Consider the following 72,089-nt stretch of genomic DNA (forward strand, 5'->3'; position numbering starts at 1 on the left):
ATGCTTTTATCGGGAGTCAATCTTGTAAGAGGTGAAGACTGTTGCTCTAGCATTGCCAAGGGTGGAGGCAATGCTGAGTCGTGCGTTGTCTGCTATGAAACTGCTGTTTCACTGATTGCGATTACTTTAAATATTGATTATATATTTATGTATATAGGAGTGAGGTGTAAGGGATTAGGGGAGGGATTGTACCTCTGGTGGCAGACAGGACATGCTCCTTCTAGGGTGGTTTGCCCACCTTTGGTCCCCACCCTGCACTCAGCTCTCATCTGCAGCTCCCAGAAGCTGTCAGCATGAGACAGCAGGCACACCCTGAGAATGGCTTTGACTGGTCGGCTAAACCAGGTGAGGGTAGCCGATGGGTCTCGAGTCCTCTTTGAGTTAGGGACTTCCCCTGCATGCAAAGACAGGCTCTGACAGATTGAGAAGATGAGACCAACAGTTGGTCCAACAGTTAAGAAAACAGTTGTAGAGGGAAGTGAGGGGCAGACAGGGCTCGTCAACCTGGTAAGGTAGCCCATCTTGGAGAAGGAAAACTCTGATCCTAAACCTCGGCAGTCTTGTGGGACATCTTTGCGAGAAGAGAAGGCTTAAGAGTAAACCCTACACAAATCCAAAGTGGAGTCCCTAAGATGGTGGGATGGCGCCTTGCATGCCTCCTTCTGTCGACTCTTGCAGCCAAGCTGGTGCCAAATGTATTGCTGTGATTTCCTTTGGACCACATCATTGAAGCTGAGAGGGTGTCTTGTTGTCTTGGCATCCCAGGACCACCATACACACTGCCCAGGCTTGCGTCCCAATCCTAAGGATATTACCAGGATTTCAAAGGTGGAATTGACATCTGGCGACCTGGATCTTAGGCAAGTCAATCAATAAATCGCCTTTTTTGGCATTTTTGTAAAAGAAGCTCAACAATATCGGGGTCTTTCTAAAATCAGCTCAACAACTTTGAGGGTGTCCTTTTTGAAATATGGCAACCCTACAATCCTGATAGTTTCCCCCTACCCCTGAGCACAGAACTTACTCTTTAAGACGATTATACAACTGCAGGAAGGATAAGGCTAGCAGCGGCTAGCAGCCTCAATGGTTATGTTCTCCCTCTTCTACTACAGGAGGCAATATTTTTTTTTCTGAATAACAGGGGAATCACAAATAGGGAAAGCACTGCTACTGCCCTTGGCTCCTGCTTGCAAGCTTCCCACAGCCATCTGGTCTGTCACTGTGAGAACTAGCAGTGCTGGAGCACAAGCTAGGGAGGTTACAGTTTGAGCATCATATTATGATAGAATTGCAGATTTGGAAGGGACCACGAGGATCATCTAGTCCAATCCCCTGCAATGCCTTTTGCCCAATGTGAGGCTCACACCCACAACCCTGATATTAAGAGTCTCAGGCTCTACCGACTGAGCTGTCAGGAGGGGCCACAATGCACAAAAAGCAAAACTAATTCTCACATTATACAGCAAATATATTAAAAAATACAGAAATACAGGCATCATTGCTCTCTGATACAGCAAAAATATTCTTAAGGGCTACTCCATTATTCTTGGCCCCATTTCTAAATCTGTGCAGAAACAGCTATATTTATTATTATTATTATTATTATTAGGGTGTAGCCAAGGGGGTAGGGACAGCTGCCCCCCAATCAATAAAGATCAATACAAATCTGAAGTTCTGCCCCAACAAAAGCCTGCCCCCTTTAACAAAAATCCTGGCTACGCCCATGCATTTACGCCCCCCGCCCATCCAGCAATCCAAATTCCCTTAGGCCAGGTGTCCAGCAGCACCTGAGCCAGGTGAGCTCCCGCCTGGCCTCTCCAATTGGACACCCTCGTGTAATCCTGGACCCTGATCTAGCAGGGCCCTTCCCCGCATCCTCCCAGATGGCGCGATCCGCGTCTCCCGGACGCGTGTGGGCGCCTGTGTGCGCGCGCCGGAGCGGCCACGTGTTCCGTTCGAGGCGTCCCATAGGAGGCGCCCGCCCGCCCACGCCGCGAACGTGTGAAGGGGGCCTTCCTTCGCTCGTTCGCGCGTCCTCCCACCCACCCCGGGCGACCTACATTCCCGCGCAGCTGCCTTCAACCCCGACGCCACCCCACTCTGCCGTCGCCGAGGAGGAGGAGGATGATGATGATGCGTCGGGGCTCGGCGGAGAAGAGGTTAAGGCGGCCGCCTCCCTGTGCCCGCGCCCCTCCCTCCTCTTCCCTCTCCACCACCATGTAGGCAAGCGGGCCCCCTTCCCCTTTTCGCATGGAGCAGCTTCCTTGACGTCAGACCTATGAATATTGCACGAAGAAGCCGGCTGGCGAGAGCGACGGCTGGCGGCAGCGCTCGATGTAGGCAAGGCGGGCCCTTCGCCGGAGGGGAGTGCGCCGGGCACGAGGAGGCGCTGATCGCCGCCGCCGCTTTGGAGAAGGAGGCCGCCCGGCGCCTGCTGGCCGACAGGGGCGCCGCGGGAGCCGGAGGACTAGCGGCAGTCCGGCCGGCCAGCGCCGGTGGCGGTGGCGGCGACGGCCAAGCGGGCTTCTTGCTGCTGCTGCCGCCCCGAGAGGAGGAGGTTGTGGGCTGCGCGCTGCTCCCGCACCGGGAGGTGGCCCCGGGGGGATGTGACATCAGCGCCGCCGCCAGGCAGTGGGGCAGGAGAGGGGGACGGCTGCCCGGCAGCGCCGCCGCGGTCGCGCACTCGCTGCCGCCCGCTCCGGCTGCGCGTCTCCTGCCCGCGCCGTCCAGCATGTCTGCGAAAGAGAGGCAGAAAAGCAAAGTGGTCAAGGAGAGCGTCACGCTGTTGCCTTGTTTTTATTTCGTCGAGGTGAGTGGGGCAGACGATGGGGGGGTCCCACCCTCTCTTTTTTGGGTGGGGGTGATGATGGTGGGGAGAGATGATGTAAGGGGGCAGATCTGTCGCCTGCCCCACCTGGCACGCGCAGCTTCCCAAAAGCAAAGAGCAGTTGTGCATTAGTGGTGTGTGTGTGTGTCATGTGTAAGTAAGGTTGAGGTGGGTTGTCTTGTCAACATTTAGCACGTATGCTTTACATGGGAGGGTGGGGAGAGCCTGCCTGGCATTCCTGCCCAGAAACTGGGTCTCCTCCTGATCTCATCTTTAATCAAGGGGTGGTGGGAGGGGAAAGAGGCGATGTATTTCCCTTCCCTTTGGATCACACCTTAAAGAACTGTTTCCTGAAAAGCAAAAGAAGAAAAAAAGATCAGGATGATGCATCAGGAAGCATCGGTCTGGCTTGAAATTGGGGGGGGGGGGGGTGAAACACATAGCCTACAAACAGAGACTTCTTCCACTGTTTGGGGGAAATCGTTAAAGATTGAAGGAGGGTTGCAAATGAAGGGGAGATCAAATCACGTGCACAGGATCATTCCAATAGGAGAGCAAGGTTGGGGGAACATGTTCTATGCGTACATGTAGTGGGCATGCATTATTTGAGAAAATTAAAATGAGGGCACATTAAGGCTGGGAACAAACGTTTTTAGATTGCTAAACAATTGGTGTTGCATTATTGTTGGCATGCACTTACATGGCGAATGTTCAGGTACATGGGTGGTGCTTGGACGATTCCTGTTTCCATACGTGGTCCGAGGTGTGCTGTGTGTGTTCATAGAAGCAAAGCGGTTGTGTGAATGCATTTGCCTGCCCTCTTTCCCCCACTGATGGCTTCAGAACTGTTATGGCTGTTCTGTGTTGTACCTTGTTAGTGTTCCACAAGCACACATTTTGGTTCTTTTCTGACAGCGTGATGTGCAGGCACTTGTGAACTGTTTCTTTTACAACTGGGGCGCAAAAGGGGGTTTCGTATTTGTACATTCCGTTGACAGCTCAGGAAGTGAGCAAGCATATGCTTGGAAGACCTGAGGATACGCTGAGGAAAGAAGTGTTGGACTGAGTCAGTCTGTGTTTGCTTTAGAGATGATTGACAAGACAACTCAGAAAAAGTTGTAGAAGTCGGCCACCTCCCACCATCACCTGGAGAAAAGAAGCTCATCCCATCCCATCTAGACTCCCAGTGATGGGCTCTGTGTTGACATAATAGGAAGACTTTGGTCCAGGGTAACCAATAGCCACTTTACAAAGCCTAGCTGTTGTGTCTCATTTGCAATAATCAGATGGCATATAGCAAGGATAGGAAACCTGAGGGCTCGCCAAATATCTTGTTGGACTCCAAATCCCATCGGCCCCAGCCAATATGGCCAATGGTCAGGAATGATGGGACTTGTAGTCTAACAAATCTGGAGGTCCACAGATTTTCCACCTTTGTCATATAGAGCAGTTAAGTTTTAGGTATCTGGAATACAAGGACTGTAGAAATGATTACATTAAAGGTCTAAGGATGCAGAGACACTGAAAACTGATGCAGGTAAACGAGTGTTTTTAAAATGTTCCTTGGGTGCATTGTTTTATTGATCACTCAGAAAAGCATTTATTATTTAGTTACGGAAAATGCCCTATATACTGAAGCGTAAGTATATTCAGGGAAGAGTCTTCAAAGATTCCTCAAGTTCTGAAGGGGGAAGGAGGGAATGTGTGAGTTACCCATGTAAGAAAAGTTTTAAGTCTTTCCCTAAATGTCCTCATCCTCCTTATTCTCCATAAACAAGAAATAAAAATGGAGTCATTAGCATCTGTGCCACAGTAATCAGATGATAGTAAATGAAGAAAGCAGAAGCTTGGGGTCCTTACTCCCTCCTGGGTACATAGCAGAGTGGGAGGAGATAGGATAATGGATGGAATGTTCTTCATAGGCCCTTTCTGACTCTTGCAAAGTTTGGCCTATATTGGGAGAGAGCAGCTATGACATCACGGTCACCATACTTTGAAGAGTATGGTCCTCCTGACACCATAGGGTAGAGTAAGGGCCGAAGCTCAGTGGTAAAGCATCTGCTTTGCATGCAAAAGTTCCCAGGTTCAATTCCCAGCATCTTCAGATAGGGCATGTCCCCAATCTGAAACCCTCTACTAGTCAGTGTTGACAATGCTGAGCTAGATGGACCAATCTAGATGGACCAATAGTCCGACTTGGTATGAGTCTGCTTCCTATATTTCTTTGAAAATGCTCCATCATTGATAGGCACTCAAAGGATGAGATGCTTAATTTTTGAATTACTAGATCACTGCTTCCAGTTGGGCCTTCTTTCACTCAGCCACCTAAGCACCATCCATGGTCTTGGTTCAATCCAAAATGACAAAGTCAAGGGAGTCGAAGACTGGTTGGCTGCTTTGCCAAAGGAAAGCACTCAGAGGTTTCATATTAGTTTTGCTTAGATAAGCGTAGCTGTTTGCTGATTTCAGAACACAACACCCTCCAAAACAGGCTGCAGAGAGCTGAGCAACATTGATTAGAAGACTCTAATGAACGTGTGGGGAATGGAACATTATTTATTTCATTGGAGCCACTTTGAGCCTGGCCTTTTTAAAATCAATCCCAAAGCAGGTTACAAGAGGGAAAATTCATATTACATGCTCAACAATTTAAAAAAAAAATCTTAAAACACATCGAAAGCCATTACAGCAAATCAGAATCAACTCTACTGACCAATTTACCCAAATGCTTGTGTGAATAAATGTCTCTTTAAAGTAAATGTTGTAGACCTTTGACCCTCCAGGTGTTGCTTGAACTAAAACTTCCATCATCATTGGCCATTGGTCCTGCTTGTTGCGGGCTGATGGGAGTTGTTGTTCAACAACATCTGGAAGGTCAAATGTCCCCCACCGCTGCTTTCGAAGGTGCCCACCGGCTGTCAGCATTGGTGCCAACTGAGTCTGTGAATGGAGGGCATTCCATAATCAAGGTGGCGCGATTGAGAGCATCCCCTCACAGGTTTCTACATACCATTCATTGGCACATGTCACATTGTTAAGGGGGTGTCTCCGCAATGTCTTAAAGTCTGGGCTGGTGTATAGGGGTGTAACCGATCCAACGAGTATGTGGGCCCTAAGCCATGGAGGGCTTTAAATGTGAACTCAAGCACCTTTGAACTTGGCTCAGCAGCCGACTGGTAGCAAATGATGTCATTGCACTTAAAGCCCACACACATGGCAGCAGGGGAATGGGAAGCACGATGATGTCACGTTAATGCATTTTGTTTCTCTGTACAGGGGAGGGAGGAGGATATGTGGGCTGGCTTCTCTTCCTCTTAAATCAGAGAGTACGTGGAGGCCACCATCGCTCCAGAAGAACCCACACAGAATCAATCTAAAAATGGCTTTTGAAAGTCATCACTTCATTTGTCGCCCAGGGAATAGCTCTCAGAATTGTATACAGGGAAACCAACCATTAAGATTTCACTGCACTGAACAATGAAAGAAATAAAACACACTGCTGGCTGTTATTTCTCCAAAGCTAGCAGGAGAAGGCAAGGCAGCCAGAGGGCGTGGAGAGTGGGGGGCAAAGAAGAAAATGTAAACTTGCGTGGTTTTAGGTAGCCACAGAGCATGAAGGCAACAGTGAAGAGCATATAATAGAAATATACTTGCATGCAGAGGAGAGAACACTTTCTCAGGTGGGGCATTTGAGAAGGGGAATGTTATTTATTTTGGAATGTGCTGTGTTTAATGAGGATTCTCATGTTTGGATTTCCATGGTCTGGATGGCTCCAGATACATATCGCCCACAGAACTGTGCTGAGGTGATTATTAAAAACAGTTCAGGAAGTGTACAGTCTATCAGGGTTCTCACTCATGTGGACAATCTTTGAGCACATAGGGCTCTCTCACAATACAACCAAATGTGAGGTCAGCAGAGGGCATGGCCCAGAGTAACTGTATATCCTACTTTACAAAGGACAGCCCTCTGTTTGATATTGTCCTCTATTTGAGGGTCTTCCATTCCAGGGTTGCATTCACAGTATACATTTAAAGCACTATGATACCACTTTAAACAATCATGGCTTCCACCCAAAGAATTCTTGAGGCTCCATAAATATGGCCTAAGACGGGTTTTAAAATAACCATAGAAAGATAGAGCGAAAGCTTTGAAGATGCCCATCAACAAGTTTTCATCACTTGATCTGCAAACTAAGCAGGCAGACAAATCACCTCTGGTGTCTTCTCCACTACGGTTTAGATGTGTTGTATTTCTGTTTCAGTTATAGTAAATATTTCCGCATGAGAGTCTTATGAAAATTGGTGTCCTCTTTTTGGATGAGGCACACACTTGAGCCAAAGTCTGTTGCTACCACCCATCTGCATATTCTGTTTCTGAACATCCTGGTGGATGGGGTTTCCTGAGGAGCTGCAGACAGAAAGGATTTAGCAAGCCTGAGTTATATGTGGCGCCATTTTTTTAAAAGTCAACTTTCAAAACTCATACATGAATATTACATCAAACATAACACATTTAAACATCAGGCAAGGCTTTGTGGATTTGTCAGGGTAAACAAAGAACTGTTAGATGGAGGTAAGATTAATTTAGCAAAGCATAGCATCGTTTCAAGTGTGGGAAAAGGAGAGTGACATACATACATACATACATACATACGTACAAAGAAGGCATACATACAGTGATATGAGCCCCTGAAGCGGCTACCAGCTCGAGGAGAGCAAGGCTGAAGTTCTGTATGGTAAGCAGAGGAATTAGACTTCTTTTCTTAAAGGTCATTGATTATTCCTAGAAAGCAAAAGCAAGCCAATCATCCAGCCTGCAAGAGGTTGTTAACAGCCAGCGTCACAGCCAGGCAAGCATTAGAGGTGTTCACATGTGACATTCAACAATTGTATTATCTGTGACCCTGTGTACACCATACCTGAGCTGTTCAAAGCAACAGGTGTACACTCTTTCACGCAAACACAGTGTAGAACTGGTGCTGTTCCGGGTGCCAAATAATACCACGCGTTTGTAAGAAGTCCATCTTTTAGTGTGGCAGCACCTATACATTGGAACTTTCTTCCTGTTGACAACCTCAGTGTTTAAACCTTAAATGGAGTTAGGCTTGTGTCCCAAAATCAGATTCAGAGAATCCTTAACCTCCAACAGAAGAGCTGGGCCTTCTGGCCCCAGAGTCAGAAAATTAGGTGCTCTGGCAGAGATGTGAGTTGCTTGGTGAAAGATCCGAATAGGATCTGAACTTCTTTGGAGGTTCTTATTCAGAGTAGAGCTGGGGAAACCCAAAGATCTACCTGGACCGATACTTTGAGATACATATCCTCTGCTGATGTTATTTGTAGATCCTACAAGGTAAACACCACTTAAGTTGAATCCTGACTCCATTTAAGGCTTAAACACTGAGGTTGTCCTGGGAAAAGGGAAATAGAACGTTAGGAGACTTGCCAGTGTAATTATCCAGTGTCACCACCCACATGGTCTTGACAACAAGGCTCAGAGTAAATTCAAAGGGAAGGCAAAGATAAGGGGAGAGAACTGTTCGGTTTATAATCATGGACAAAGGATAGCATAAATTGTCTGGAAGACGCAACCCTTTGCCTCTGTGCGGCTCTTGCAGTTGAGATGGTTTCAGAATTAATACAAAGGCAGACATGTTCGTGACATGAATTTAACTATGGATGAATTCAGCCCACCAGCTTTCACTCACGTTATAATATTCTGAAGCTGCTCCATTTGGAAGCCTGTTGGGAGCTCACTTTTATAAGTCTGTCAAAAATGCAACCAACCCAAGGACTGCCTCATTTTATTTTATTTTAAAAACTAAGAACATGTGACTGGCTGAAAATGTGATGCTGGAATCAGTTTGCCAGTACTGGGGAAACTGGTGCCTAGATATACGAATATACCTTCTATTGCTTTAGTATACCCATGAGTCAGTGGCTTTTTTCATGGTATTCCCATGAACCTTGGGGGGGGGGGAAATATACACTCACACAACCACTTGCCAGGTTGCTTGGGAGAAATTCCTCTGGCTTTCTGCCGGCAGTTTCATAGCTCTAGTGTGTCCTTGTTCCCAGAGGCAGCTAGCATATTGGCAGCCACTAGAGACAGGGCCTCAAATATGTGGAACATAATACATTTGGCCCCAGCTCACTTTCAAACAAGATTTGAAAACCCATTTATTTCAAGCAGCCTTGAGCCGAAGTGTTGCACTGACCATTTCAAACCATTTACATTGTTGCTGGTTTTAAAGAAATGTTTTTTTCTTAATTGCTTATGTTGATTTTATATGAGTGTTGCCCTGGTGCATTGTGATGTCCACCACTGAGAAGAGATGATGGCCCATGTATCTGGGGATGGATGGATGGATGGCCCAGCATTCTGAAATGGGCTAGAAACAAAAGCAAGTTCAGGACCATGTACAAGGACTATAGCCTTGGTACAGGATCATAGCTGGAAGTCTAGCAGCTGAAGTAGATAGAGAAAATTTTTCTGGATCTACTCGCAGAGCTTGGTAATCTGGGCTAGGTGGTCAAGATCAAAGATATGAAATGCTGCATCTGGTCATTCAAAGGCTCAATGCAATTTTTGCAGCCATTGACTTCTAGGGAGCAGGATTTCAAGTTGCTAAGAGTTCTTTTCAGATCCCCCTGGTAGTCTGGGGGTGGATCTCTCTTCTCAGGGCAGTGTGAAGTATTCATTTGCAGATCCTTAATCCATAGCCCTGACAAGTATAAATGGCTCGTGTGAGACATAAGTTGCTGCTGGATTCTCTCTGACGTTAGTCATTTTATTATATTGATTTTTGTTCTATTTACAGTATATTGTTTGTGTTACGAGGTTTGTAATGATGTATTTTTATGAATTGCCATATACCAACCACCCCGGGAGGCTTCAGGTTTAAGAATGTGATATTAAGTAATAAATAAACAAGGGTTGCGCTTAGTATGAAATAAGAGCGTAAGAATAGCCTGCTGGATCAGACCACTGGCCTATCTAGTCCAGCATCCTGTTCTCACAGTATCCAGCCAGATGCTTGTGAGAAACTAGCAAGCAGAAGATGAGCACAAGGGCACTCTCCCCTCCCATGGTTTCTAGCAATAGGGATTAGGAAGCATTGCTGGCTCCAATTGTGAAAGCAGAACATCGCCATCATTGGTAGCAGCCATTGATGGCCCTCTCCTCCATGATTTGGTCTAATCCTTTTTTTAAAATGCTGCTGTTTTAATTGTTTAGTTTTACTGAAAAGAGATGCTTTAACTTTTATGTCTTGTTTGCGAAGTTGCCTTGGGAGGGCTTTGCCCTGCATACAAACATACTAGTGACCTATATTACAGAGAGCCGGCCTTTATTTGACATGTCCAAGTCTAATCTAAGGACAGATAACCCTAAAAAGGGCTAGCAGGGACCTTAAATTTGTCCGTCAGCCTTTAGCAACTGAGGTCACCTGGTCACAATCTTCCCCCCCCCCCCATTATGGTAGTTTATACTGTGTTTTGTTTTTCAAATTGTAGTAATTATTTCTAAATTTTGGGTTTATACTATCAAGCTCTCTCCCACTTGATCCATCCCTATGTTGAGATCATTTGCTCTTTCTGCCTCCGCAGCTGCACTTCTGCCTATAGTCTGCCTGAACCAGCGCTATAGTCCTTGTCCATGGTGCTGAACTTGCTTTTGATTGCAGCCTAGGCTTATCTAGATTTCTTCTTGTCCTGCCTCTTTCCACTGGGATAACCCAATATTTACAGCTGAATTGGAGCAAACATCTATCAGGTTTTTCTGTGGATTGATGTTTGGTCCAATTCAACACTAAAAAGTGGATTTTCCCAATGGAAAGCAATGGGGAAAGTGGAAAACCACTCAGACCCGTGCTTTCTACGCAAGGGACAAGAGGAAGCTGCCTCTTTCAGAGCACCGGGCTTGTTATAATTAGTCATTAAATTTGTATACCCAGAGGTTAACAGAAGTTAGGCTATTCCTTTTCCAAATTAGGGGCACAGCTGGGCCACCAGCCAAAACTGATGGAAGGCAACTCTGCGCCACCGAGGCCACCTGAGCCTCAAGCATCCACAAAGGATCCAGGAGTACCCCCAAGCTACATAACCACCACTTCAGAGGGAGGGTTACCACCTCAAAAGCAGGCAACCTCCCATCTATTGAGTCTAGGGAACTCCCCACTAACAGTGCCTCAATCTTATCTGGGTTGAGCTTCAGCTTATTGGCTCCCATCGAGTCTGTTACCGAGGCAAGACAATGGTCTAACACATCCACTGCCACACCCACAGATGTAAAGTGAACGGTGGGAGGGAACTGATTTTCTATATCCATTTCAATGGGGGTTTAGGCCCGGTTTTGGCACAGAAACTGCTTGAGTCACCCTATATAAGAGGGAGACATGGGAAACATAACCTTGTTAATTCTCCTCAACCTCTTAGTGGCTTTTGATGCCATTGACCATGGCATGGTATGGAGAGGCTGTCTGAGTTGGGGGTAGGTGGCACTGCTATGTGGTGGCTCCGGTCCTACTTGGATGGTCTCTCCCAGAGGGTGATGCTTGGGGAGTGCTTTTCAGCCCCATGGAGCCTTCAATGTGGAGTTCTTCAGAGTTCAGTTTTATCCCCTAGGCTATTTTTAACATCTATATGAAACCGCTCAGCAGCGTTCGAAACTCCCATTGTTCTAGGTGCATTTTGCAATGGGGAATTTAATTAATGCGAGCAGTTTCTGAGCTCTGGGTGCAGTACTGAGCCTAAGATTTCAGTTTAAAACTGCCACTGCTGGAAGAAAAGGAGGACCTTTTTCTGCCTCCTCACTTCCAGACACTCTCTGAAGACTGGAGAAGGGACCCTCAGAAGAATATTAGGGGGACAGGTAGGGGAAGTATGGCTTTGTTGTTTGCAGTCTTCAGATGAGGACTAAGCCATGTGAAAAATGAACATAAGATTTCAGCTGCAGTTCATTCATTTTCAGCTTTGTATTCTTGTTATAAAAAGCACACCTAAACACTCCATTGTGGCGCCCATAACCTCGGTTTAATGTGCCCATAACCTCGGCTTAATGTGCCACTCAGTTTCTAACACTGCCGCTGAGTTGGGGTCATCCGGAGTTTTGAGTACATTGTCAGCAGTATGCAGATGACACACAGTTCTGCTTCTCCTGCACACCAACGTGGACCAATGAAATGTGCTCTCCGAAGGACATGAAGTAACTTTGTTGTGTACATTTTGCAGAGGGAAGACGATAGCTTTGTGTGTTGTAGCAATGGATTACAGTGGGCCTGCCACTTAAATGTGGGTTCAGGTCCATGTATCCACATGCAAAGGCAAAATTGCATTAAGTCAGGAACCCCCACCACTGCACACCCCCTTCATAACCATCCTTACCTGTCTGGAGCTGGCCTTGCTCTCTGTGTTGGGAAGGAGGAATGATGTCACCGAGCAGAGTGGACATAATCAGGATCCATAGTGAGAAACAGTTGGGCTAGGTGGGTTTAAGGTGATCTCCCATGTTGTCATCATAAAGTGGAAAAACATGTCACTCGTCAAAGAACAAGCTAAGCCAAATTGTGGTTGTCAGTACAATAGTATTTAAAACAAACTGGCCTGTTTGTTTAAGAAGCTGCACTAGCACATTCGGCAATATATTCCTGGAGAATAAAAGCTGCATCGTCTGGAAAAAGTAGTAGCAGGATTTGGGAAACCCTCAACCTCATGAAAATAGATTAACGTCTCACTTCATGAATTCCAAGGCTGAGTCATAGCAGCGAAAATAAATGTGTCTGGACTTGTGCCCAACTCAGGCCATGCCCTGCCGCATCACTCTCTGTCTTGCAAATTGAACATCCAAGCCAGCTTCATTAAATTTACTGAGAAGCTTCCAATGAAATCAATGGGGAGTGAAGTACACCTAGCCTTGTGCAGGATTGTGGCCATTGATTTTATACCATTGGCCCGGAAACTCTCACTAGAGGGTCATGCATGCCTCTTGCCACTCTGATACAGTCTTAGGACACCCACACGCTATAGATCTATATTGGCCAGTTTAAAAGACATACCAAGAATGTTGGTGATCCTGGGTTACTCATGAGGCAAAGGATTCTGTACCAGACCTCCGGGACCTTTCATGGAACTATGGTTTGAAGGGTTCCTTGAGAAAAGGGAAATGCTATTCAACCATAAAGACATAAGAAGATGACTACTGGATCAGACCAAAGGTTAATCTAGCACAGGCATCGGCAAGGTTATCCGGCCATGGGCTGGATCAAGCCCACAGAGAGCGTCCGTGGGCTGGACATGCACAGCACGATGCCGGAAATCATGCCTGCACATGCCCAGACGCTGAAAATCGCCCCTGTGCAGACGCAATTTTCGGCTCCGCTCAGCAAGTCCCCATGCTGCAGCTGGCGGGCAGCTCATGGGCCGGTAAAACGGCCTTCGTGGGCAGCATCCGGCCCATGTGCTGGAGGTTGCCAACCTCTGATCTAGCACGACATCTTGATTCCCACAATGGGATGTCTCTTGGGAAGATCACAAGCAGGGCATGATGGCAACTGTCCTCTCCTGCTGTGGTTCCACGGGAATTGGGATTCAGAGTCATTCTATCCCTAATAGGATAGCTCAGTTGGTTAGAGCATTGTGGTGATAATGCCAAGGTTGCAAGTTCGATCCCCGTATGGGACAGCTGCATATTCCCGCAGTGCAGGGAGTTTGGACTGGATGATCCTCAGGGTCCCTTCCAACTCTACCATTCTATGATTCTTTGATCTTTGACCCCGGACTAGTACCAGCCCATGATAGACTTACACACCTTGCCTTTGTCAAACCCCCATTGAAAGCCATCTGACTGAGAGGCTCTCTTCATTAGTCTCTGATATAGTTATGCCCCTGAGAGTACCAACATAACACTCTTTACTGACAGATCTAGAGAAAAATGGCAAATATTGAAACCTATCCAATCATATAAACAAGGCAAACACTTGTTTATATGCCATTGATAAGTATGAGTTCCTTTTTTCTTGCTTTCACCTTCTGTGCACAGGATCATTGAAGTTATAGGAGCTTGCCCCAAGCCTATTAATTATCAGAGTCCCATGGACGCCATTGGTAAACTCTTCTATATGCAGTCCCATTCTTCTGCTCCATTGCTTCCCGCTGAAATGTTTGGCTCATCAATGCATGTGTACCCCAGTAATGAATGCGGGCTGCGCATGTACATATATGCAAAGCAAAGTTGTTGGGACTGTGCTTTGGTGTGGGTGTGTGCATAAAAAAAGAACATGATTCCTTTGTTTTAAAATGCTAGTGTGGATACAGCATTAAGGGAACAAACCCTGTTTTGATCATTCATTATCCTGCAAATAGCAAGTTGTTCCTTTGTTATTGCATTATGTCATATTAGAAAAAGGGGGGGGGGGTTGCCGAAGTCTGGTTTTTTATCTTCCAGATGGAGTGGGATTTAGTCCTCACATGTTGCAGAGAAAGTTACAAGGACACAGATTATTTGATGAGCTACAAAGGGGGAGGTGGAAAGCAGTGCCAATTAACTCTTGCAGTGCCAATATCACATGTGAGCAGTGTTGCGTTCCTCTACGCTTAGCACCATAGGATACGGAGGAATTCCAGAAGCAAATCTGAAGGTTGTGGTTGCTATCATACCTGCATCAACTCTACTTGTGATTTTTAAATTGCAGTGTTTCAAAGCTTCTAAAGCAGTGGACATTTAAAAGCCTATCTAAGCAACATATTCCTGTTTTAAAAGCTGTATGCTGTGGTCTCCCAAATGCTTGACCAGTGAGTAAGATTGATGGACAGACATGCTGTTTCAAGTGTCTCTGAACATGCAAAGGGTGCCTTATTCCCAAAAATGGCTTTTCCATAGCATGCTATCCATAATATAAAGCTTAACTTAAATTTCAGTGTGTGCAATTGGTGTGATGGTGGAATCGTGTCTTATTTTTTATTCATTCCTACCTCCACTTTCCTCTCCCTATCTTCCTCTCTTTCTCCTGTGTCAGATGGTAAACTTTAGGGGCTGGAGTCTGCTCTCTTGTGCAGTTCAAAGCACCATGACACTATATAAGTAAGTAATAAGGATGTAGCATAGAAGCCCAAAGATGAGTTCTTACCCATCTATGGAACGTCCTTGCTCAGAGTCACTTTGCATCTGGAGTAGCTGGTGGAAGAGGCAGAACCATTGCAGTTACACAAAGACAGGGAACAGCCGACAAGGGAAGGGGGTATCTATGTAACTGCAGCTTACGGACCTGCCACTGACTGAATTGGACAGGAGCTTCCTGTCAACTGTTAGGTTGCATGCTGATTTGATTCATTTCGTTTCATTTAGATAAGATGTGTGTTCAGGAGTGTCACTTAGTGAAGGAAAGGCACTAGCCCTGTCCTTTGCTATGTTAAAAAAAATCCCCTTTATCAGAACAGCATCTGATGGCTGCTGTACAAGATCTGGGCCTAAATTGGCTACGTGTTTGACAGTCATACTCCCTTTTTCTAAGTACCTATGTGTGATGTGAGAGAAGCGGCCACCAGGAATTTGAGTTCATTGAGGCTTTGGTTAGATCCAGAACACACACAGCACTTACACTCTTTGCTGTGAGACCTTTGGTTTTCTCCCCTCCCTCCCTGGGCAGGTTCCCACTCCCCTCTGTTGTGTAGGACAATCCAGCAGCCTCGGATCAGATTAGCAGACCCTCCAAGTGTCCCCATTTTCCAGGGACAGTTCCAGATTTACACAAGCCGTCCCAGTTTCTGATTCAATCTCGGAATGTCCTGCTTTCCCATAGGTGGTCCCTATTGTCATTGGAGAAATGTTGGAGGGTATAGAGTTCTGTGACCTCTGAATCAAGGAAATAAGTAACTATGCAAACTTTAGAAGACACCTGAAGGCAACCCTGTACAGGGAAGTTGTTTAATGCATTCCTGCACCATGTGGCAACCTATCAGAACGGTAGATCTTTTTTGAGCATGCTCAGAGCTCTTTCCTTGAAGACCAGATTTCCTTATAGCTTTCAGCATGTTCTGATAACCAGAGAAGCAATAGTGTTTCCTACATTGGGGAGTTTTTGTTTGTTTCTTTTGCATTTCTTTTATGGCCTGAAGGAGAGAGAGAGAGAGAGAGAGAGAGAGAGAGAGAGAGAGAGACTGGGAGAGAGCACAAGCAAGCAATGTAATAATAATAATAATAATAATTAATAATATTTATTATTTGTACCCCGCCCATCTGGCTGGATTTCCCCAGCCACTCTGGGCGGCTTCCAACAGAAATCAAATACAAAAATATCACACATTAAAAACTTCCCTAAAAAGGGCTGCCTTCAGGTATTTTCTGAATGTCAGGTAGTTGTTTATTTCCTTGACCTGTGATGGGAGGGCGTTCCACAGGGCGGGCGCCACTACCGAGAAGGCCCTCTGCCTGGTTCCCTGTAGCTTTGCTTCTTGCATCCAAATGCATGCAAAGACGGAAAAAAATAAAACGATACAATGGGGAGGAAAACCTGAAAGCAACTGACAATACAATATAGCATTCAACTAGCTCATATTTAAAAGGGTTGTATTGGTTAGACTTATTACTTTTACTGTATTTTGTATGTATTTATATTGATTAATTTTTTATATTTTAAAAAAGCAACACAGCACAAGTGTGTTTCTGAAATAAATATCTTTTACTTAATCATTTTGCATGTATTTTTGTCAATCAAATTAGGAGGAGAAATGGTGGGTGGCTTGTGTATGTGTTGCAACAAACTCTGTGTTAACTAGTTCGCTGCACTCACTATTAAGAACTGCAGCAGCAGCTGGGTAAAGCAAGGTAGGTTGAATAGAACTATGAGCAATTCCAGAGTATTTTTCAGGGCATTTCCACAAAAGGTGTGTTTATTCGCTTCCAACAAGTCCTTCCCCTCATGTAACTTCAGGATATTAATTCTTGCTTACTTTTTTGTGTCAGAGAATTTCAACAAGTTTGGGCTCTGTGCCTGTTTGGATAACCTAATGCTCGCCTCTACTTCTCCTGCAGCGTGGCTGCTAGGAGATCAAGTAAGCACATTTTAGTGTTGCCCCCAAACACTAACCTAAATTGTGATTTGTTGAAATAAGGCAGCATCATAAATCATAGTTGGAAGCTGGCTAGTTTAAAATAAACCATAGTTACTCTTAACCACAGTTTGTTGGATTTGAACAATGCAACAAGCTGCAATGGTTGTATTTTAACGTTCTGTTGGAAGCCACCCAGATGGGCGGGGTATAAATAAATTATTATTATTATTATTATCATCATCATCATTTAAAAAGCAGAAGCAAATGTTTCTGAACTCCCTGGGCCGGAAGAGGATGGGGTGGGGGTGGGATTTAGGACCTTCATGTGCAGCTAGCCTTGTTCCTGTTGTGATAAACCATGGAAGCAAGTAGAAAGTGTGTGCTCTTGATCACGTTCTGCTTCTGGCTGAACCACATAAATTGACAGGTTCATACCACATCCATGGAGCCTTGAACACTTGTTTCCAACAGCGGACAGACAGATTGGCCAATGAAAGTCAGAAGCACGCAGTCAGTCGCAACCCCCCTGGTGACCCCAGGTATCAAATAATCAGATGTGTACTGCTTTAAGACATGGAGCCATCAATCCCACTTTCAGAACTCACTGCTGTTCATTAACCTGTCCTTGGATTTCTTTAAACCATTTAGAAAGCTACATCTGTGTGAGTGCTCATCTTAAATTCCACAGACAAAAGTATGCATTTTGTGAAGTATACTGTATCCTCTTTTCAGTGCTCAAACAGTTGCCAATCAATTTCATTGTGTTGGGAGAGTGATTAATACCTGGCAGCAGCATCTGAAGAGATAGTAGAATAATTCCTCATGTTGAATACTTTTGATTTGGTGGTAGTCTTGAGCAATTTTGAGGTTAAACAAGCTTATTAATTGTACTGATCATCTTCACCTCCTATTCTCCTGAAATCAAGGGCTACTGTTTCCTGCGCAATGCAATTCCGGAAAATTAGGATCCCACACTTACAGTTTTGTCACTAAATACTTAGAAGCATCTCCCATAAACGCACTGTACTGAAGATTCACTTATTTTTTTTCCCCACTGTAAATTTCAAACAGGAGCAAGGGTTAATTGCTGCAGCTAGCTCTCCATCAACCAGCTACAGTGTGCCGATATTAGGCCCCTTCTCTCTTTTGTATCTGTTTGCCTTTAGAATTCCAATTTGAGTCCAGAAGTTAAGGCAATGCGCATTAATGCCATCTAATTACATCGGACATGCTCAAGGTGTTTGAAGTTAATACCTGTAATTGCAACGCTCCTGCTGTCCAAAGCAGCACACTCAATAAATGTTCGTAAGTTCAAATAGCCAACTGCAACTTCTCCTTTGAAAACATACATGGTTTTCCCTTGTTTTTTTTGTTTTGTTTTTTTAAAAAAAGCCTATTACATACAAGTGGTGGCAAAACTCTTTTGGCCTGAGGGCTGAATTCGCACTCAGGTCAAGCCTCTGAGGCCACATGGCAGCAGTGAGTGTGGCACATATGCATTATGCACCTTTAAGCGCCAGGCAAAAAACATTCCTTTCTAACCAGGCCTTTGGCTGATTGTCATCCAATGCCCTTTTAAAATGTGTTGGGGAGGAGGGGGGTAATTGAGCTGTCCTTGTTTTTGTTTTTATTATGTACCTTGTGTTTCTGTGAGGTTTGGAGCTTTCAGGGTTAAATAAGCTCAACAGTCTGCTCCTCCCACAGGGAAGAGGATGTGTCACAACATCTGGGGTATCTGATGTATGCGATGTCTTTGTGATTTATGTGACACACCGTTTTATTTCTTGGTCAGTCTTACTTTCGCTTTTGAGCGGACCGGAGAGGCCAGTGATGTTGTCCGAATCTCCGGGACAAGCTCTGTGATTTATATGCTTGTAATTAAAGCTTGCTTACTTTGAAACAACCCAGATGTTGTGGAATTTATTGCTGGCACAAGGCACACATACCGTTGCATAAGAAGGAGAAGTAAGAAGTCTGAAAAAACTCTGCAAAAGCACTGGAGAAGCAGGAAACGCAGAGGAAGTGTAGCTGGACACCACTCCAAGTGCTAAACTGGTTTTGAGGCTTTTTCCAGTTAAAACCAAAAGTCCAACAGTTTCTATATTGGGATTTTATGATGCGAACCCCCCTGAGGCATGCAGGTATAGGACAGTATACAAATTTAATAATCAAAATAAGAATAGGCATGCAGCCCACACCTACAATTAATCTGTGCTGAAGAGCTGGAGGGGGGGAATATCACCTGGGCTGTGGAAGGTACCCTCAATTCTGTTTGGGGTCCAGTTTGATGATCCAGATCAGACCACAGTCCAACCTGGACCAGTTAGAGCCCAACTCAGGACCCAGACCAAATGGGGAGGGACATATATAGCCCCTATTTAAAAATCAAGGTTTTAAACCCCGATTAAATGTGTCCTGTGGCATCGCTGGGAGACTATGTAGGCGGAGACTCTCACCTGCATCATCTCCTCTCTCCCCCTTCTGACCACATTGAATCAGTGCTTTAAACTCTGATTTAAGATGTGGTTGGTGGCAAGGAGAGAAAGGAAGAAGGAGGTGGTGCAGGCAACATCTCTGCCTGTATTGTATTGTCTCCTCTTCACTACCTGACCACCACCACCCTCCACACCTTTCGACAGCCCCATATCACTGCAGATGGGCCTGAACTGCCTCAGAGTGATCTAGTGCTGCTTCGACCCACTCTGGACAAATCTCAGAGTGACCCATATTGGCCCAATTTGGTTTGGGATCTGAGATTTGTATGGACTGGATGCAGAGACTTAAGTTATCAGCCTCTTCCCAGGTATCAAATGACCGGCCTGATGAGCAGAGAGGGAGCAAATTGCATCTCTACCAGGGCACTGTGCTGTGAGGTGAAGGTTAAACCTCTCTGACTATCTCAGTGCTGTGTTTACTGGAAAGCTTGGAGGGTTGATCTGACCCGCAGTCTAGGGGTTAGCTGCTCCAGATAGGTACCAAGAGGAAGGTGTGAAAAAAAGCCCTCTCCTCAGGAAAAGGCACATGATGTGGCCCTGGGGGCTGCAGTAGCACATTCAGACACATTTAAGAGATGTAAACTGATATATGATCAGGTTTCTGTGCTTTAAAAAAATAAAATAAAGGTGCTTAAATCATCATTTATGCTAATAGCAAACTCATTCTCTGAGTGGCAGTGCTTTTATGTTTCAGAAGCAAACTCTGAGGGAGTTGTTTGCCCCTTGGATGTTTCTGCTGCTAAATATTATGTTTCTGCTTATGCTGACCTTGGGGTTTCACCAAATGTGCTGCTAAGTTGGCTCACCTTCACCGGTGGGCAGTGTTCTGGCCAGGCATTCGGGATCCTTAGTGATCCGGCAAGAGGGCGGAGGGATGCCGCTCGCATCATGCTGGTGCCCGGCCGTGTCATTCCCCCAGCTGGCCAATCGGTGCAGCTGGGGGTGTGGCCGTGGGCCATTTAAATTGCAACACAGCCGGGGGAGCAATAAGGGTATCCTGTCAAAGGGATCCGGGGGTGTGGATCCTGTCCGAAGCCTCAACGTGGGCTCGGGCCATGCCATGACCCCAACCGCAATTCCATGGGGTGCCCCGATTTGACGTATGTCATAAGGCTCCCCCATCTGGTTGGTTTACCCTTAGTGAGACTCCCTGCCAAATCGCTCACATCTGTAACCAATAAAGTTGTGGCCTAATTTATCCCATAAACCTAAAATATCCATGTCTGTGTGTTTATTATCTAAGGGAACTGTGGGGCCCGGGGCCTTGGCACACAACTCTCTCTGATTATCTCCGTTTCAGCTACAAGGCCATCACAACTCTGTGTCTTATGTTTGCTCGTGTTGCTATATAGGCTTGCAGATGACACTCAACAAATGTATGCATTGCTTTTAACAAATCTTCCTCCTTCCTTCCTTCCCAGTTGCCCATTCTGGCATCTTCTGTGGTTAGCCTCTATTTCCTTGAGTTGACGGATGTCTTCAAGCCGGTTCACTCTGGATTCAGTTGCTATGACAGGAGTCTCAGTATGCCATACATCGAACCTTCACAAGAGGCTGTTCCTTTCCTGATGTTGCTCAGTTTGGCTTTTGCGGCACCTGCCATTACGGTGAGTTGCAGAACATCACACTTACCCCTCTTAACACCCTTTCAAACTACTGTCGGTGCATCGACAGAAGAGCAGAGTTCACGTTTTCATCAGGGAATGCTTGAATAAATCAGCAAATGTTTGAATCGCACAGTTACATCTGCATACAAGAGTGATGTATTGGTGGGCGGAAGAGGGGTTATTGTTTTGTTTTTGTATTTATTGTGTATTTTGTGATTTTGTCTTGTATTTTTATGCTGTGAGTTGCCCTGAGATCTATGGATGAAGGGTGGTAAGATAATAATAAGAAAAAGAAAAAGAAGAAGAAGATGATGATAGAGGAAAGTGTTCCCCTCTTTTTTCAGGAGGAGTGAGACCCCATCCAGATTTCATTATCCACCTAATTAGAGGAGCAGGTGGTGCAGTAGTTAAAAATGTCAGACTAGGACCTGGGAGACCAGGGTTCAAATCCCCACTGGGTGATCTTGAGCCAGTCACTCACTCTCACTTCACCTACCACACAGAGTTGTTGTGGGAATTAAATGAGGAGGACCATGCAAGCCACCTTGAGCCCCATGAAGAAAAAAGGAGGATATAAATGCAATCAATAACAGCTAAATAATTCAGAAACTACTCACCTAGGGCTTATCCACACTTGCTTTTTGCCTCACTCTTTCCAGTCAGAGGCCTGCACTTTAATGTTCTGTGTCTGAGTGTGGTGGTTTGTCTGTTTGTTGCCCCAAGCTTTCCCTGTGAAAACCCACTCTTTAAACCGGAATTGGAGAAAACATCAATGTGGGCTTCTCGCGGATTGCCATTTGCTCTGGTGGAGCTTTAAAGAGCAATGTTAAACAAAACACAAATTTAAGAATCCCCATCAGTTGCTCTTGGTTGAAGTGACACCTTCATAATGGCTGTGCGGAGACAGATTATGTTTTTGGAGGCTGTTTTTGACAGTAGCGCTCAGTTTATAGAATCCCCCTAGGTCCCTTTCGCCATCTACATTCTCGAGGAATTATACAACCTCCGCTGCCCTTATTTTGCTGTAGGGGAAATAAGAAAAGCCCATTAAGATACACAGTGCAGCAGGGAGAAGGTTATTGGGCTAGCAACAACGTCAGACCACTGAACTCTCTACTCACCACGCAGCAGGAAGTCTGCTGCATCAGCAGTCATGGGTTTCCACAGCTTTTAATTAAAGCTTCAACATGAAATAAATAAATAAAATCTTGCCCGTGTTGCTTCATACTTAAAATACATGGGGGGGGGTCACCCTGATTATTGGTATTTAGAATCCATTTCTTTATGGTTATACCTCCAACAACAGCAACAAAAGAGTGAGCATTGAATGTATATTCATGCATGTATATTCCTTGACAACAGGTAAGTAAATGTCGGAATACGTTTCACGGATCCGCCATGGATTCATATTTATTTGGTTATTTTATAAGTTTTTCGAGGTCTACTTTTGGTATAATTGCGCGTAAAAGCGAAAGTGAAAGCATGAATGAATAGTGTGGTTCACTTATGAGATTAATCCGCCTTTATTTTGTAGATCCGGTCATGTTCAAAGTTGTTAATGAGCGTTAAACTTGCTTCCCGCCTTTTTGGAGGGCAGCAACAGTGATTTTATTGGTTAAAGTACTAATGATGATGTCACGTTTGTTCCCTAATAAAAGGCAGAGGCACCCCGCTTAGGCAGAGGAGTTCGTTCATGTTCTTTTAGTTGGGTTTTAGTTGAAGTCAAGTTTAGTTTAAGGGGCTAGGAGCGGGCTGGACGGGTTGGATGGGTTTTTCTTTAGTTAGAGTTAGATCGCGGAAGATCATTCGGTTTAGCCTTAGTTAGGTTTTCTTTAGGTTAGCCTAGGGTTAGGCCCGCGGAAGATATTTCGGTTTTAGTTTATTTAGTTAGCCTCGCGGAAGATTGGGCGCGCAGGGTCTTTAAGCTTAGGGGAATTTAGCTTAGGGGACGAGCCTACGCGGGTTCTGCCGAAGCCACTAAAGATACAACCGGTGTCCGTCTTCCTTTGGGGTTTAAGGGGGGAGTAAAGTAAAATTTTTAATTTCTTTAATCTGATCCGCCTATTCAGAGTCAGGGTATATATTTATTTTCACGAGGCAACTGTTCATTAAAGAAGGCGATTAGGAACTCACACTCCACCAGAGTCTTCAATTGGCTTACTCATCATCCTTCAGACTGTGAGGCTTGGCCGGCGACCGTGCTCAAAAGCACGCGGAACGCTGGCCGCTTTCCCCGCAACTGGTACCTCGTGCATAACCAGTCTAAGGCCGTGCACGAGGAGCTCCAGCAACCAAACCCCGACAAGTGGTGCCCTCTCTGAGGCAAAGCGTAGTCAAAAATCGCTTCCACGAAGACTCCGGTTAAAGGCAACATATCGGAAGTGGCTCGGAAACAGACATTGAGAGGTGAGGTATAACGGCCCGGTTTATCCAGGATTTCGCTGCAGTAGCACGAATCCACCGCTTGCCCAAAGTAGTGTAAATAGAAGTCGCGCGCGTATATTTTGCCCCAAGGGGTCCCCGGGTAGTGCGGCAAGGAGTTTAGTGTAAGCCTACGGGCAGAGTAAGGTCTTCCCTAAAGCCTACGGGTGGGAAGGGTTCTGGCAAAAGCCTACGGGTGCCAGGGTTTTCGGTCAAAGCCTACGGGTAGGGCCGGTGTCTCCCAAAAGCCTACGGGTGGGAGGGAAAGTTTTTCTGGCAAAAGCCTACGGGTGCCAGGGTTTTCGGTCAAAGCCTACGGGTAGGGCCGGTGTCTCCCAAAAGCCTACGGGTGGGAGGGAAAGGTTTTCTGGCTAAAGCCTACGGGTGCCAGGTTTTTCGGTCAAAGCCTACGGGTAGGGCCGGTAGCCCCTAGTAGAAGCCCACGGGTGGGGGCGGAGGTTTTCTGGCTAAAGCCTACGGGTGCCAGGGTTTTTCGGTTAAAGCCTACGGGTAGAACCGGTGTCCCCTAGTAGAAGCCTACGGGTGGGGGAGGAAAAGTTTTGGAAAAGTGTTTAAAAAATGGGCTCCTCACTCTCAACTGCTCAAGTAAAATTTTGTGAAGATTTATTGTACCTTTTGAAAAGAAATGGTCATCCTGTCTCTGAATCAGAAGTAGAGCTTTTAGTTAAAACCATTGGGGAAATTTGTCCCTGGGTCCCTAAGGAGGGAACGAAAGATTTAGCCTCATGGGAAAGGATCGGGTTAGAATTTATGGCCAACCCGAAAATCGGAATTCCTGTACAACTAGTATGGAGCAAAGTAAGAAACTGCTTTCAACAAATCGCTCCAAGAAATGTTTTGCTTAATGGAACAGTGAATTTAGGAAATACTGCTTTTAATAGTGCCCCTGTGCTGCCGCTTGCGGTTGTGCCATTTTCGGCCCCCTCGCAGCAGCCAGTTCAGGCCCCGTTGTCGTACACGCACTCGCCCTTGTCCAATTTGTCGTTGCCAGATTCATTGCCGCCTGTGCCGGTGCAGCAGACGCCGTCGGCCTTTCAAGCCCCGCCGCGGACTGCCCCACCGCCAGTCGCTCAGCAGTCATCGCAGGCCTTTTACCAGCCAGCGATTTCAAGTCAGCAGCAGCCGCGGACCTCGCTCCAAGCAACGGTCCCGCTTCCTCCATCGCAAGCCGCGCTTTTGCCAGCGATCCAGCAGCAGCAGCAGCAAGCAGCCTTTTTGCCAGCAAACCCTGCTGCCCTGCAGGCCGCGCTCAAGCCAGCAGCTCCAGTTTTGCAGCAAGCTGATTTCCAATCAACAGCAATCCAAGCCTCAATGCAAGCAGCACAACAGCAATTTACCAACCCTTCAGCACCTCCAATGCCAATGCAGATTCCAAGACAAGAGCAAAGCCAAACAATGATGATCCAGATGCCAGGACTTGCAGTACAGAGCCAACAACCTTATGCTCCAACTTCAAGTCAGCCATCTTGTCTTCATCCAACTTCAAGTCAGCCATCTTGTCTTCATCCAACTTCAAGTCAGCCATCTTGTCTTCATAGTCAGCCATCTTCAAGGCATCCAGATGTCAAAGACTCTTTAGCACCATCTAGTGGCTCATCATTTGGAAAGCATCAAGAAGATTTAAACTCACTGATGCCACCTACAGACCCTACAGCAATGCAGCCCATCTGCAGAACCCAAGCTTTGGAAGCAGCTTTGGGACAAATAGACTTTAGTGCTGATCCAATGCACATCTTTCCAGTGATTCGTGCTAATGGAGGACAACCTGCAAGATATCAAGCTATTCCTTTCGAGACACTACGTGAACTGCGAAAAGCCATACGCGAAAATGGACTTCAAGCTCCTTATACTAGAAGTTTACTTGAAGGACTGTCCACTAGTAGACTTCTGCCATCTGATTGGAAGCTGATACTTTGCACCTTCCTGTCGCCTACAGATGCTCTTCTGTGCCTGCAAGAGTGGAAAGAAGTAGCAGCCAGACGTGCAACGCCACTTGCCACAGAAGATATGCTCACAGGATCAGGACATTACTCCAATCTCAATCAACAGCTAGCCATACCTGATGCTGCACTTGTCACCATAGCAGACATTGTAGTCAAAGCTTGGCGCAGACTACCCAATCGCACAGATGCTAGCTCAGTATCAGGATTCGCTGCAGTTAGGCAAGGTCCAAAAGAACCTTATGGGGACTTCGTGGATCGCCTGATTGTTGCAGTGGAACGCCAGATAGAAGATCGTCATGCCAGAAACATGCTGACAAAACAACTTGCCTTTGAAAATGCCAATGATGACTGCAAGAATGCCCTAACAGCAGTTGCAGCTCGTCCAGATGCCACATTGACTGAGATGCTACGCGTCTGCCAGAATGTCGGTACCCACTCCTACAAAGCACAGCTCTTGGCAGCTGCGGTACAGATGCCACGTCAAGACAGCTCTACGCCAGTCAAGAAGTGCTATGGGTGTGGAGGCGATGGGCATTTCCGGTCGCAGTGCGCAACAACGCCAAGGCCTGCTGCCAAGCCGCCAGAGAGATGTCCCATCTGTCAGAAAGGATTTCATTGGGCGAATAATTGTCGCTTGAATCCACAAAACACATCACCTACCTCATCTCCAATTCAGGGAAACGGTTCTGCGGGCCGCGCCCCGGCCCCGGTAAAACAATAGGGTGCAAGTTCAAGAACATCATGAAGGTCAACCATCCCAGAAAGGTGAACAACGCTACTCCTTATCCAGGTCATCAAGGAAAAAGAGTGATCCAGAGAGATATCCACTCTTCAGATGTCCAGAGAAAAGATGTGACCTCATCAAGCATTCAGGTTCCAGAGGTTTCATCATCTGCCTTACCTATTCAAAGGGTTCCAGTAGAGAACACAGCATTCAGTTCACCTTCTGCTGACCGCCCTTCAGTTCCTGCTGATGTTGATCCTGCTTCGCAGCAAGCAATCACAGTCAAGCCTCTGATCGCAGAATTGCCTTCAACGTTGAGAAGACATCCTACTGAGGTCAACCTTGCAGCACCTGAGCTTTACTCACCTTTGAGTCAAGGTCAATCTGTCATTGAAGGACATTTGCCCTTGATGAAACAGCAGTGTTCAAGTTGCAACCCAGCTGATGATCACTTTCCATGTGGCCAAAGAATGCAAGTGAGTGAGACAGCTCCCTCTTGTGGAAGCTTAAGCATCACTCCAGTTAACAATGTCCACACCTTTGTGTCACCTCCAGCTTTTAAGCTCAGTCAGCCACAATCAAACAATTATCATGGACAACCACTTCAACTGTCTTGTGTCAAAGAAGAAGTTCCATCCTGCCAGTCTGATGCACAACTGACTGAATGCCAGCAGATTCAACAGCATCAGCAACTCTTACCAACGGAAGAACCCCAAGTTTGCCAACTCAACGCCAAGCAGCTTCAGAGTTGCCAACTTCAGCAGTGCAAAAAACCCGAAGCCAAAAAGATATCTTCAAACACTGCCAACGAAGAACAAGAAGAATCTTCTGTCCCAGGTATACCACTCTTCTTAACAGAGGACTGTTACTTTTCAAATCCATGGTTTGCTCAGCAATTGCCAACATCCATTCGTGGTCCATTCCCAGACACTTCGATTTGCCTTATCCTGCCTAGGATGGATCGCCTCCCTGCCACAGTCACACTGACTGCAGGCCTAGTTCGAATCACAGATTCATCGCAGTTGCTGATTCCAGGATTTTCAACTGTTCCTTGTGTCCTAACAAAAGGTTTGGAAATTGCCAGACTCTATTTGCTTACTTCTACACCTACAGCTCCTGTAGACTCTTTGCCTCCTCAGACAGCAATGGCGCTAATCAAGATTACAGAAGAACGCCCTCATCTCGTCTTAGAAATGGGTGGACGAAAGATCAAGGGTCTTCTTGATACAGGCGCAGATGTCACAGTGATCGCCAGAAAGGATTGGCCTGACCAGTGGGCAACGACTGTCACCCAGGAAGTCTTCGGAGTCGGAGGTTTCGAGCCCGCCCACCAGAGCGTGCATCCGATTACCTTCCAGTCAGACTCAGGCTCCATGGTGCAGCTCCGTCCACTTGTTATGGATGTGCCTATCACCCTTTGGGGTAGAGACTTATTGTCTAAAGCAAGAACTGTTGTCCATACACATTTTTGATGTGGGCCTTTGCATCAGCGCCAGTACATGCTCTTCCACTCACATGGAAGGAAGGACCCCCTGTATGGGTCGACCAATGGGCGCTGACGTCAGAAAAGCTCGCTGCAGCAGAGGCCCTAATCAAAGAGCTGCTACACCAGGATCGTGTGCAACCCTCTAATAGCCCTTGGAACACTCCAATCTTCGTCATCAAGAAGAAAAGTGGAAAATGGCGTTTGCTTCAAGACCTGAGAAAGATCAACGAAAGAATTGTTCCAATGGGTCCCCTTCAATGTGGACTTCCTAACCCTAACCTCATTCCTAGAAACCATCAGCTTGCAATCATCGATCTTAAAGACTGTTTCTTTACCATTCCACTGGCACCTGCAGATCAAGAAAAGTTCGCTTTCACTCTACCTGTGTTCAATAACACCAGACCAGCTTCCAGATACTCTTGGAAGGTACTCCCTCAAGGAATGGTGAATTCGCCGACTCTCTGCCAGAACTTTGTGGATAAAGCATTACAGCCTTTCAGGGCACAATATCCAGCCTTAGAGGTTTGTCATTACATGGATGACATCTTGATCCATGGAGAAAAGGTCTCAGAGCATCATATTGAGCATCTTACGCGCATCCTGAACTCTTTTGGGCTTTGTATTGCCCCAGAAAAGGTACAGCGCACTGCTCCATTTCATTACTTGGGTCACAAACTGCTTCAAGACACAGCCCTGCCAGAGATGCCAAGCATAGTCATCCCAGAGTCCTTTACCTTGACACAACTGCAGCATCTCTTGGGACAGATAAATTGGGCTCGAAAGTCTCTAGCAGTTCCAACATCTGAACTCTCGCCATTGTTTTCTGCTCTTAAGGGACATACATCTCCTTCAGATGTTATTCCATGCACCTCTGAGATGCGTCTTGCTTTACAAGGGGTAAACACAAAACTGCACCAAATAGCTGTAGATCGTGTGCCAACAGCCAACTGCGCTCTTTCATGTGCTATCTTCACTACACCAAGATTGCCGACAGCAGCCTTATACGTTCCGGATACTTCCTCAAAGGTGGCGATCGTGGAGTGGATTCATCTTTCGCACACGCCTCAAAGGAATGTGTACCCCAGTATGGACGCTGTTGCTGATCTCCTTGTTAAGTGCAGAGGCCGTGCAATTCGCCTGAGTGGAAATGATCTGCTTTCCATCTACCTTCCTTTCTCTCAAGAACAAGTGCTAACTTTGATTCAGTTTTCAGATAGTTTCCAGATTGCTATTGCAGATTTTGTCGGTTCTTTCTTGTATAATCCTCCTAAGGACAAAAGATTCACTTTGTTGCAACAAGTAAACTATCACCTTTCATCCATGTTGGTGCTTCAACCTATTCCCACTGCAAAAACTCTGTTCACAGATGGCTCCTCTTCCTATGGTGTCCTTGCATGGAAGGAGGATGGACGATGGAAAACTGTGTTTACAGAGAAACAACTTTCAGCACAAAGATCGGAACTGGCAGCAGTGATTCTCGCTTTTCGGACTTTCACTGCAGAAGCTTTCAACCTCGTTGTAGATTCTCAGTATGTATATAGACTGTTATCATCGCTTCCAGTTGCTTATCTGTCTCCGTCCATGGATGAAAATCTCTTTAATTTGTTCACGCAGCTTCAAGAACTATTACAGAGACGTTCATTTCCTTTTTTTGCTGCACACTTGCGCTCTCATTCTAACCTTCCAGGATTCCTGGTGGAAGGAAATGCAGTAGCAGACGCTGCCCTCAGGACTCTAGCTTTCTCCTTGTTCGACAATCCTGTGACAAGCCATGAAACTTTCCATCAATCAGCAAAGGTTCTACACAAGACCTTCAACATTCCAATGTCACAAGCAAGGGACATTATTTCATGCTGCCCTTCGTGCTCCAAGTCTCCTATCTGCTTGCCATTTGACGCTGTAAATCCTCGAGGCACGGAGGCGAATCAGCTGTGGCAGATGGATGTGACACATGTCCCAGCCCTTGCTCCAATGTCTAAGTTGCATGTCACAGTGGACACCTTTTCAGGTTTCATTTGGGCTACAGCACTGAAGGGAGAAACTACGAGGCACGTCATACAGCACTGCATGAGAACCTTTTCAGTTATGGGAAAACCTCAAGCCATTAAAACAGATAATGGCCCGGCCTATGCTTCTCAGGCCTTTAATGACTTTTGTGTGCAATGGAATATTTCCCTATCCCACGGGATTCCGTTTAATTCGACAGGCCAAGCTCTCATTGAAAGGACACACCTCACTTTCAAAACTCTGCTCCACAAACAGACCGCAGGACGTCACCTTCCAGCCTCGGAGATCCCTTTGGCAGTTGCAAAGGTGCTGTTCACCTTAAATTTTCTTCTCTTTCCACATAACAAGCCTCATTCCCCAGTGGATCTCCACTTCAAGAAAGAAGAACAGCTTCCTCGACCTTTGGTCTCTTATCGCCTCTTGCCTGACATCGAATGGCGAGGACCAGTTCCACTCATCACTTGGGGTCGTGGATATGCTGCAGTTGCCCTTGAAGAAAAGGCTGTTTGGGTGCCTGCCAGATGTGTGCGCCCTTGGAGAGCTAAGGAACCAAGTTGAGAATATCCACCTCGTTGTTTGACTGCACTAGTTTCCAGTGTCAAATGCAGCAACTCTTCAACTATCCTCAACCTATGCCTTTTGTTTGCCTCTGGGCAGCCCCTTGGTTCCTGGCTGCCTAGATTTGTTCCAGTTATTCTCATACCTGCATTCACTAGCAGATCACCTTGATTTGCTTGCTTAACCTCCTTTCTTCTACAGGTATCGTTGTTTCTTCAGAGCTCGATGTTTCAGTACTTTCCTGAGCTCCATGAACTTTTCCTGAGTTCCAGGACTATTTCTTCTACATGGTCGTGTGTAGTCGGAGAAGAAGACGACCGGCAACTCATTCATCGTCTTCATCCTCCTCTCCAACACCATTTTGCAGTTCTAAACCTGTCTTGTACTTTATATTGTACTTGTAAAAATTGCATATTTACCTTTGTATGCTTCTTGAAATATCCGCCTCGCATGATACATGTGTTTTCCTTATAGCTTGATAATTAATGATATGGATGTTTATATATGCAAAGCTTTTCTGAAATGGTTTCCATTTAGAGCGTCACAATTTTGATGATATGGAAATGTTTATGTAAGGTCAAAGCATCATCTTTGTGCAGTTCTAGTCATAGATATATTTATACATATATGTTTTATTTCAATGATCCTAAATCTCCACGTTGTGCTTGCAAAAGTTGTAGTTCAAAATGTGGTAACATTTATATGCCTTTTGGTCAAAGAATTGGTCATTCTCGGATTTGTTCAAGATATATATGTCAAGTCTGGTGGCATCCTACCCTTTTGGTACCCCTATTTACTTTAAAGATTCCCCCTCTATATGCTACCTTTTGGCAGTAAACCAGGTTCCCAGCTTTTCCCTTCACTCTGTTTCCTGCTGTTAATGGGAGACCCTTATGTAGCTGGTTTAATTCCAATTTCGTTTCGCTGGAAACCCTTGCGTAGATGGTTTAAATCCTCATCCTGGCTGGGACACCTTTATATAGGTAGCTTAAATCCCCTCTAGTGGCGCAAACCACTTGTACTTAGGTGCCTTAAATCCCCTTTCTGGAATCGGACCCTAGTTCCCCGTTACCTGTGGTCGCTGTGGTAAGTCCAGAATCTGTCTTCCTGAAAGTTCCCTCGATTCTGTAGCCTCAGTGCCACACACCTTTTATGTTTCCTTATCCATTTCTCCTTAGTTTTCAAATAAAAAATTAAAAAAAATGGGGGAGGGGTCTGGGTAGGCCATGTAGCCCCAGCTCTAGTTATACTTTAATTTTGGGTCCCGGATCGGGACCTCTCTTATGTTTGGGCAGTCGTTATCCGTTATTTTTAATTTTGGACCTGTACCAGGTCCTCTCTTGTGTTTGGGGAGTAATTTGTTGTTTTACGCTGCACGCGAAAGTATACATGCTTATAAGACGATTTGTTGTGTTACACTACATATTGAAGTATTTATATATGCCTAAAAGGTTTACAGTGTATCGGATCGATCACTTTTTATGTTCGGCTAGTGGTTTGTTATTTTCATGACTTTATTGCTACATTATTGTACAAGTATTTCCTCCTATGAAAGGGGTGGATGTTGATGGTGTTGCTAGTGTTTATATCACAGTCTTGATGTGGACACTGTCGGCACTGTTGACGCTTTGCCTTTTCATGTCAAGGTTTATATCAAAGCAAATGGTAATGTTTATGTCAGATAAATGCTTATGATATCTCTAACCTTCCTTTTTTATATAACTAAATCAAAAATAATTTAATTTAAAACAAAAAAAGAAAGATGATATGTCGGAATACGTTTCACGGATCCGCCATGGATTCATATTTATTTGGTTATTTTATAAGTTTTTCGAGGTCTACTTTTGGTATAATTGCGCGTAAAAGCGAAAGTGAAAGCATGAATGAATAGTGTGGTTCACTTATGAGATTAATCCGCCTTTATTTTGTAGATCCGGTCATGTTCAAAGTTGTTAATGAGCGTTAAACTTGCTTCCCGCCTTTTTGGAGGGCAGCAACAGTGATTTTATTGGTTAAAGTACTAATGATGATGTCACGTTTGTTCCCTAATAAAAGGCAGAGGCACCCCGCTTAGGCAGAGGAGTTCGTTCATGTTCTTTTAGTTGGGTTTTAGTTGAAGTCAAGTTTAGTTTAAGGGGCTAGGAGCGGGCTGGACGGGTTGGATGGGTTTTTCTTTAGTTAGAGTTAGATCGCGGAAGATCATTCGGTTTAGCCTTAGTTAGGTTTTCTTTAGGTTAGCCTAGGGTTAGGCCCGCGGAAGATATTTCGGTTTTAGTTTATTTAGTTAGCCTCGCGGAAGATTGGGCGCGCAGGGTCTTTAAGCTTAGGGGAATTTAGCTTAGGGGACGAGCCTACGCGGGTTCTGCCGAAGCCACTAAAGATACAACCGGTGTCCGTCTTCCTTTGGGGTTTAAGGGGGGAGTAAAGTAAAATTTTTAATTTCTTTAATCTGATCCGCCTATTCAGAGTCAGGGTATATATTTATTTTCACGAGGCAACTGTTCATTAAAGAAGGCGATTAGGAACTCACACTCCACCAGAGTCTTCAATTGGCTTACTCATCATCCTTCAGACTGTGAGGCTTGGCCGGCGACCGTGCTCAAAAGCACGCGGAACGCTGGCCGCTTTCCCCGCAACTGGTACCTCGTGCATAACCAGTCTAAGGCCGTGCACGAGGAGCTCCAGCAACCAAACCCCGACAAGTAAACGCGTGGAAAGGTTTTGCATTTTGAATGCCATCATGTGTCTGCGCTGCTAAATCTCTGATAGCTCAGTTTACACCTTGGATGTGTACCAACGCTCAGGTTGTGGGTTTGTAGGTGGTTGTGTTGTAGTTTTTTAAACAGTGCATGAAGAACTGAAGAGAACTATTACATTCCATTAGGTGCAAGAGAGATTAAAAAAAGAACATAGGTTTCTGTGCATTGATCTTGTGGTCGTTTCGGGCTTTGGGTAGGATAAAATCTTAGCAAAGGAGCACTACTGAGTTCTTCCCTCAGTGCATGAACAGCTCGCTGCAATTTTTGCTTAGCAGGGACAACTGTGGAGTGTTATTGATTTTTTTTACGTACAAGCCATTCGGTCAGCTTAAAGGATGTTAAATCTAGAATGGCCCTAAAACCATGCCTTCTATTGCCAGTGTTTATGTGAGTGCTGTTGCTTATATAGACAAAATGGTGTCCCACACATAGCTGTGGAGCCCCAGTGTTGGGGATAGGGCCACTGCAGGGCTATTTAGGCCTGGTCTGGCCTAGCTTCAAACTTTTCATTCTACCCATCCTCCCATCCTTTATTCAGTACAGGCATTGCTGGTTACCATTTAGGGCCAAATTAGGAAGGGAGTCAACAGTTGATTGGCCTTGGTGGTTTTATTTTTCACTGTTCTGTACCGATTTTCTGGCAGGTGTAATTAACAAAGATTAACCAATAGATAGGTTAAACATTGGCAGGTAGGTCTCCAGAGGTTATCAGGCAGTTAAGTTTGTAGTTCTGAAACTCGCCTTCAGGGCTGTGGGACTCACTGGCATGATAAGGGGCACTTTTGGGGCCAACATGTAACTTCAACCTATAATTCTGGGGGCCTCTTTATTTACCTGAAAGATGGAGCTTAAGGGACAGGTTAGATCAGGGTAGGCAACCTAAGGCCCGGGGGCTGGATGTGGCCCAATCAGCGTGTTTTTACATGAGTAGAATGTGTGCTTTTATTTAAAATGCATCTCTGGGTTATTTGTGGAGCATAGGAATTCGTTCATTTTTTCCCAAAAAAATATAGTCCGGCCCACCACATGGTCTGAGGGATGGTGGACCAGCCCACAGCTGAAAAAGGTTGCTGACCCCTGGGTTAGATGAAGTGGTACCTCTCACCTTTGGCAGGGTTGGCTGCCCACAGTTTATGAGTAGGGAGAATCTCTCACCATTGTTCCCTTCTGCAGGTTGGTTGCATTAAAATAACTGTGGCCCAATTCACCCACAGGATGTTTTTGTCTCCTTCCTTTTATGTTTGCTCACAGAGCGGGGCAAGTTATTTCAGCTCAGCCCTGACAGCAGTGTCAAAGCAAGGCATTTCCAAAATGTGAAGCATTGGGTTTGGAAATGGCCAGTCTTGAATTCTCCACCCAGCAATGAGTTTAATTTAGTGTCCTTGGGAATCACATTGTATCTTAGTATCTTAAGCTAACTACCTGGGAGGGTTGTTGTGAAACAAAAATACTGATCTAGGGGCTCTTTTGAGGAGGACGGTGTGGGTGCAGATGTTCTAATTGTGTTTATTAATATAGTAATCAATCCAAGAAGCCCCAAAGCATGCCATTGTTAGAGAGGTGGAACAGATCAACAGGTCAACCACTATCCCTATCCCAACAGTTCAAAATATATCCCTTGCAAAACAATGAGTTTTCAAGACAGTGAAAATGCAGTACATCTAACCTTGCCATGTTCTTGAAACAATGTTAACAGGCGCAAATGAAGTTTGGTCTCTTATGACTATATATGAGTCCTTCTAAACAAATCATGCTCTGGTTACATAATTGCTAGCATTGCCTTGAACCCTTCCTTTGTCATAACAGATCATGGTGGGCGAAGGAATTCTGTACTGCTGCCTTTCAAAACGTCGGAACGGCATAGGAGCCGAGGCCAATATCAATGCGGGAGGCTGCAACTTCAACTCTTTCCTTAGGAGAGCCGTCCGATTTGTTGGTGGGTTTTGGCTCATGCCTTTGTTGAAGAATTTCTGGGTTTGATTTATAAGAATCTTGCTGCTTTTAGGACATGTCAGATTTCAGATGAGGGCTGGGTCAAACATCTTCATAAGTGATATACAGAGATGAAAAGAGACCACCAAAATGCTCACAGTCTAATAGGAGAAAGGGAAAAAGGGATGAGAAGGGAAGAGGAAAGTAAGATATTATTTCTGAAGTTATATAATTTCATCAGTATCATCCAATCTGGACAGGTGGGAATCCCTGCCTTTGCTTATGTTCAAAAATGTAAATATTTCTGTAGTATAAAATAGTACAGTCTAGGAAGGATATCTGAATTGGCCCTGACATCTGGAAATGTCAGCCTAAAAATAAATAAATCAGGAGGTTGCTTAACGGGCAGTAAATACAACACATCGTAAGGAAAAGTCAACGTTTTCCTTGATTGTAAAAAAGAAGAAGACTTATTATAGATCCCCTTTTATAAGAGAAAATGAGAAATAAATACACAACTGCCAGTGTTATTAATTTAGCATGGCTCTGTTTGAAATAAAGAATGAAAGTCTACAGCTAAAATCATTATGGGGAAGGGGGACCACATACATTGAGCGATTTCTTAGCTTCACACTGCAAAGTGCTCAGTCTCCATTTTCCACAGTGCATTATGTGTTCCTTTTCATTATAATATTGAACTATTGCACAGTCCATTTACAAAGCACCCACCCATTTTTCTCAGCACAGCTCATCCCACTGCTACTTAAGTCAGTGTGGTGTAGCAGCAAGAGTATAGAACTAGACATGTAGAGCTCCAGGTTCAAATCTCCACTCAGCCAAGAAGCTCATTTGATGCCCATCATCATCTCTCAAAGTTACCCTCCTCACAGGGTTGCTGTGGAGAAAGGTAGGGGGAGGACCATGTATCCTGCTATAAGATGGTTGTTAAAAAACAAACAAACCACCAACTAATTATTATACAACATCAGTCATGCTATCCTGGGTATATGACTTTTATTACCAATAAAAATATAATACATTCAAAAACAACACATAGAAAGTAAAAATAATACTTGGTGGAAGCAGATCATTGTGGCTTGCAGCTAAATTACATGTTTAGAATTAGTTGTGCTACAAGGCCAGAACTTTGCGGAGAAGTCCAGACTGAGCAGAAGAGCCCCCCAAACACAGCAGGTTTTGCTTATCACATTTTGAAGTAAGTGAAACATTACACATGCCAGCCTGGTTTACATATTGCACTAAACCATGGTTTATTAAACTGTGGCTTAGCTTTATATGTGAACCCCACTCAGCAGCTGCACTGTGATTTGCTTACTACCAACAAACCACAGTCTGAAGCCATGCTTTTTGTTGACTTAAGAACCTTGCTTTGTTTTCATTATAATAAAACAATGAACAGGGTGGTGATACAATGACTACTGCAATCAACACTAGGTAATACCACCAAGGCAACTATCTGTAAACAAACAACAAACGTCCATAAAAATGGCAAAAGTAGTTTCTTTCCCAAATAGGTTTTATCTTGAACAACTGCAAATGCAGTAATAAAGAGCCCACTTGTGATATACCAGTGGTTCAGTGCTTGGACGTCATTCCGGTAATCAGACGTTTTGTCGCTAAAGAGCTTAGTCATCAGCCTCCTTCAGGTTTAACAAACTGAAAGACACTGTCCTCTTTCTATGCTCCTCCCAATGGAAACATGCAGATGGGGACAGATATACCTCTGCTTTAAGTCATTTACATACTGTCTTCTCTTGTATATTATTTACTACAAAGCTTGATGACTGAGCTCTTTGGCAACGAAACGTCTGATGTCCAAGCACTGAACCACTGTTATATCAGAAGTGGACTCTTCATTACTGCGTTCACAATTGTTCAAAATAACATGTTTTGGAAAGAGAAGAAATGAGCACTGAACCACTGATATATTACAAGTGAACTCTTTCTTTACTGTGTCTCCTGTTGTTTAAGATAAAACCTATTTGGGAAGGAAACTACTTTTGCCATTTTTATGGACGTTTATTTTTTGTTTACAGATAGTTGTCATGGTGATATTATCTTGTTTTCATTATGGCTGGGTGTCACATGTGAATCCAGCACCTTTCCTTGCTCATGGTTTGTATGACACTCACCTGACTACAAAGGTGTTATACAAGAGCCACGGGAAAACAAACCAGACTTTGGAGAAACATGCCACGGCTTGTTAGATCATCTGTGGCACAACTTGTGGCTAGCCCATGGTTTGCTAAACAAACCATGCCTTAAACAAACCATGGTGTGAAACAGCCACTCTCTAAAGAAGGGAGGCTCCCTTAAAACCATTAAATCATGATTACAGAATTACCTAACTGCACCAATGACCTTATCCATTTTTCATTGTTAATTGGGCATTGTTCTATTGATTCCAAGGGAGGCAAAGCACTCTATTATCCAGATTATGATCCCAAGGCTAGAAGCATGTTTTATTACACAAGCAAACTCCAACTGGGAAGCAAGCCTTAATGGTGAAGCATCATTTAACTACGAGAACTTTACAATTGTGGAGTGTGCATGTGAGGATATAGCTGAGGTGTTACATACTAAATCTAAAGAGAGGTTTAGCTTTAAGCCATGACACTTTGCTCTCTATGAAAACACATATTGATTAAAATATGATAACTAAATAAAATTGTTTGGTGGGGACAGATTTGGGCCACAGGCCACCAGTTTGCCATCCCTTGACCTAGGATGAGGTGTTGTATCTGTTTGGCCAAAGATGTTAAAGCTTCTCATGCTTCACTTCTAGGTGTCCACGTCTTTGGCCTTTGTGCCACAGCTCTCATCACTGACATCATACAGCTGTCAACTGGGTATCAAACGCCATATTTCCTGACTGTATGCAAGCCTAACTATACATCACTCAATGTATCCTGCTCAGAAAATTCTTACATTGTGGAGGATATTTGCTCAGGAACCGATCCCATCATCATCAACGATGGAAGGTTAGTCACAAAAAGAGGGGGGGGGATATGGTATTTCATTGTTTATTATGTCTTGGGGTTTTTTTTGGGGGGGTGTAGCTCAGTGGTAGAACATCTGTATTGCATGCAGAAGATCCCAAATTCAATCCCTAGCATCTCCAGGGAGGGCTGCAAGAGATTCATGCCTGAAACTCTGGAGAGCCAGTGTAGGTAAACAATCCTGAGCTAGGTGGATTAATGGTCTGGCTCAGTTTAAGGCAACTTACTACGTCCCAGTCAAAAATGTGCTGCCATCTATTTTCATCCATAACTGTGGACCAAAATCTGCTGATAATATCTGCAAGCTTTTCTAAGACCTGGGCATGCATACATGCATTTCATTCTCATGATTTAGATATATCATACCTAACTCCAGTATGCATTAATATAGCCAAGAAGCAGCATTCAAGGGGGGAGGAGCAAGATGAAGGGGTGGAGCTTTGCAGATAAGTGCAGACTCCGTTTTCATTGGCTCCCATGAAGTCATGTGGCACAAATGGCAAGATGGCTGGGGAGAGGAGCAAATCTGCTCCTCCAACCAAAGCTAAAGAAACAAGATATGACTCGATTGTTGTTTCCTTCACGATTCCTGATTCACATCCAGAATTGGCAGTGGTTGCACACATACAGTAGTCGTGCATCTGGGATTTGCAAAGGAGATGTCGGCAGCTCTCTGCATTGTTTATTAAAAACTTGCACTGGCTTCAAGGGGAACGATGGCCACATAAAAACCATAATAACCTGTAAACACACATACAGAGGAGAGGGCTGACATTTGGGCCAGGGATTTCATGAATTATTTAGAGAAGACTAACGCAGAAAGGCTAGCATCAAATATGTGGCTCGACTTTTTATTCTGAAAATCTTCAAAATCTCTCAGTTCCCCAGAGCCTTCCCAATAATGTGGGAAACCAGTGCAGGGGAGTGTTCTTGTGTCCAGGTGCTGCTTGTGGGTTTCTGATTGGCCACTGTGAAAACAGTGTGCTGGACTAGATAGGCCGTTGCCTTGCCTTCCTTCCTCATGTGCTTAACAGTGACTTCCCATCACTTTGGCATGCTAAGGGGCCACATACAAAGCTGGCCCAGGCATTAGGCAGGGTGAGGCAGCTGCCTCAGGCAGCGGAAGCCCACACAGTGGCACGCCTAAACACATCCCTCCTGCCCTGCCACTTCCAGCGCCAATTTTGGGAAAGATTGTATCCGTTTTGGCATGACCTTGCCTGAAATTGATGACAGCAGCGCTCCTGCAACAGCGGATGCGGCTGGGTGTACTGTGGCAGCAGTGGCGGCAGCAGATATGGTAGTGGCAGCAGCGGCAGCAGCGCAAGGCAGCACTTCTTGTTTAGCCTATAGTGCCACCCATGGACACATCACATACCATGTGTTGCTATCTATTTATATTCCCCAAGTGCAAAAAGTCAGTACAAATTCTGCCGTTTTTCCACATGCCAATCATAGTAGTACCATTTTTCTTTACAGAGTTGTTGTACATTTTTTTAGCAGAAGTTCTTAAAACCTGCCCGTGGTGGGGAATCTTTATAACAATTGCCTCTCTCTTTTTTGCATTCTTTTAAGAGGAAGCAGGTGTTAAAACGTGGCTTCAAGAGACAAAAGTTCAAAAAAAGTGATGTTAAGCATCATTCCCAGCCACTTGCTCCCTAAAATTTGCCTGCCTCACTTTGCAGTTGTTGTATCACCCAAAACAGTCTCCAGATAGATCCCTTCTGTGCTTCTGAACATTAAGTGCAAAATGCATGCATTTGTGAAAATAACATACAAAAATGTGCTATTTGATGAAAAATTGTTTTGCAAAATGGGACTATGTGGGGAAATCGCATGTGCACGCACACGCAAATGTGTAGAATTGAAAATCGCATGTGCGCGCACACACACGCAAATGTGTAGAATTGAACTTAAGATTGGAAAACTGAAATGGCGAAAGAAGCTGAAATTGGCAGATCCGCCTATATCTATTTTCAAATGATCAGCATCAATATCATTTAATCATGTGATTCTGATCACAAGATAAACATCAATCGAAGGCTTGCATGTGTGAAAGGGCCATTACAGCTCCGACAGACATTTTCATTCACATCATGCTTCTCAATGGCAACAATTCAGCTGCAAATCATCCCGTACGGAGCAATGAAGGATAGAAAAATCAAGCGATTCACATGTATGTATGAGCCTGGCCTTAAGTGGGGAGAGAGATCTCGCCACTGTTGAAATTAATGGATTTCACCCAACATTAGTCATACTCAGAGTAGGTCCATTTGAAGTAATGGGGATGCCTAACTTAAGTCCATTAATTCAAGAAGCAGAATTTATTTGGATGCAACCCAATGGCTATAATTACTCAACCTTTTTTTACTAGATTGTTGTGCATTACAGATTCTTCCATGTAATTGTAGAATCTGTACATAAATCAAAACCCATTATTTGAGACCAGACGTTTACTCTGTTAACGGTGCCTAAATTCCACATTCTCTCCAGTACACTGAACGGGATTTTTTTTAAAGCCCAATAACGTGATGATATTACAGTTTAAATATGATTACAATACTGGACCACCCAGTGCTTTGGTTATTTTTATATCAGCCCTAGCGGAATGTATTTTCAAGTGAGAAATTTAATTTGGGTGTCCTTGTTTGCAGAAAGTCATTCCCTTCGCAACATGCCACCCTGGCAGCATTTGCAGCTGTGTATGTTTCGGTGAGTAATTAAACCTCTTTGCAATAATGTGTACCAAAGGGTAAAGTCAGAATGTCATTTCATGTCTTGTTTAAAGCAGGAAGGTTGAGACTGCAGATGCCAAGCATCCCACCCACCCCCCAAAAAAACAGAAAAAAAGTTTTTTCTCTGCTTCCCCCTCCCCCATTTATTTATTTAGGGGCCTGAAATAGAAAAATCGGAAATCAGGGCTGAAATTAGAGGGTAAAATTTTATGAAATTGTTTTGTTTTTTTATTTCAAAATAAGTCAAGTACTTCTTAAAATGCCACCAATTCACATTGATGCATCTCAGATGCCTCCAACCTCCACATCAAATGAATGAAACTGAAAAGAGTTGAGAAGTTTGTGTTAATTTTTACAAACTTTCCATGTTCTAAAGCCCATGGAGTTCAAAGCGAAAGCTCAGGATGAAAAGCTACGGACCTTTCAGGCCTAAGGAAGGGCACATTACTAGCTCATTAAGGAAACAAGAAAGCAAACCATCCCATCTGGAAGATTTAACTAAATTGCTTTTTTATGTTGTTTTTTTAAAAGATGTACTTCAATTCCACATTAACCGACTCCTCTAAACTTCTGAAACCGCTTCTAGTATTCGCATTTATCATCTGCGGGATTATATGTGGACTGACTCGCATCACCCAGTACAAAAACCACCCAGTTGATGTTTACTGTGGCTTTTTAATTGGAGGCGGAATTGCCCTGTACTTGGTAAGTAGACTGGAAGTGTGCAGAGAGATGCCTGCGTTTTGGTAGCTAAATGCCCTACAAATAAGGAATGTTTTGTTTCACTTTTGTTTGTAATAGATTCTGTTCTGCGCAATACTGTAGAATGGAGGTTTTCAACCTTTTTGAGTCCACGGCTCCCTCGACCAACTTCCTTTTTTGCAGCTCCCCTGTGGGGCAATGCGCTCTGAGCCTTAGAAGCCCAGTTATGTCAGCCTCGACTGCAAAGCCGGCAGCCCATTACCCTTTTCGAAGAGCCTCCCATGTGGAGTGTTCCCTCAGCCTCCTCTCCTCTCCCATCTCCATGGGAGTCCTCCAGGCAGCCGCCTCGGTCTCTGAGCCACACACACACCTGCCTCCTCACATCGCCCCACAGGGGCCAGGTGTCACGCAGCGTCAATTAATAACGCAGAGTTTTTCAGCGAAACAATAAAAGCTTTACTGGGTCAAAGCAAACCTCATAAACAACATGGTTCCAAACAGTTTGACTGAGATTACATGCTGACTCTGCTTGCAACTGAGGCAGACTGACTCTGACTGAAATCTTACTGAGAACACAGAGAGAAAATGGCTGCTACTTTTAAGGAGAATGAGTCACATGCCAGAGTGACTTAACAGTTAGCAGTTAGGCCTGAATAACTTTAGTAGGCCCGAATTCTGCTCTCATGTCTGTTTGTCACATGACAAGAGGATGCCCTCAGCATTAGCCGAAGGTGAATGTGAGGCCAGCACCTTACCTTGGGAGGTTAAGCAGTGGGTGCCGCCAGGCCTGCATGGCGGAAAGGCTCACCTTCGGCACTGGGCACTCAGCTCCCAGGCAGGCATTGCACACAGCAAGTACAAGAAAAGCCAGCATAGTGCCTGCCTGCCTGCCCGCCCTGCTTCCCACTTGTCCATTCCCAACAGCAAGGGCTGGCAGACTGACCAGCTGAGCTCCCTCACCCACTTGCTTGCTGACTCTGAAGCTCCTGGCGGATATGTTGGGTGGAACTTGGCACCTCTGGTCTCTGGCATGTAGACGCATTCAGACATTTTCTCAACTCTTATGAGTCCTAGACCACACAGGCTGATGGAAGTGGTAGTCCAAACCATCTTGAAGGCACCAAGTTGGGGAAAGTCAGCCTAAAACCACCACCCAACACGCATTGAGACAAGTGCCTGAACACTGCTACCATTAAAATGGATAAGGCCAGCTGTAGCAGCCTTATATCATTTATAAAGCCCACTTGGAGTACACGTATGGTGAACTTGGCATTCTTCAAACTTGAGACTTGTTTTTTGTCCTTAGAGAGTGCAATGCATTTTCTTTTTAATGGACCACTGAATGTGTAAATAGAGTGAAGCTCAAGCTCCTGCTGAGGTTCTGCACAAATTGATTTGAAACTGATGAATTTGTCTCTCGCCAAGATTATTGCATTACATGGCTATTAAGCAACAGAAAGGGCATAACCTTTGAGCAGAAAACTAATCAGGTTGAGGCCAGGATCGGTAAATCAGGCTGGTGTGACTGTAAAATTGAGTGTGAGGGACAGGAGTTACCCCAAAGCTGAATATGAATAGGAAATAGCAGTATTTACATTAAGAAAAATAATCTTTTGAGAGTTCTTTGAAATTTATGTTCACTCAGTAACACTGATAACTTGCCTCGGATTGATTTTTTTCCTAACTTATTTACTGGTGAATTATGATGAGAAATCATCACCTTATCACAAACTTAAATGGTAAATGATAGCATTTCTAGTAGGTTCTTGCTTTTATTTCCATTCTTTTTTTCATTTTAAGCCACATTGTTTAGTAAATGATGCACACAAAATCAAATTGGTTTTTGATTTGGAGGTAAGCAATGGATGCTTCCCACAGCGGTCGAGATCCAGAGGGCTGTTTGGCTTAACCCAAACACCCAGCAAGGTCTTTGAAAGGCCGATGTTTCTTGCCCAGAAGCAGCCCATCTGGCAAGCAACTTTTGAAATTTAAATTGTGGGCTGTTGTTTGCAGCAGGGCAGGGAACAGAATCCCACTGGGCATGCCCCAAATCTTAAAATATCTCAAGGCGACATTTCCAGAAATGTCCTGCAGTTTGCTGGTCTGTCTGTGTTGGTCTCTCAAGACATATTAGAACCAAGACTTATTAAGTGGAATCTCATGCTAGCTTCTGCACACACAGTCACTGAATGTCAATAATGTCCAAATATTTATTTTTCATAATGGGATCCTGTGTTTTGTTTTCTTCTCCCAACGCCAGGGCCTGTATGCTGTGGGGAACTTCCTGCCGAGCGAAGACAATATGTTCAACCAGAACCCACAGAGAGAACCGTTAAGGTCTTTGACTGACCTGAGCCAAGATCCCAGTAGAATTTTACCAGGGAAAAATGGAAGCGGCAACGACATCATCCCCCCTCACCATGCTGAGAGTATGTTAAACAGGAACCACAGGGACACTGGTTCCCTGACCAACCTCAAAAGGGCAAATGCCGACGTGGAAATTATAACACCACGAAGTCCGATGGGGAAGGAGAACATGGTGACTTTCAGCAACACGCTGCCGAGAGCCAACACGCCTGCAATGGAAGAGTCAGCTCGCCGGAACGCAACCATCCATGCATCTATGGATTCTGCCCGCTCCAAACAGCTTCTGTCCCAGTGGAAGAACAAGAATGAAAGCCGGAAGTTGTCCCTGCAGGTGATAGAGACAGATTCTGGGCAGTCGCCACCTCGAGCAATTGAAATGAGGTCTAGCTCTGAGCCATCCAGAGTTGGCGTTAATGGCGATCACCATGGGCCTCCCAGTCAGTACCTGAAAATCCAGCCTGGCAGTATGCCAGGCTGCAATAGCGTTGGCCTTTCTGGTGGGCCAAGAGTTTCTATTCAGTCACGGCCGGGTTCTTCACAGCTTGTCCATATCCCCGAAGAGACGCAGGAGAATGTGAACACGTCTCCCAAGACGAGCTCCGCCCGAGCTAAGTGGTTGAAAGCCGCCGAGAAGACTGTCGGGTGCAGAAGCAACAGCCAGCCAAGGATCATGCAGGTCATCGCCATGTCAAAGCAGCAAGGTGTCCTTCAGGGCAGCCCAAAGAGCTCCGACGGCAGCACTGTCACCTGCACCGGCTCCATCCGATACAAAACCTTGACAGATCACGAGCCGAGCAGCATTGTGCGAGTCGAGGCCCATCCCGAAAACAACAGGCCCATCATTCAGATGCCATCAGAAGGAGAAGGAAGTGGCTCCTGGAAATGGAAAGCTCCCGAGAAAGGAAGCCTTCGTCAGACGTATGAGCTCAATGATCTCAACAGAGACTCGGAGAGCTGTGAATCTTTGAAAGACAGTTATGGATCCGGGGACAGAAAAAGAAGTAACATCGACAGTATCGAGCACCACCATCACGGGATGACGACTATCAGGGTCACGCCAGTGGAAGGCAGCGAGATTGGCTCAGAGACCCTGTCTGTTTCCTCCAGCCGTGATTCTACGCTTCGAAGGAAAGGTAATATCATTTTGATTCCTGAAAGAGGAAGCAGCCCAGAGAACACCAGGAACATCTTCTACAAGGGAACATCCCCCACAAGAGCTTACAAAGAATGAGGCTCGGTGTTTCCGCCCAGCCATGCCACTGACAATCAACACCGTTTGGTACTAGCTTTGTGCTCTCTCTGTTTTTGAGCTGATGCCGAAATATTCTTGATGTGCCAAAATATCGACCATCAGCCTGACCATTTTTGGATGTTGCTGATGTGTAGTGATTGTGCATGAATTTGTGGGTTTCATGTTGCAGTGGAGGGGGAGGGGGAAGCACAATGCAAGAACCTATTGAACGGGATGTTTCCTAACAGGTTTTCTTTCCCCCAGACTCAAAATGTTTCTCCAGTGGGAACAATGTTAACAAAAACAGCAATCTTAAATACAGACACCTTATTTCCTGAATGTGCCAACTTTTTGATTTATATATGTCTAAGGACAATGGGCAAAAGGTGTACTATCAGTGTTGTACTTCACCTTTGCGGGTTTTGCACCAAAATTTAATACAAGTCGGTGCTGATTCTAACTTTACTTTTACTTTTACTTTTTTAGTAAACTTACATACCTGTTCATTGCTACAGACACATGACGTTTTGATGTGCAATTCCTTTCCAAGTGATACTGCTGAAAATATGATGCTGGCTGCATTCATTTAGAGTAGAAAAATATCGACAGCTTTGTTATAGTGGGTATTTCACATTAAAAGATTGCAAAGGTTTTGTGTAGTTCTTTGAAATGTTTACTGGAACAAAAAAAAAAAAACAATGTGAATGATACTCCATGAAAATGGAAACATTTTCTCTTCTGGTTAATTTTTCTGTTTCTTTCCAAAATTTGTTTAGTTCCAGGTGCTACAAAGAGGTCACTTCTCAGTGAGCTAATCTGGGACTAGTTGAAATAGCATGGGATTTTTAAAAAACAAACAAACAGGGATCTCTTAGAGCACTGATTAACACTTCATTTTTAACAGTTTCTCGATTTGTCTCATTGCTTATCTTTCCTATTTTTTATTCATTATTGACTGTCTAGTGCTTCACTCTGATAATTGCTACTATGTTGTAAAGATGGGGGGAATTGTAGTTCAGGCTTCTGAATCAATTAGCTGGATTGGCCATAGGTATCGAGGCCTCCTAGACAAGATTTGGGCCTGTTTGTACCCTCCTCCAGAAACTGAGCCACATTCTCTGCCTTCGGAGATGACCTGAAATTAATTAAGAATGCAAAGCAATCCTAATGCGTTTACCTTAACCTCCTTTTAGCTAGTAAAACGGTCAAGGTGTTGACCTGAAACAGCATCAGTAAAATTACTGGGTGTTTAAGTTGCAAGGTCCTATCCTAGATGGGTTTTTGCCATCATAAAGACTCAAAGTAAGGCAACATTAAGCAGGTACAGTATTTTATCCTGTATCCCTGCACCACTGTGGCAGTTTAGCCTTCCTCTGAGTTATTTAAGATCCCGTAAGGCAAACCTGATGAGGGTAGTGTCAGGGAACAAGACATATGGTAATCTCTCTGGGCCTAATACCATAGACAAAAGTCCCAATCCAATGGATGGGCTACAGTTGTCATTTGTGGAAAACTGCTGATGAAACGCGTATTTGAGCTCACTCCAAGACGTTCCATCACTTGTTTGGCTTGGCACATAATGCCCATTAAGCTACTCCTAGAATGTTCATTTGGGTTGTCATTCTTTTGAGATTTGTAATGGCCCGCAACAGCCAAATTAATACACAAGTGCTGTATTGTACCACAGATTAGATTCAGTGGATATTGTCACTAAACATACTTTTCAGTTAGGGATTTGAAAAGCCTTTCCTTGCTGTGAACTCATCCTGGGGAGATGAGATGCTGTCGAGATTATTTTCTAAAGAGAAAATTGACCGGTTTGGAATTAGGATGACAATCGCAGCCTGCTTGGCTGATGATCAGGGATGATGGCAGTTGTAAACTGAAGTGTTGCCCTAAGTCATCTGGATGTAACTAATGGAGATATCTAGGGATAGACAAACCACACTATTTTTTTATCTGAGACATTTTCACATTTTTTTCACTCCGTTCCTTCCATGTTTCTGCATTAGTTTGCTGTTTCTTTTATAAAAATCTGACATGAAAATTCACATCTAAATGTGACTTTTAAAACCTATTTCTCTCAAAATATGATTTTTTTAAAGAAAAGATACAAATGTTAAAGTGTATTTTAAAACACATTTTTAAACATATTTTGATACTTTCTGTTTTGCCAAGACCTTCATCAGAACATTCAAGAATTGCAAAATCTGTAGTGAAACAAAATTCCAATCTCCTCATTAATCTGGAGACATGGATAAGATCAATTCATATCAGAAACTCTCAAAGATCAAATTCTGTGGATGCCTCTTGCAATAGTCAGCTAGAAACATTGAAAGTCGCAGGAGCACCTACCATTTGAAAAACATGCAGGCCTATCCAGAATCCAATGACCTCAAAATACTTGGACTTGTACCCAACTAAGTCTTACTCAGAGCAGCTTGATTGAAAATAATGGACCTAAATTAGTTGTGTCCATTATTTTCAGTGAGTCTATTCCAAGCAAAGCTAAGCACTGGATACAACCTTTTGGATGCTAATGATCTTCCTCCTTCTTACTTTTTTATTTTGTTTAAAATATTTATAGGCTTCCTTTCTGGGTAAAACTCACTCAGTGCTATAAAATGACAGACAAAAATACAGTGGGTATAAAGATACAAAGTTTATCTAATTATGCAATCGCATACATGTGTTCTTGGAAGTACAAACCTCACTGGGTTCAGTGGGACTTACTTCCAGGTATCTGTATATGGGATTGCAGCCCTTTCCCTTGCCAAGGAGCTCAGTGGCATTTTCCCCTCACCACAGCTGTGAAGTGAATTAGACTGAGATATCGATTTGCCCAAGATCGCCCGGTTTCACAGCTGAAACATTCACACCTTGCCCCTATCTAAAGCTAGTCTCTGGGGTCCTAAAACAGAGGTCACTCCCAGTTTTCCTACCTGAGAGCCTTTCACACTTCCCCAAACAGTGACAGAACTGAGGTTTCATACCTGCAAAATGCGCTCTCCTGCGCTATCTTCAGATAACGGCTCAAAAACCCCATGTTGGTCCCATGCAATAGTATTTAGCAGGCAATGACTCGTGCGGAAACAAAAGCCCCATGTGCAGTGACTTCAGAGAGCAGGTTGGGTTTAGCATTTCTCATCTGGATTAGATTCAAAGGCACCATTAATCTTCATACCATTTTGCGCCAATGAGTGCGCCATGCTGAGAACTGGGATGCATATCCTGTTGTATCTCCACATCCCATTTCACCTGACCCTGTGTCGGTTGCCATCCGTTGAAATTCCCAATCCAGCTCAGGAACCAAGCATGCCGCCCTGATCGCTGGATGCAGGCATCCGGCCAGCAGATTTTCATATCCAGCACTTTCTTGCACCCAAAGATCCCAACATTTTGTGTAGAAAATCTGCATACAGATCTACCTAGCTGGGTTGGGGGTGATTGTTTTCCATATACGGTATTTATAAGCATTTTTTAAAAAACTGTAAAACAACCCAAGCAGATGTGCTTGGTATTGACCTTCCTCCCAACACACTATTTTATTTTATTTTTACAAAAGAATATTGCAAACACTTGGCTTGATGAGGGGTTGTAGTTTAGTTTAGATACACCAAGTAGGGAGACCTTTAAACGAAGAGGTAGGACACGATCACGGCTGACCTAGAAATATAGTGAGAGAACACAAGAGTTGTTAATAACTTGATAATCTAAGAAGGGAAAATAACAATTTAAGCAACTGCAATAATACAAGGACTTGAAAATAGCCCTTCTGGAAAAGCAGCTTATTCTGTCAACAGTAGGTGGAGTGGAGTGAACTTTAGTGGGAGCAATGGTTTATAGTTTGCTTTGTTTTAGTTAGTTTACCATAGATAAAGGCATCACAAGTTGCTTTTAAGTCTCTGAAATTCACTGCACCCTTTCAAGTGCAGTGTGCTATTTTTCCTACCTAAACTTTTCCTACTTAATAGCTGACAATTTTAAAAGCACTTGCAGAATCATTGTAATTGCATTCTTTACTTAAAATATTGAAAATACTCTTTTTTTACTCAGAAGTGCCAAAGGCTACTCTTTTTAATACCGGCTTCTCAGAAACATAATTACATTAAAGAACAAAATAATAATAATAAGATATACATTGGAACTCTTGACTCCGGCATGTATATCATTTATGGAGCCTTTTATAAAATTAACCTTTGTTTACATTCCACTGATACCTTAATTTCAAACAAATCAGATAAATTGACAGATGGCATCTTCTAGTTTTTTCTTACTCGCTGAAACGGGCACCAATTTCTTTGTTAGGCTGTGCTTTACTAAGAAAAACAAATAAATTGGGTAAAATACAAGATATGTTTTTAAACGAGAATTCTATATAAAGTATTGTGTTCTAATAAAATGTTATGCACTGTTTTAAAATGAAAACAAAAAAACTTTGTAAATTGCTATAAATGTATTTTGTTAAATAATTACAGAATCAATGCTACTGTGTGAGTTTATTGTGCTAATATCATTAAAATAAATATGAAATTCCCCATTGAAGCAGAGGTATCTCGTCTTTGTCCCGCAAGAGTTACAATTGTCAATTTGTCCTCTGGTTGGTTCTGTGTAATAGAATATGCATGTACATTTCTGAAGATTAAGGGTGTGACTCCATGATCTCTGGGAGGGCATCTCAAGGACTATAGAATGCTATGGACCATGCTGTCTTTGAATGGAGGAGGTGATCCACCGTGGAGGTCTTCCCTTGGCCAGCACTGGATAACTCTGCCTGCAGATCTGGGATGGAGGCCTCTGAGCTTCATTCCTTAGTCATCCCCCCAGAACAGGAAAATTAATTGCATAAAGAAGTATTTGCAGGCATTAATCAACAAAGTGTATGCTACTCCCATTTGTTCAGGATTCAAGGCCAGCTGCAGACCAAGGTCCCAATGGTGAGAAGCCAGATTGTGCTATAATGATTAAACAACGAAACTATACAGAGCCATTCATGCACAATTCATGAGCTGAGAACATTTCAAAGCATTAACAAAGATTCACATGCTGAACAAGGTCAGGGGGGACAGCCCTGTTCATGTGTTGCAAAAGCAAAAGCTACCAAGATCTCGTAGGTCTTTCAAGACTCACAAATTTATTATGGCACAAGCTTTGAAGGGTCTGCTCCATCAGTTTCCTGAGTTAAATCAGGTACATGGGCATGTGGGAATTAATTTTTTTTAAGCAATATGGAGAAATGAAGCCATGGCATCAAAAATATAAAGAAACAAAGTGATACAGAGGGGTGGAAAGGGGGAAGTGAGAGAAAAATAACAAAAATGTGTGTAAGAAAAAATATGTGTACAAAAATGCAATGCATAATTGAAATCCTTTCAATCAAATATGAATATTAAAGAGCAGTTTCCTAAGCCCCAACATTTTTCTGGGTACAAAAACAAATATAAATGGGAGAATTGCAGACTATAACGAGTGGTGCTTAAAAGTCTTCAACATAACACCTCTGCGTACTTGGATATTTGTGAATAATTGCCATCAATTTAAAGCATTCCTGGGTTCGAATGCCATGTGTCGAATCATGTATGTAGAAGGACCCTTTTCTCATGCTCCTTTGCTACGTGTTGTGCTTGGCAACACAAAATCTAAAATAGGCACAGAAAATACCAGGGGTTGTATCCAAAGTAGCACTGAGTAACACATCCCATCAGTGCAAGGATTTGCACTTGAGTAACAGGACTCCCCCCCCCTGAATTTGTTTCTAAGGGCTCCCACAAGCCTACAGAGATTTGGCAAAGGTGTAGGGCACACAGAGGGGAGGGAGTAAAGCCCCATTGTGGCAGTGGAAATTCTTGTGTTGACAGGATGTGTTAGTTGGGTATTGCCCACGCATAGGTCAGAAATAAGTTTTGGGAGTCCATATTTTTGTCAGAAACTAGCATGATGGAACCTAGGCTGAAGTTATGCAAATGAGCAGGTTGCCTTGACTTCAAGTTCTTGGAAAGTGATATTATAAAGCTCTTACTAGTGTCACACTGCTGTCATTGAGATCTGTACTCACCGAAATGCCTAAACATACTCATTTAGAATATTTCTCCTAAATCACACTGGATATATAAGTAGCTATGCTATGGCTCAGCTTTCCATGGGGGAATCTTCTTTACAACACCTCTGATGTACCCAGGAGGTGTTGTGCAGTTTTGTTGTGCTTTAAAAAGTAGGTTCCTATTGCTAGCTGTCACCCCTCTCATGACCTGGGAAAATTGATTTCAAGTCATTACAGCTGCTGGGTGGCCGCGGGGTATTCATTTCATACAACAAGGGGAGAAGAAGCTCCATTTTTTTTATATAAAACTCAGTATTTAATTAGTAAAAACTTAAACAAGTTTAGAACAAAATTAAAACCAGTACCTCTTCAACAGTTCTGTAAGAATTGCTTGCGAATCTTTTTACAGCTTGGAATACAATGCAACTGATTCAGTTAGATGAGATTCTATATCAATGATCAGGCAGGCTGTGAACCACACCATCTGGAAAATTAAAAAATGACTGACCTCTCACAGGACTTCCCAAAACGTAAAGTGAGCACTTTTAATTAAATAAAAACAAAAAGCCCTCAACAATGCTGACTGCAGAAGAAAGCAGAATATTAAAGGATATAATGACAGAATCTCAAACTTTGAGAATAAGTTTTAGCATTAGTTTGTTTGTTTATCCGGGGGAAAGCCTCACCAAATTCAGCAGTACTGAGTTCACAGTGGGCCTGGATAGAATTGCACTGTTACAGGTTGCATCCGTGCTGCACAGTTAAAGTGCTATTATATCATGCCTTGGCTTCCCTCAAGGAATCCTAGGAACTGTAATTTGTTAAGCGTGCAGAGAGTTGTTCAGAGACCCCTATTCCCCTCACAGAGCTATAATTCCCAGACTGGTTTAACAATCAATTCCTCTTCCCAGAGAACTCTGGGAACTGGAGCTCTGTGAGGGGGTTGGGGTCTCCCTAACCGCTCTCGGCACCCTTAGCAAACTACAGGTTCCCAGGATTTGGTGTAGCCATGACAGTGGTATAATAGTGCTTTAAATGTACAGTGTGTCATGGGATATGGCTCGGCTACACTTTTGTATAGCCGAATTCTTTTACTAGAATCCCCCTGTTATAATGGCCAAAGCACATACTCAGGATTTCTGAACAGGTCAGGCAAAACTAATGTCTGTTGAATTATTTTAAGTAGTCACTTTGTTTTAAGACCTACCTAGTCTAGCATAGACGTGGGTGGTGCTGTAGGTTAAACCACAGAGCCTAGGGCTTGCTGTTCAGAAGGTCGGTGGTTCGAATCCTCATGACGGGGTGAGCTCCCGTTGCTTGGTCCCTGCTCCTGCCCACCTAGCAGTTCGAAAGTACATCAAAGTGCAAGTAGATAAATACTGGTAGGTACTGCTCCGGCGGGAAGGTAAACGGCGTTTCCGTGCACTGCTCTGGTTCTCCAGAAGCAGCTTTGTCATGCTGGCCACGTGACCCGGAAGCTGTACGCCGGCTCCCTTGGTCAGTGCCGCAACCTCAGAGTCGGACACGACTGGACCTAATGGTCTGGGGTCCTTTTACCTTTACCTTTAGTCTCGCATTCTTTGTCAGTTTTCCAGCAATCAGCGAGCTCTGGGTGATCCACATGAAATTACTTTCGGACCACCTTTAAGCAATTCATTGATAAAAATTTGCAATGAGGGTCCAGATAAGAAAATGCTTATTGAGTTCCTCTTATAACGAATGTGGCCAAGCAGGATTGCAAGATCCAGGCTGTTTCCGTTGGCCCTGATTAGCAGTGCTGGAGAGCAGAAAATTGTGAGCCAGCGAAAAGGATACAATTACAATACTGTTGCAGATTTTCAGACTGGCTGCCAAAGGGATCAGGCACCTGTTGCTACAGTGATGAGGCAAGAGGCCTGTTGCCATAGAAACATACCAGCATCGCAGGAGCCTGATGTGCCCACGGCAAGCATTGCCATCTTTGTATATCAACATGGCTCAGCTTCTTTTGATAGCTTTATTGACGGCACATCGGCATTCAGAATCGCAAAGTGGCGATTATGGTATGGCTCGCTTGAAATAGTGAATTAGTCCCCACAGTTTCATGGACCGAAACAGAAACCAAATTCTGAAGCTCAATGAGAGAGAGAGAGAGAGAGAGAGAGAGAGAGCAAAATTTGCAGACCTCCTCCTAGTTCCACAGTATGATTTTCTTGTTCCACCCCCCACCCACCCCACTTCGACCACCAATGCAGAAGGGGGTGTGGGAGCCGCGATGGGATTTCTACAGCCATGTCTGGGAGCAGAGAAGAAGATGAACAGAGGAGTAACAGGCTGCCATGCCTGAACAGAAGTGATCCTTTCTAGATTATGCTGATTCGATTTCGGCACGATATTTTCTGTTTCCATAGCAACTAATCCAGTTATCTGCTTATAAATAGCCGTTTATACTGCAGCATTATGGAAATTCAATTTTTAATCATCTTTCTGCATTAACAAGGAAAAGGGAGACCGGAATCAAAAGAGACATATTCTCTATGGGGATTTGGCAGATTCGGCAATTAAGCCGCGGCCTTGCAGAGGTCCTTGTTGACGTGGACACAGGGGTAAAGAACTTACATGCAAAAATGGGTATGAGAAACACTTACGGTTTTGATCACGGATGAAATATACATGGGTCTTTAATGAAGAATTTATAAGCCCTGTTTGTGCTACGTTCAAGAACAAATCAAGCAGGGCAGAAGTCGCCTTATCTTCCTGCTCTCTTGCATAGGGCCACTTCACATGTTATAACTGGGGGGGGGGGGGTGTTGATCCATTAGTCCTCCATCTGCCCTCATCCAGCCCCCCCCCCCCGCTTGCTTGCACCACTAGCCAGCTTTCTCCTTTTCAAACTGAGTGTTGCCCTTGCAGAATTCCCAGGGAGAGGGACAAACTTAGAATGAGTTGGCCCCATCTGTCACTGGCTCTGGTGCCACCTGCTGTTGGCCTCCTTGCCTTCCACCCCACTAGCCCCGATGGGCACCAGCCACCACTGGGTGTGGCAAATACAGCGAGGCAACTCAAAAGTGCCTACACATTGCAACCATGCACCAAACAGTTTCATGTGTACTGGCTCGCCGCACAGATTGTGCTCACCCATGAGATGGTCTCCATGCTACAGCCAAAAATATCTGTAGGCAGCATGTCCTGCCACTGTGAGGCAGGTGTGGGGACTGAAGGTCCCCACAGTTCCCTACATCTCCTCCTCCCCAGGTTCTTTCCAAGCAATCTGAGATTTGATCTCCGTGCCTGCCTTTGCTTCTCCCTCTTCATACCTCTTCTGGTTCTGGGGGAAGGGAACTGGTTGTAGCAGGAGAGGGAGGCCTCCCTGGCTTCTTCAGCAGCCTGCCTCATCTCCGCCTCTTGGTCCTCCTTTGCTCCAGCCTCTGTTTTTGTCTCTGATTCTGGGCTGCTCTCTGCCACAGACTCATCCTGTTCACTAAACCCTGTTACTTCTTCAGCTTCCAACACTTCCCCCTCCCAGTCTGCTCCCTCTTCTCCCTCTGACCACTCATCGTCATCTCACCATCACTCCCCGGACTCTGAGCCTTCTTCCCATGGGGATTCCCTTGGGGGTTCCCCAGGTAGGTGCCTTCCACCACTCCTATGTAGCCAGTTCACGACAGCTAGAAATCTCTAAGTCAGCTGCCTATCTTCCACACAGTGAGAGCCCATCCCCCATGAAATGTATCAAATGAAGCAGTAGCTAACCCTGATTTAAAGGTGGCACATGCTGGCCAAAAGACATATCCACCTAAGCGTTTCACTCAGCTGCTTTCTTTTGCCACGTGTACCATTCCATCGGTATTGTTGACGCCATCTGGAAAACCAAAATTGAATTGCTCAAGCCATATTGAGAAAGCTTGAAAACAAATTTGGTGACCTATCTGCCATTAGCAGGACCACGTGTGGAGGAGCAGTGTTTATATTTAAATATTTATATTTCATATTTAAATATTTAAATTGGCATGCTCTTTTTCATTCTGTATGGTAATGAGTACTAATGTGAAAGTTTTGATGCTCCAGCTGAAATGACTATTTTCTTCAAGCATCCACATTACAGGCTTAATTCATTTAAGTCATTCCTTCACAACCCTGGGAACTGTGACTCATTTTAAACACACACACACACACACACACACACACCATTTCAAAGTTAACAAGTTAAAAATGCAGGCAACAAAAAGAACACATATAACAATACAACATACTTGCTAATTAAGGGGGAGATGAAACATTGATTACAGCCCTTGATACAACGTAAGTAGTAGGTTTCTGGGACAACTAGAGGAAGTTTGCTTCCAGATGACCTGTTTGTTGAGCACATATCCTGATTTGTTTGAACAAAGTTTAAGGGTGAGGTTAGGCAATACTAGTAGTTTATTGAGCATTCCATTGTTCGTGGGAAAATTAGGCAATGCTGCTATCTGCATTATATATTTGAAGCAGCATCATACACTTTAAACGGTCAAGTCTTGTTTTAAAAAAATATTTTTTATTAAATATTTCTTTTGAGAGAGAGAGAGAGAGAGAGAGAGAGAGAGATGAGAAGAGACCCCTATGAGCTATGATTATCAGAGTTGCTTAACAACCAGTCCCTCTTCACAAGGAACTCTGGGAATTACAGCTCTATGAAAGGAATAGGGGTCTCCCCACAACTCTCTGCACCCATAACAAACTACAGTTCATAGGATTCTTTGATGGAAGCCATGACTGTTTAAAGTGGCATAATACTGCTTTAAATGTGCAGTGCAAGTGGGTAGGGATGTAGCTAGCTGTTCTGGTACCCGGAGTACTGGGGGCAGGGCGATCTGCCCACGGGCGTGTGGCAATCCACGCATGGGGGTGCCATGGTGATTTGCCCTGGGGGGGGGGGGTGCTGCAGCGAGCTGCCCACGGAGTCCACCTGGTGGACACAAGCCCCACACTGCCATTTTGGGCAGTGCGGGGGCCCCGAGCCACTGCGTCACTCCCAGGAGAGATGCATGGCTCAGGCACGCTGCAGGCCAGGCCCTGCAGTAAGTGCCACACACCCCCGCGGTGTGCCATTTTGTCACCCCCTCAGGGATGACACCCGGAGCAGACCACACACCCCTCACCCCACTTCCAATGCCCCTGCAAGTGGGACACAAGTATTATCCCACACTTTGCAGTGTATTTACTTGTCACTGTCCTTATTGCAAAAAATCTGGGGCTGGGTGGGGAAGCAGTTTTCTTTCCTGCAAGAGGCCAAACCAGCTTTAAATGCCAGCATGTGAATGAATCCTACCAAAAATAGTGGTGATCTAGAGAAGGACCCTAAAACAGCCTAAGGAGATGCTACTAACTACTGAGAGACTTTGGATGTGTAAGTAACAAAGCCAACTTACTGTCGGGAGAAGAAAAGATTATGAATCTGTGTTTGATCATAATGTAGTTGCAAGCTTGATGGGCTCCCACACTTGAGATAAATGGAAATTTTGATGCCACAGTGTGTGTGTGTGTGTGTGTGTGTGTGTGTGTGTGTGTGTGTGTGTTCCCTCCTTGTCACATCTGCTGAGGAAGCACATTTAACATATAATCATGGTCTCCCAAGTTTTCCCAATTCACTGCTATTTCTGCAAGGGACTCTAGGAACCTCTAACAGAGAATTCTCACCACAACCACCATTCCCAAGATTCTTGGAGCGAAGGCACGACAGTTAAACTGATATAAAACTAATACTGCATTTGCATATTTCAATCAAACAGAACCTTCCTTGGCAGATGTTTCCTTGTTGCATACTTATAAAATCAGCAGAGACAACAACAACAAAAAAACCAACTTTACAAAGCAGTCCCCGCCCCCCCAACTACCCCTGTGATGGGAGCTTTTATATAATATCTGCCCTAAATTAGTAAGCCAAAAAGTACCCAGGGAATTTAGGAAAGCAGTTTTATGGCTTCAAGGTAAACTCCTTCATATATCTTGGCAATCTCTTTGCAATCGCAGCATAATGTTACTTGTAACCGCAAGGTATTAAGAGTTTTAAATAGAAACGTTAGTAAGATAGTGTTATGAAGTCAATCAAGTAGGTCAACAGGAGTCCAGTTTCATAAATGAAGGCCGCAAATTAGACCTGCGGGGAGCCTGTTTTAATAAGCGAAAGCACCAGGTAGCTGTACATTACAAAGGAAGGGTTTAGCTTAGCATTTGTAAGAAATAAGCATGCAGATGATGGAACTGTGATGCACATGAGCTACATCTTTCCCCTGAAATCTCCTTAAACACACACACACACACACACACACACACACACACACACAAACATCATGGGAATTTTTTACAATTGCACTGAGAAAGGCAATGCTCATTTGCTTTGCACCCGGAAAATATTTTTTCCCTACATATGTTTCCAATTTAGAAGACAAATGTAAAGTACAAGTTGGAGAGATCTATAAAGAACCATGGGAGGAAGGTTGTTTCTTGGAAATAAATTTATTCTTCGCTTTTTATTGTAACTCAAAGTGACTTACAATATAGAAACAAACAAACACACACACACACATTAAAACGGGCATAAAAGAAAAACATATAAAAATCTGCCTTTTAGATTAAAACGTCCCACCCACTCAATCAGGTGACAGATAATGGCTACTTACCCAGTCCAGGGGTGGGCAGCTGTTACAGCCTGCTGCAGCAGACTCCATCACTTGAGGAGTGACATGGGGCTAGGTCGGGGGTCAGCAACCTGCGGCTCCAGAGCCGCATGCGGCTCTCTGACAGGTCTCCTGCGGCTCCGACATGCCCCCTTTCAATGCCCTTTCAATAATAATTAAATGGTTATCGGCAAAAAAAAAAAGGGGCCAAAAAAACCATGAATAATCCGCATCAACGTTGAACAGCTGGGCGGTCTTTCTCAGCCCTCTCGGGGTTCCCGAGGACAGACCCAAGATTGATGTCCACCTTGACCACTCCCAGATTGGAGCGGCCCCTGTTCTGAGCGGCCCCTGTCGGGCGGAATCCTTTTCAAAGCGGCCGCGTGGAGGGCGGAGCAGGCGGGCTAGGCGTCGCCGTGACGGGAGGGCGGTGATGGTCGCCGACAGGATGAAGTAGAGCTGCTTTGGGGTGGTGGCGGCGAAAACATCCGGGCTGCTTCTGAAACCTCCGCCAACCGGTGCTTCGCCAGCGCTCGCTGCGGGCGGTGTACATGCTCAAGACGGCCCCAAGGGCGGCTCGGGGGCCTGAAGCCCCGAGGCCGGCGCGCTGCAGTGCCTGGCGCGATTCCCCCCCCCTCAAACCTGTTTTTGGCTTTTTGGCTTTTTGCCTTGCTCTCCCACCCCCCTCTCTTTTTCTTCCTCCCCTCCTTTTTTAATCCAAGGGGAGAAATCCCATTTTTAAAACAAACAAACAAACAAAAACAAACAAACACCCCCCACAGCTGCTGCAGCCACTCTATTTGAATTTTTATTATTACCCTTTTCTCCCTCTATCACCCCTTTTTCTTTTCTCTTCCCCTTTTGTTTTTGTTTTCAAAAAAGGAAAAAGAAGAAAAAGATTTCCCCCCTTTATTTTTATTTTTTAAACTACTACATATTTTTAATAGATATCCTCCCCACCCCACCCCCAATTTATATTTTTCCACCCTACTTTTCCATTCCCACCCCCCCTTTTTCTTTCTTTATTAGTTCGCTTGCCAACCTATCTTAGAGGGGGAAGCCCTCTCTCCCACCCACCACACCCCCCAAAAAACAACTTTGAGCTGAACCCCCCAAAACGGGGGTAGATCACTGCTGAAAGTAGATCACAGTTTCTTGGGTGTTGGCCACCCCTGGTATAAGACATGTAACTAGAATAAAAAATTTAAAAAACCAAGCAAATAATTGTAATAACTACTGTAATAAAGCACTGCTATAATTATATATAATTTCCCTAAAATTTTGGTTTCATTCGCCTTTCCGTGCTGAAATGTCACAACCTGAACGACCATGGCTTGGCCCCCCCCCCCCAGTTTTGATCCTGGGTACGCCCCTGAGTCAATGCAAAAAAGTAATAACTTATTCTTGTTGTTTTTACTAATTATACTTTGCATTGGCTCCTATACGTTATTTATTATTATTGCATTAAGGTAAGAAACAATACATGCAGCGTTATATTTGTTTTAAATGTCGCAATGGTTTTGCGGCTCCCAGTTGTTGTTTTTTCCTTTGGAAACGGGTCCAAGTGGCTCTTTGTGTCTTAAAGGTTGCAGACCCCTGGGCTAGGTGGCCAGCAGTTGGGAAATTCCCAAGCTAGCCACTTGCGTTGGCAGACGTTCCCACCTCCCAATATTTTGAATTCTGGCCAATCCAGCCAGGCTGGGTGGGTGGAGCTTGGAAGCAGACCAGAGTGGATCAGGCTTCACTCTGGCTTGCCCCCAACCTATATATGCCAACTGCACTCTTAACCCTAGGCTTGACCTTGTCAGGTGTCAGCCCTGCACCAGGGGAGCTGAGAGGGCTGTACACCCAATGCCTAAGCCAAAATCTGGAATCAATAATGTTGTGGCCTAGTTTTAAATCCCAGAATGTTGTCCTGTCGAGTTTGTTCACCTTCAAAGGTTAGGCCTTGCTCCCTGTGAAGGGGTCACTGTGAGTGGGTCCGCACTTAAGAGCCAAAGGTGGAAATGTAGTAAAAGGATTTTGGGAAATGATATATAATGAGTTGAAAAAATGTTTAAATAACCTTTGCTAAAAAAGGGACGCGGGTGGCGCTGTGGGTTAAACCACAGAGCCTAGGGCTTGCCAATCAAAGTCAGCGGTTCGAATCCCCATGACAGGGTGAGCTCTCGTTGCTTGTTCCCTGCTCCTGCCAACCTAGCAGTCTGAAAGCACATCAAAGTGCAAGTAGAGAAATAGGTACCACTCCGGCGGGAAGGTAAATGCCGTTTCCGTGCGCTGCTGTATGCTGGGCTCCCTCGGCCAGTAAGCGAGATGAGCGCCGCAACCCCAGAGTTGTCCGCGACTGGACCAAATGGTCAGGGGTCTCTTTACCTTTACCTTGCTTAAAAAAAAAAAAACTGGAGCCTTCCTTTTTGGAATTCTAGGTGCCCAAATCCCAAGAGAGCAGAAAAGACTGTTTATGTATGTGACCATGGCTGCGCAGATGTTACTGGCCTAGAGATGGAAAGAAGATAAAGTCCCTACCAGAGAAGAATGGCAGGTGAAGTTGATGGACTATCAACAAAATGGCTAAAATGACTGGAAGAATCAGAAATCAAGAAGACCAAAATTTTAATAAGGAATGGGGAAAATTTATAAATTATCTTAAAGACCATTGTAAACAGCTAAAATTGTTAGTAGGATTGGAATATCACTTGTAGTTTAATGGTGAATTTAGGACACATTGGAGATGTAAAAGATTAGGATCATCATAAAAGATGCAGGAGGAAATGATTAATAATAGGACCCACAAAGGGGAGGAGAGAAGCCCAAGAGATTCCTCAGAATCTTGTTTTATGTTCTATGTTTGATATAAGACAGTAAAATCTTAATCTGAAAAAACCAAATAAATAATATTTTTAGAGAGAGAGAGAGAGAGAGAGAGAGAGAGCGCTCCAAATGTCTGGCCAAAAAGAATGTTTTTGCCTGGCACCTAAAGCTATGTAATGATGGCACCAGCAAGCTTCTGCAGGGAGAACACCCCACGACACCCCACAAGCAGAAAGATACAGTGGTGGCTGGTGCACTTTTGGGAGACCAATAGTAGGTGAACCCAGAGCCAAGAACAGGAAGAGCCAACTCATCCTAGCTTTGCCCCCCTCCTTCTCCCTCCTGAGTTCTACAAAGGGCAACACTGAGACTAAGGAGAAGAAGAAAAAGAAGAGTTTGGATTTGATATCCCGCTTTCACTACCCAAAAGAGTCTCAAAGCGGCTAACATTCTCCTTTCCTTCCTCCCCCACAACAAGCACTCTGTGAGGTGAGTGGGGCTGAGAGACTTCAAGGAAGTGTGACTAGCCCAAGGTCACCCAGCAGCTGCATGTGGAGGAGTGGAGACACGAACCTGGTTCCCCAGATTACGAGTCTACTGCTCTTAACCACTACACCACACTGGCTGACAGCAGATACCACCTTCTGGGTTGGTTGTAAGTGAGAAGACAAGCAGCAGAGGGCTGGCTGAACGTAGTGGGACATTGCACATGCACCTGATGTACCAGCCTTCAAAGAGATGTCTTTGAAAAACAGTCAATGAATTTTTTAGGAACATTGGAAGTGGCCCAATATAGAGTCAGATCAACGGTCTATGTAGCATGGTATTGACTACATTGAGTGGCTGCAGCTCTCCAGGGTTATAGGCAGTCGATGCAGATACTCTACCACTGAGATACACTATGACACTTCACCATATGGAAGATGCTATGTTTATCCATCGCCACCCTACTTCTTATCCAAAGGTCCTTGTAAGAAGCATCTAGAAGGTGAACAATCCATTGAGCCATTCTCTTGCACAAACTCAGCCGAGGTGAATCGATGCTGGGCAATATCACAGCAGTGCTCTGGGATACCTCCCATTCCTGGCATACTTCCCATAGGTGGATTGTGTGGTAGCAGATGCCTTCCATAATACCCAGCACATCCTTAACACTGCAGTGCTTTTACACAGCTACTGTATATTCCAGTGAGCTGTGCACCAGGGAACATCCCATTGCTGTTGCGACATTACACCTTCCTGAAATGTGTTTCTACAATGGGTTCCGAAATACTGCTTGGACAGAGTTGCTAAAATGTCCTCGAGAAAAGCTTGCCTGAATATCCAGCAGTCTTTCTTTGCAAAGACAGGAGGGAGCCTGAGTTGCTTAAACACACTTTGTCCTCAGAAGTGTGGGAGCCTCTTCATCATCACCTCCCTTTGTGCAGAAATCCCAGGAGATGTTTTTGAGGTTTGGGGACTGAGCGGATAACACAGAAACACTTCCTCTCGTCTCAAAGCAAGAATTGACCTTATCACTTTCTCACAAACTGCAGATTGCTTCCCCTGCATTAATGAAAAGGCCTTCTGTCTTTTCCAGAATATGAGGATTCAATTACATTAAGAAGCTATTAATTCAGAAGTTCAGCTGTTTTCTGGGTTTGCGAAGTCTCTCTCTGCTGCCAAGGATACAACACTATTTCTGCAAACAGCTGTCTCTTTCTATGAATTGAAGATCAATCATGCTCTAAAGAAATAAGAGTTCAGCGAGATGCCTCATTTTGTCTTGTAATCTAAGGAAAACAAAACCAAGACTCTAATTCTTTATTCTTCCAATACGGAAAAGAATTCAAATAATGTCATATACATCTCTGAGTCTTTCTCTCTTCGAATATCTAATTGGGAGCTCTGATCTTTTCATTGTGAATATTAGTTTCCAAGAGACTTTATTAACTCATCTGTTGGTGTACAAATAGGTTCATATGTTTAAGGATGGAGAATTAAGTAAGGTCTTTGGTTCTACTTTCAACAGACCTTTTCCATATAAGGTATCCCTGGAGGACTATTACAAGCGGATCCATAGGTGGTATCTGACTCCCCACATCCTTATCAGAATCACAGAAACTACCAGTCCTACGCTCAAGAGGGTGTGAAGAGATAGGTACCTTCTATCATATGTGGTGGCCCTGCCCAGTAGTCCAGGATTTATGTGCATGGATATTTCACGAAGTCAGCCTAATAACATCTAACCTTTTGAGAGCATTCCAGTCAATATTTAACAGAGAAGATTCTTGTGCACATGAAACATGGCTTAATTTTTCATGGCAGCTAGAATCGTAAATGCAAACACTGGAAAACTGCAAGCTTGGACATGAGTAATGAGTGGTATAGCCAGGTTTGGTCCACAGCACTAATGGAAAAAAATTACAAAACAGGTTAGAGAGATGGGGAGGGGGCAGAAATACTTAGACATTGAGACATTGCTTAGCTTTATTCCATACTTACCCCAGCAAGAACAAGACTGCAGTTCACCCTCGATGGACAGAGCATTATGGAGGAATCTCCTTGGGTGAAATATGGGTAAACCATATTTATCATATCATGAGCCTATACCTACTTTATTTGTATCATTATTGGCAGTTGATTTTTAGTATTCTACCCAGTGCTTTTTCTGGGGGTATGCAGGGGTATGCATACCCCTAAATATTTTGTGAATCTTTGTACTTTTGTCCATTTGCTGTATTTATTTTCTGGATTTGAACTATAAAATGGTGATTTTTCTTGAGTCAAAATGAGAGTACCCCTAAACATTTTTAAAGAAAAAAAAGCACTGCTTCTACCCGACCTGATTGAACCAATGAAATGTGTAATTGGCATTGATATGAATGGAATGGCTACTCTGTATCTCATTGTCATATTTGTACTGTTATTTAATGTTATTATACAAATTAAAAACATTTGTTTTAAAAGAAACCTCTGCACTTCTCAAGAACTCAGTGCATTGCGGAGGATTCTGGGTCCAGTTCTAGAGCATACAGGATTCAAATGGGGTAGTAGAGAGACCTACTGCTGTGCATTTACCCCATCTGGTCCAAATGTGACCAAGAGCACACCAGATACTCCCTGTGGCTATGTGCTACAAGTCGATCCAGGAGTAGCCTAGAAGCCATGTGTCAAAAAGTGTATCAGAACCGGCATGAGTGAGTTCTGGTACTTACATTATTCCATGAACTTGGGAGCCAACTGGTGTTGGCCACAGTCACATCCTTTGGATACTCTTTCCTCATCAGCTGTATTTAATAGCAGTGAATACAGACAGGGAGTCAATGAGAAACCACCCTCTCTGGCCTGTACTTCCCTTACTAAGTCTCCAAACAAGCTGATCTGTGATTGGATAACTGAAGCCCTGGAAAAGTCAGCAGAGTCAGCACAGGAGATCTGAGATTGTTCCTGTCAGGAGCTAGTTCAGCCCTCCAGTTCTACCCCTCTTGAGGAGCAAATTCTGAGAGGCTTGGAGAAAGGAGCTGCTGTTGTCACCATAAGCAAACTACAGACAACTGACAAGGGACGAAGAAGAAAGCAATGGACATTGCCTCTCAGTTTTGATTGTGCTCTGGTGTGGTACAAATAAGCACACTGGCCTAGAATTGCAAAGTTTTCCCCTCCCTCATTTCATCCCTAGCCCTTTAGTTGATGCTAGATAAAAAGGTGAGAAGAGAAGACTCCCTGGAAAAGACCCTGATGTTGTGAAAGACGGAGGACACAAGGAGAAGGGGATGACAGAGGACGCGATGGTGGGACAGTGTTCTCGAAGCGACTAGCAGAGTCTGACCAAACTGTGGGAGCAGTGGAAGACAGGAGTGCCTGGTGTGCTCTGGTCCATGGGGTCCACGAAGAGTCGGACACGAACTAAACAACAACAACAGATAAAAAGGAAATGGCAGGATGTAAATAGAGAAGCTTGTTGGCACCCCTATCAGCCACGCGTCATAATATCCAACTGACCACTTAGAAGAAGCAAATCCTACCAAACTCTTTTAAATCAGAGAACGATGTTCACCAGCCTGTGAAATCTGGAAAACACATTTCCTCTGCAACTTGGATAAAAGATGTTCGCAAGCCTGTAATCTGTTAATGGACAGATGCTGACCTGAATTCAGACTGCTTCGGAAAAAAATACTGAGGTCATAACCAACAACAGAGATTTGTATCCAGAGCTCACTCAGTTGAAGCAAAAAAAGGGGGGGGCGGGGAGCACTCTACCTTACAAACACACAAAGCCAATATCCGTTTTCTTTTCCTGTCACACAAGTCATCTGCAAGTCATCTCCCCCAATCCTTGGTACCGATGGAAACTATGTATTAATATATGAAACATTTACGTAATGACAGATGAACTCCAGAATTAGATACAGTGACCTGCAGTTAATGACTGACAGGGACTCAGTCCATATTTATCAGCAGAGGGGGCCCACTTCCATCACTCTCCGGGGTTTTTCCAGGGTGCTACAGAATCGTTTTTTATATGACAAAATAAAAAATGAAAAATCCCTTCCAGTAGCACCTTAGAGGACCAACTAAGTTTGTTCTTGGTATAAGCTTTTGTGTATCTGAAGAAGTGTGCATGCACATGAACAACTTAGTTGGTCTCTAAGGTGCTACTGGAAGGAATTTTTTATTTTTATTTTGTTTTGACTATGGAGACCAACACGGCTACCTACCTGTAACTTTTATGTTTTCTTAGCAAGAGGCAACAAGATTATTCGTTTTTTTAAACCGAACACATTTAGTCTTCACTGGTATTACTGAGGACCGACTGTGTGGGACAATTCATGTACCAGCTTTAGTTTCATCCTTGATGAAAAATTACCCTCCTTGCCACTTCCTACAATTGTTTACCCCTTTCATAAATTCATTTCTAGTCTCTGATGTGAGGAAACCAGGAAGATAAAATGTTAGAAAGACCATTTGTTTGTAATAATCCATTAACAGGGTGATTGCTGGAGTGTCAAGGTTTCCATTATCACAGAATTTGGACTCCTGATAGCATGGCAGGCATTACAAGGGTTATCATTTATATGTCATTTTTCCTGAAGTCTTGAAATCGGGGTGGGGCGTGGGGGGAGTATCATTTTCACAGCAGTGATACACTTTTGTCTGTAAGATTCAGAAAATGGTGAGGTGATTGGTAGAAGATGAATAGAGGAACATCTTTACTTCTTCCATCCGGCTGATTATCTTTAGGGTCTCTTCCAAGGGATGGACAATTTTATCTGCTAGGTGCCTGTTTATGGAACCCAAAGGGACTCACCCATTTCTGGTTCCAACCCTGACCCCAGTTACCTAACAAGCTCATTATCTGTGCTTCATAACTGATGATGAGATTACACCCTATGAACAGGGGGCAGAAGGCCTAGATACACCCCCCCCACACACACACACACCATATTTGTATATATTAAGTGATGAGAGTGGTGGTCCCTGAGGCCAAGAACATAGAAAATTCTCAAAATCCTCTCCCAAGAGGGCAGAGAATACCGTATTTTTCCATGTATTTGACGAGGTTTTTGACTCAAAAATCATGTAAAAAAACTGGGGTTGTCCAATACATGGATAGTGGCATGGAGGGGGGGGAGAGAAGCAGTGTGCCCCCAGCTAGCTGGTTGGTGGGAGCGCAGCTTCCTCCGATGCCGCAGTGAGCAGGGAGCGATTTGGGGGGTGTTTCCTGCCTGCAGCTGCGTGGGGGGGGGAGCTGCGCATCGCCAGCCAGCTTGTTGGCAAGAGCACATCTTCCCCTGATGCCTCTGTGTGCAGCGGGTGCTCCTTGGGTCGTTTCCCACGTGCAGTGGCATCAGGGGAGGTTGCACTCCCAGAGCCGCAATCCCCCCCCCCCCCCGATGCTGCTGCGTGCGGTCGTCACTCCCTGGATTGTTTCCCGCACGAGGGTGGCGGCATCGGAGTGCAGTGGCTGGCGGGAGCACAAATTCCCCCCGATTCTGCTGTGTGGGTGGGAAACGATCTGGGAAGTGTTTCCTGCCCCCAGCTGCATGGGGGGAGAGGCTCAACAACTTTGGGCCATCTCCCCTCATTTTCCTAAAATTGAGTCCCCTAAATAGGGGCAGGGTCCTTATACACAGGGGCGTCCTATAGACAGAAAAATGCGGTAAGTTTGTGGCATCAGAATGGTAGGTGGAAAGAGGGCTTCAAATGTTTAGGAAATGGAACAGAGAGTCACCAGACAGTTTTGCTGTGTTACGTAGTAGGAGCTGATTTACGCATTTATCAAAATGTGGGATGGATGCATGAGGCAGCCTCCACCTGATTTGTGCAGAACTTATGACACAGTATATGTGGTGGACATTCAACTCAAGTAGACCTCAGTCAATCAAGTAGACCTTGGGTGGATCTCCACACAGAAAAAAACCCTCTATAAATAAGTCATAAAATTTAATTGGTATAACAAAAAAAATCCTCTATGTAAAATTGCATAGACAAAGTTTTGTGCTCTACAGAGTCTTTGGTTTTAATCTCCTCTTCTTTGCATCTGGTATTATGCTTTGTTTTTAGTCTGCTTTGTGGATTATACTGTTTTGTCAGGGGCAGAGGGAAGATTAAAATATACAGGTCAGATTTATGCTGTGAAAAGTTCTACAAAATATGAATGGATGGCACAGATGTCTAAGAGCATAATATTGGACAGTGCTGAAAAAGATCTTCATGTTTATTGCCTCTGTTCTGTATTAAGCAGCAGACAAATGTGTACAAATTATTTGCAAATTGCTGAACCCTTTTTACAAACTTGCACCCACTAGGTATTGTGATGGTTTTAAATGGATTGCATTATTCCTTATAAGAGGGTCTCAGCAAGAATATTTTGACATTGCTGTTTTATCTCTATGTGTTGCCATTACACTAAGGACACATCTTGCGCTAATAAGCATAACTTCTAGAGAAAATATCACAGCAAAGCTATATTTGAATCCTGTGTTCTACTTAGAGAAGCAGAAGAATAAAAGAATCAACCGTCTCATTTTCAGGCTGTGGCTTTGGAGCTTCAAAATGAAAGATGCAGTTTTCTGAAACGACTTCTGTATATGTCTATGCTGCAAATTCAAATAAGTTTTGAAAGAGCACTAAGAATTGTAGTTTTGTGGAGGTGCTAGATTAGTTTAGTGCAGGGGTGGGGATCAGCTGATTGAAGCAGGGAGCACTTCTGCAAAAAGAATCCCAGGAAGGGATTTCTGTAGCCAAAAAGGAGAAGAAACAATCATGGTGGATGCAACTGTAACAATAAAATATAAGAAAACATGCCAGTCCATAATAACCCCATTAATTATATCTGTAAATGTGAGATGTTGGAATTATAGGCCCTCTCATACTGTATCATCATACTTATTATTCACTTCACCCATGAAACTTTAATTCATTATGAATTATTTCTGTATTTCTGTATTGACTGTTGTCCACAATTTTTTCATAACCTTGCTTCTTGTGAATTAAATAAGTCAAACACTAATTGACTTCTCAAGACAATATTAAGTGGCTAATTTTGAAAATCTGAGTCATTGTCACATAATACTGTACCAATTTAACTAGGTTTTCTTTCTGTTACTAGTGTACTGAGCATATGACTCAGCTGTCTACGGCTTCCAGAAGAACTCAAACTATCGAAACAGAAATCTGTCTCCTATAATCAATTTTTACTTTGCAAAGGCTCAATTTCATTAGTTAAAATACCTTGGAAACATGAGAGGATGCTATAGCTTCAGGGTTTATTCATGTAAACACCCATCCTTAGGAAATGTTGCTAGTCTTCTGGATTGCGCATATGCCTGTGATATTATTTGGCCCTAGGGGTGGTTGTGTTGTCCTAATACATTATACATTAGAATTCGGGGACATCCACTGTAGGTGAATGTTGGAAGTTTCAGAACACACAAAATAACTTTTTTTCATAGCACATGGTTAAGCCATGGAATTCACTCCTACAAGAGTGATGGCTACCAAAAAGGATTTGGTGGCTTTAGAAACAGACCAGACAGATTCATGGATGAGAGAGCTGTCATTGGCTACTAACCATGATTTCTGTATTATACCTCCACTGTCAGGGGCAGCATCTTCTGAATACCAGTTGCTGGAACCCACAGGATGGGAGAGCACTGTTGAGGCTCAGGTCCTGCTTGCTGGTTCCCTGTAGGTTGACCACTGTGAAAACAGGGCTGGTCTAGGTGGGCCAATGGCCTGATTCAGCAGGGTCATTTGCTCTTGTGTGCTCCATTTGAAGTTCTGTATCTGAAGGTGTGTCCAACTCCAGTCCAGCTTAAGGGCAGAGATGCATAACAAGAAGATCAAGAGCCTTGAAGTCCATCAGCAGTAAGAACCAGCATGGGAGACTGAGTCAGCACACAGGTCACCTGGTCTTCCCCACTATGGTGAGATGTATGTTATTTCTATTTAAATTAATTTCACTTCATAAGTGGGAAGCCTGTGATCAGATGACCATTGTGTGCTCTTGAGGTCCACTTTTCAACTAGAAACCGACAGCCTTCAGTAGAGAACGGCCGTCTGTAAAGCAGTACCCAGACCAGATATGAGGCACTGTTGCCCAACAATCACCCATAACATAGAGCCAAGGTGGGCATGGACATGGATGGCTCAGCTGGCACAGCATGAGACTCTTAATCTCAGGGTTGTGGGTTCGAGCCCCATTGGTGAGCAAAATATTCCCGCACTGCAGGCTGTTGGATTATATAGTCCCTTGTGGTCCCATAGAACTTTGCAGTTCTATGATTCTATGAAATCAGAGGCAGCAGAGAAAGTCATAGTCCAGCAGGTCTTCACTTCTAGGTGTGGTGAAGCTAATCCAACTGATCCCTTGGGAAAGCATAGGCAATACTTCATGTGGAGCACCTAAGTTCCTGTGACTAGCCAGGAGAAGCTGGCAGGAAGGGACAGGTGGCACACAACAGTATTGCTACAGCTTACTGGGGAGGAAGAGGTTGGGGAAGTTGGGGCTAATGAGAAGACACACTAGCAGGAGCAATCTGGCATTCCCTCTGGTGTGCCTGCATAGTGTCAACCTCGCCATCATTGCTCCCCTGCCAGCTCCTTCCTGGTCAACTGCAGTGGCATCCCTGCACACAGGCCGATCCTATCGATCACTTCTGTAACTCCCAGTTTCCCACAGATAGGAACGTGTTCAATTCAGCAACCAGTTCTTTCCAAAGCAAGAAATATATTCAGTCTCAATTTTAGCGTTACATGCTTTGAATGTACATTAGAGAAGATTGGAAAATGTTTATTGAATATATGGAGGGAAATTGCATACACTTCAAAACATTGGCAGCATTAAGATAAATTCAACAGTGTAAATAAGTTTTGATGGAGGTAATAATGGAATACTGAATGGTTTAGTTTCTGTAAAATATGCAGGGATTTATAATATGCAAAAGAGTCTGATGGCTAAGAATTGATGCTTTTGAATTATGGTGCTGGAGGAGATTCTTTGAGAGTCCCATGGACTGCAAGATCAAAACCTATCCATTCTGAAGGGAAATCAGCCCTGAGTGCTCACTGGAAGGACTGATCCTGAAGCTGAGGCTCCAATACTTTGGCCACCTCATGAGAAGAGAAGACTCCCTGGAAAAGACCCTGATGCTGGGAAAGATTGAGGGCACAAGGAGAAGGGGATGACGAAGAGTCGGACAGAACTAAATGACTAAACAACAACAAATAATATGCAAAATGAACCATGGAAAGAGGAGAAGAGAGTCATTGATATTTTAAGGATGTTTAAATGAGTATTCTAAATTGTAAAACAGACACACACACACACACACACGAATGCATTCATTAAATGGAAAAGAAAAACACACCAGCCCTAAAAAATAAAGTTCTGTAGCTTGCAGTTGCCATGGCCCCACCACCTCCAGAACCACAACTTGCGACAATCCACTTACACCTTTCAGTCGTAATAAAGGCTGCTGCGGATTGCGATATATACTAGAGTTGTGACATAATCCAAGGAACTCTGCATCAAATCGTTAACTTCAAAATGGCAGCTTCATAACTACCCTTGCTAATTAATTCAGGTCGGGCAACATCCACCTTGAGGCAGGTCATGGCCAAAATTGGGCACTGAACGACAGGCAGCACTGTGGATGTTGCGTCCTCCTTTCCCTTCCCCTAGGAAGCATCACTTTTGTGCTCCAGGATCACTGCCTAACCTGGCCTACTTCTGTGACCCGCGCATCGAGAGGCGAATCAAGGTTGGAAAGAGGCCATTTATGAGCCATGTTTGTCTGTGTCGTGGAGTGTACTGAACTGAAGAAGAAGGATAATTGGCGTGTTTCTGGGGGCATTTATGCTTGGCTGGGAGCACATTGATAGCCTTAAGTGCAGCTGACGTACCTGAACGGCTCCAGTGAACGATTAATGAATTCCTTTGGATTACTCTTCATCAGAGCTTGGGGGTGCAAACAAGTCATTTACAATAAACCTCAACTGGAAGGGTCACTTGGATGGATGATTTATTTTTGGCTGACATTGGAGGGGGGTGCAGTGAAGCAGCAGTTGCTACAGAGCAATCATCTTAATGATGCTGGAAACGGCTGTCAGGTGTTAAGCCACAGGGTCTGGTCAAAGCCAGCCCTCACGCAGTCATCTGGGCAAAAGGGTCAAATACGCCCAGAGTCAAATACGCATCGATGCCAAAAAATCAGGCAAGGAACATGATCAGGAAAAAGACCGAGGTTAAGAGGCCGGGAGAATACTGACTGGTGGGAGGAAGTTTACTCAAAGCCAAGGACAATCGGAAATTAAATAGACAGGGTGAAACCAGAACTGGAAGCCAAAGAAAAACAATAAGATGGCATAAAATGAGTACACAATTGATTCAATTTCATTCCATTAAAGAAGGTTTCTCCAGTCCCCAGAAGCTGTAGGATGCCAACTCACATAAGCACCAGCCAACATAGCTAAGGGTCATAGATGATGGGAGTTATTGTTTTTATTTACTTACTTACTTACTTACTTACTTACTTACTTATATCTGGCTGTTTCCCAAGAACCAGGATTCAAGGCAGCTCACAGGAATCAAAACAAAAATGGGAAAAGGAGAGCTAAAAACATATGAAAGATAATAGTTACAAGGTAATTAGACTATAATGGAATTAAAATGATACCCACAAATAAATCTTTAAAAATTCAGACAGCGTTTAAGACTACATTTATGAGCCTTTTCCTTAAAAGTACTTTGTTCTCCAAAGCCTGCCGGAATAATAATAATAATAATAATAATAATAATAATAATAATAATAATATCTTCACCTGCTGGCAGAAAGACATGGGGAGAACCAGTCTAACCTCTCTAGGAAAGGAGTTCCAAAGTCTGGGAGCAGAGAAAATGAATACCCTCTCCTGTGCCCCCAACAAAGTGCCTGTGAGGGTGGCAGGATCGAGAGAAGGGTCTGCTTCAAACATCTATCAGAAGATATGTGTTAAGTTGTGGGTGGACACAGCAGACGACACAGTGATTTCCAAACAGCTCTTGTTTATTCTCAGGCTGGAACAGAAGTGAGTTGAAGGCCTCAGCAGCCTGCTTATATAGAACTCAGCTACAAAGCAACAGTAACAACTTTCTGTAGTTACCCAATCCCTGAACATCAGTTTTCAATCCCTCATTTGCATATGCTGACCTGAGTGAAAACTGCAGCAGGATGAACTATATACACACACC

The 72,089-nt window shown here is 44.2% G+C and overlaps 1 protein-coding gene across 1 annotated transcript; it reads left to right on the plus strand.

Moving 5' to 3' along the window:
- The first annotated feature begins 2,171 nt into the window (after positions 1 to 2,171).
- PLPPR4 (phospholipid phosphatase related 4) lies at positions 2,172 to 45,536 on the plus strand. The gene is made up of 7 exons (XM_033151587.1): positions 2,172 to 2,809; positions 20,793 to 20,978; positions 34,704 to 34,833; positions 37,636 to 37,831; positions 40,504 to 40,561; positions 41,116 to 41,289; positions 43,547 to 45,536. Exons 1-7 carry the CDS (start codon positions 2,279 to 2,281, stop codon positions 44,882 to 44,884), a joined length of 2,613 nt encoding a protein of 870 aa, XP_033007478.1. The 5' UTR covers positions 2,172 to 2,278; the 3' UTR covers positions 44,885 to 45,536.
- Positions 45,537 to 72,089: the final 26,553 nt, after the last annotated feature.

Source organism: Lacerta agilis, chromosome 6 (genome assembly GCF_009819535.1).
Source record: "Lacerta agilis isolate rLacAgi1 chromosome 6, rLacAgi1.pri, whole genome shotgun sequence".
NCBI classification, from domain to species: domain Eukaryota; kingdom Metazoa; phylum Chordata; class Lepidosauria; order Squamata; family Lacertidae; genus Lacerta; species Lacerta agilis.

Excerpts from the sequence above, each read along its gene's own strand:
- PLPPR4 (XM_033151587.1), top strand. The coding sequence starts at position 2,279 with ATGAATATTGCACGAAGAAGCCGGCTGGCGAGAGCGACGGCTGGCGGC. Across the intron at positions 37,832-40,503 it reads ATCATCATCAACGATGGAAG|AAAGTCATTCCCTTCGCAAC; the intron begins GTTAGTCACAAA and ends CCTTGTTTGCAG. Across the intron at positions 40,562-41,115 it reads TTGCAGCTGTGTATGTTTCG|ATGTACTTCAATTCCACATT; the intron begins GTGAGTAATTAA and ends TTTTTTTAAAAG.